General features: G+C 49.5%; 1 protein-coding gene across 1 annotated transcript; it reads left to right on the forward strand.

Annotated features, from left to right (window-relative positions):
- The first annotated feature begins 276 nt into the window (after nucleotides 1–276).
- On the forward strand, nucleotides 277–53179 carry CRYL1 (crystallin lambda 1). The gene is made up of 8 exons (XM_061133060.1): nucleotides 277–397; nucleotides 4270–4377; nucleotides 16125–16251; nucleotides 37340–37501; nucleotides 39306–39500; nucleotides 48380–48485; nucleotides 52174–52280; nucleotides 52625–53179. The coding sequence occupies exons 1-8, from the start codon at nucleotides 348–350 to the stop codon at nucleotides 52733–52735; spliced, it is 966 nt and encodes a 321-aa protein (XP_060989043.1). The 5' UTR covers nucleotides 277–347; the 3' UTR covers nucleotides 52736–53179.
- The last annotated feature ends 17770 nt before the right edge of the window (nucleotides 53180–70949 follow it).

A 70949-nucleotide genomic window follows, 5' to 3' on the forward strand; every position in this document is an offset into this window, starting at 1 on the left:
TCCGAAGGGGTGGCTCTCCCACCCGGCCCCCATCCACGTGACGCTCCCGGCACCTCCTCCGTGCGCGCTCCGGGGAGAGGGAGGCGAGTGCTCCGCACGCCCGTTGGTCCCAGCCGCTGCCCCCCACCCCGCCCAGTCCCGGGCTCCCTGCCCGCCCCGCCCACAGCCCCGCTAGCCCCGCAGCCCCGCCCGGAGCCCTGCGCGCCCGCGGGGCGTGGAGAGGGGGAGGCTCCGCCCGCGCCCCACCCACGGGCCAGGCCCCGGGGCCCTGTCGCGGCCGCGGGGCGGGCGGAGCCAGTGCCCGGGTGGCGCGCGCCGCAGCTGTCTCCTTGGGCACCGCGCGGGCCATGGCGTCCCCAGGGTCCTCGGCGCCCGGCGGGGTGGCGGTGGTCGGCAGGTGAGGGCTCGAACCCGCGTGCCCGGGAGGGTGGCAGGTGGGCCCGGGCGTCGTTGCCCGGGCGGCGGGGGGAGGCTGGCGGCGCGGCTCCAATGACCCCAGCGCGCCTCCCTAGGACCGTGCCGGCCTGGGCGACGGCGGGGGGCGCAGCTACGTGGGGCCCCCGCGGCAGCCCGGCTGCTGCGCTATGCGGTTACGGGCGGAGTTGGGTGATGCGGGCCGGGCGGGAACGGTGGCATTTGGCGCTGCGAGCGGACGCAGGGCTGTCGGGCCGCGGGTTCGCACAGGTGTGTTGTCTCCTTTCCCGTCCGAGGGACGGGCGCGCAGAGGGGCTGCGGAGCCGCAATCTGGGTCAGGCGGGGCGCGCGCTCGGGCCTGTGGCTGTCGCTGGGCGACCCCGCCTGGCCAGGGAGGGGTGGGGACCCACCGCGAGGTCCGGATCCGGATCCAGGCCTCCTGAATGGCGAGGGCACCCTATCCCCAGGGCATCCGGGTTCTCCGGGGCTTCGGTGTCGGGTTAGCAGCTCAAGTCCCATCCACGGTTTCCTGGTTGATGCTCCAGCCTCTTTTAAAACTCCTGCAGTTTTCATTTTTAGCGTCCACGTGCACCTTTCCGTTGGTAAGCTGGCATAGCGAGCTACCCACTTGTCGATACTTGTCGGTCATCAAGCACACCTTTTGGGAGGCTCGGTGTCGGGTTCCGCCGCCGAGGGGCTGGCCCGCCTGACCAGTCACAGCGCCGCCCTGAGAATAAGTCGTGCCCCGGGCCCCTCCTTGAAGCCTGCCGGGGTCCAGCCCCAGCAGGATCCAGGGGAACCCTCAGGATGAACGGCGTCGGCGAATGAGAGAGAGAGTGAGACAAAGCTCAGGGCTAAGTCTGAAGTTTATTTTTGCACGGCCCCTTTATACCCTTAACAACATCTTTGGGGGAAGTGCATGTTGCTCACACACAGGGCATCTCAAAACATTACAGCAACTTGACCTTCAACAGAAACTGGATGTCACCCACATACTTTTTGTTCACAAGAGTCTTTCTTATCATTTGGCCTTCAGGCCTGCTAACATTTTATGGCTTGCACCTGGTGTGACTTAAGCAACTTCAGTAGCCGACCCTGTTTTTCTTATAATTAATCTATTTTCTTTCTAATAAGCGTCATCTCTATGGGAACTAGATAAGATTACATTTTTACAGAACAGAAATGCGAAGGACTGCAGAAACAGCAGATATGGCACAAAACAGGCTCTTAGTCTAAAAGTTAACCACCTGCAAGAAGTCGCCAGCTAATCTCTATCTAAAGTATTTTCTATTAGGCACATTTGTGGCTATCATATTTGTGGAGCTTTTTTCACCCCGCGGAGGGACCTATGCTTAATAGTTTCTTTTGTTAGCGTACTGTGCTTAGGATGTTTAGAACAATCAAGAGCATTTTGTGCAATGAGAGCACACATTTATCAAACAAGCCAGAATGCCAGCAAAATGTTTGAATTGAAGCATTTCCTTCATCCCTGGCCCCTTCATAGGGTACCAGCGTCCAGGAGATTTATTAATTAGCTTTTAAGTTGGTCCTCATTCAGTGAAAGAGGAGCAGGAGAGCTCTAGGCAGGCAATACAAGAATCCGCAGCAGGGTAAACAAGAACAACAGCAGAAAAGGGGGGAGAATATAGGGTAGGGTAGAGGCCGAGGCCAACCTGAAGGGTCCCTTATCCTAGACGGCCTTGCCTGTCAGGTATTTTCCTCGTGACCTCGTCACGGGCGGGACCCCCCATAACGGCTCCCGGCAGAAGCCCCTTCGAGGAAGGGGTCAGGGTGCTTTGTCACCTTCCTTGGCAGGGAGCAGTGGCCTTACCTGTGCCTGTGTGCTTTCCAGGCAGGAGGGCGACTGGCTGCCTCCTGATGGGATATAAAATATAGAAGAAAGTGCACCTTGTCCTGGGCGTGGTGACCTTGCTTGCCTTGCAGCCTTTGTCACGGTCAAGTGTGTATCAACCACGGGCTGGGACTGGCCTGCTGCTGGCACCCAACAGTGTTTAGTGGAGTCTAGAGTTGATGGTACAGGGGACCCTTGGACCACTGGCAGGTGGAGGGCACCCACCTGTCCATTCCCACCAGAGAAGCCAGTGTAATTTACCGTCGGTTCCTCTGCATCAGTGGTACCCAATGGCAGATCCCAAGTTTTGTAGGATTTACCATTTTAAAAAGCCTGCTTATAGGTGGGCTCCGGGGAGTCTAGCTCCTGTTGTTCCAGGGTCCACTGTGCCTTTCTCCAGCTCTGCAAAGGAGCTGTGCTTTGGGAGTCACTTTATTTCCAATTCCCCAGGGGAGGCTGACAAGGAATTAAGTAGATTGACTGCAAGAAATTGCAAAAAGTGAAGAGGAACTAAAGATCCTCTTGATGAAAATGAATGAGAGTGAAAAAGTTGGCTTAAAACTCAACATTCAAAAAACTAAGATCATGGCATCTGGTCCCATCACTTCATGGCAAATAGATGGGGAAACAATGGAAACAGTGACAGACTTTATTTTTTTGGTCTCCAAAATCACTGAAGATGGTGATTGCAGCCATGAAATTAAAGACGCTTTCTACTTGGAAGAAAAGCCATGACCAACCTAGACAGCATATTAAAAAGCAGAGACATTACTCTGCCAACAAAGGTCCATCTAGTCAAAGCTATGGTTTTTCCAGTAGTCATGTATGGATGTGAGAGTTGGACTATAAAGAAAGCTGAGCGCCGAAGAATTGATGCTTTTGAGCTGAGGTGTTGGAGACGACTCTTGAGAGTCTCTTGGACTGCAAGGAGATCCAACCAGTCCAACCTAAAGGAAATCAGTCCTGAATATTCATTGGAAGAACTGATGTTGAAGCTGAAACTCCAGTACTTCTGATGCAAAGAACTGACTCATTGGCAAAGACCCTGATGCTGGGAAAGATTGAAGGTGGGAGGAGAAGGGGCTGACAGAGGATGAGATGGTTGGATGGCATCACTGACTTAATGGACATGAGTTTGAGTAAGGTCTTGGAGTTGGTGATGGACAGGGAGGCCTGGCGTGCTGCAGTCCCTAGGGTGGCAAAGAGTCGGACACGACTGAGCGACTGAACTGACTGACTGACCTTCCCACAGCTTTAACACCTCAGGAAGCAGCCGTCTTCACTTCTGGGGTAGCCCAGCTTCTCTTCCCTTCTCCCTCCTTCCTCCCTCTCCCCTCCTGTCCCCTCTGGCCCCTTTCTCTCTCCTGTCTCCCCTCCTTATCTCTTGTCTTTCTCTCTCTCAACCTATAGGTGGCTGGGGAGTGTGAACTAACTGCTAAAACCTGGTTAAGTTTTTGTATTTCATTCTTGGATTTCAACAAACCAATACAGGGGCCCAGGTTCCATTCTTGGTCAGGGAACCAGATTCTCCATGCCTCAACTAATACCTGGTGCAGTCAAGTACATAAATAAATATATACAAAAAATTATAGCATCTCCCTTGTGGGGTTGTTTTCAGATTAATAGAGGTAAGATGTGTACAGTTTTAGCATCATCATCTTTAGTGCTGGTGGCGGTAGGAAAAACTGAGGCAGTGGGGGAGATGCTGTCTTTTTTCTCCAGTCCGGGACTCAGCTGACACTGGTCAGTTGGGGGTCCCTGGCACGGTGCCTGGACGCCCTGCCCCTCCAAGCTGCCCCCAGGTCTGGAGGGCACAGCAGTGAGGACCCAGGACCTCTTGTGTGGAAGCAACATTTTAAGTGGATACTGCTGTCAAAACGTGGAGTTGTAAGCCATCAGGTGTTTCAGTAACAGGATGCTGTGTGCTCTGAGACACACCCTGGGCTGGCGCGGAGTGGCTCCACTTTCCAGCTGACCTGCGCCTCTTCCTTCTCTCCCTGCAGTGGGCTCATTGGGCGGAGCTGGGCCATGCTGTTCGCCAGCGCGGGCTTCAGGGTCAAACTGTTCGACATCGAGCCTCAGCAGGTGACCGATGCGCTGGTCAGCCTCAGGTGAGTCCCCTGCGCATGCAGAGGCCCTGCGGCCTCAGTCTGTCTGTTGGAGCCCTTGAAGCTGGAGTCCTCCTCCTCCTGTGGGGTCGCAGTCTCGGAGCCGGTGAAGCCAGGCTGAGTGAGACGTGGATCCACCCCACAGCAGGGGCTCAGACTGTGAGGACGGACTTCCGGGGGTAGAGATGTGCGAGGGGGCTGGAGGAACCCAGTGTAGACCCTCGACTTGCAGCCCAAGAGCTGGTGAACAGTTCTGTGCCACATGCCCGGGAGCTGCACTGGCCCTCCCCTGTGGGCACGGAGGTCCTGAGGGCCTCAGGTGTGTTCTTACCTGTTGCTCTGCATGGCAGGACTGGAATTAACTGGGACGAGTGTTGTTTGAGGTGTGAGAGTATGCAGACTTAGCAGATGCTGAGCGTTGAGCCCACGGAGTGTAGCATTTCAGGGACCACCTCAGGAAGAAAAAGAATAGCAACGAAAGGAAAAAGGTGGAGACAGGGAGGCCAAAGACAGAAGGACAAATTAATTCACAGGTTGCCCCCCTATGATGCCATCACTGATCACGGCTCTGATCATCTCAGGCTTGTCAGGTAGTTACTCTCCTGGTTGGGGGCATAGCTATGAGCATTAATTTGAATGTGCATTTTGTGTAACAGAAGATGCTTTATCATTGGCTCTTTGAGAAGACAAATATATAGGGCATGATGTCAGGCTCTAGGCCTCAAGAAATTACATACCTTAGGCCAACTTTGTTGTATAGCAGATAAGAACCCAAAACCCAGAGAAGTAAAGTTGCTTCTTACATAGAGTAACAGGTAGCTGGTGACTAGGTGAAACAGCTTTCGAATTGTGATGCTGGAAACTTCTGAAAGTCCCTTGGACGGCAAGGAGATCAAACCTGTCAATCCTAAAGGAAATCAGTCCTGAATATTCATTGGAAGGACTGATTCAGAAGCTAAAGCTCCAATACCTTGGCCATCTGATGTGAAGAGCCAACTCACTGGAAAGACCCTGATGCTGGGAAAGATTTAAGGCAGGAGGAGAAGGGGACAACAGAGGATGGGATGGTTGGATGGCATCACCAATACAATGGACAGGAGTTTGAGCAAACTCTGGGAGATAGTCAAGGGCAGGGGAGCCTGGCGTGCTGCTGTCCATGGGGCTGTGAAGAGGCAGACACAACTGAGCAACTGAACAACAACAGATGAAACATCAATTGAAAGAAACAAAAAGCAAAAAATGAAGCAACCACCATAAAGCTAAACACTCCCCAATGCTTTGTTCTGTGCCATTAGGGAAGGAGGGGTACTTGGCACACAGACCTCTATTTCCAGGCACGTGCCACTCACCAGGGACACATGGATGAACAAGACGAAGCTAGTCCTTCCCAACAGGACAAGTTCAGCCTGGTGATCCTGCTGTATGAATTCTCATAGTGACCCCCACAAGGCAAGACCTCATGTGGACACAAAGCCTAAGATACTACAATGTGGCTCTTTACAAAAGATTCTCAACCCACATGTTTAAAAGTTGGGATTCTGGTCTCCACTCCTGATGTGTGGGCCTTCCCAAACCAAGCTGTTCTCTGACCCCAGTGTGTGTCCTGCAACTCAGTTCAGCCCTGAGACAGCATCATGTCTGGCAGGTGCGGGTCTCTATCCCACAGGGCTGCCCTGCCGCTGACACTTCAGACTCCAGCTCAGTCCAGTTGCCTACTGGCTGTGGTTCCTACCATCCCTTCCTGGGTTTGCTTTACTGGCTAGAGTGGCTCCCAGACTCAGGAGACCAGTTACTCAGTGGATTCCTGGTTTATTACAAATGGAATTAGGGTTACTGCAACCAAGCAACTCAAGCTTGGGACTTGAACTCATGGTCTTTTAACTGAGATCACACACCTAGTCTCGAGACTTAAGAAGCTCAGGTTCTTTATGTCTCATTGAGAATTCAGTGAGAGACAAAGTGATAGGGAAGTGGATTTATTTAGAGAGAAACACACTTCACAGATAGAGTGGGGACCATCTCAGAAGGCGAGGGCCACCCCAGGGTAGAGGGTTTTTAGCTTTCATGTGCTCAGTCGTGTCCGACTCTTTGCAACCCCACAGTCTGTAGCCCACCAGGCTTCCCTGTCTGTGGAATTCTCCAGGCAAGAATACTGGAGCCAGTTGCCATTTCCTTCTCCAGGGGATCTTCCAGACCCAAGGATGGAGCTCTGGTCTCCTGCATTGCAGGCAGATTCTTTACTACTGCAACACCTTACTTCTTTTATAGGGGTGGGTAATTTCCTAGGCTGATGAGTGGGAGTATTCCAGCTCTTTTGGGGACGGGATGGGGACTGTCATGGCACCTGGGAGTGTGTCACTTAGTATGCTGTGTAAGAGTGATCACCTGCAATGTGGGAGACCTGGGTTTGAACCCTGGGTTGGGAAGATCCCCTGGAGAAGGGAAAGGCTACCCACTCCAGTATTCTGGCCAGGAGAATTCCATGGACTGTATAGTTCATGGGGTTGCAAAGAAGCGGACACAACTGAGTAACTCACTTTCACACACTGAGGCTCAAGATCTAGTGGAAGTCAACTTGCCTGCCATCTTGGTCCTGTTTGGTTTGGTTCTTATCTGTTTATGTCCTCAGGCTGTGTCATTGTTTTAAAGGTTGTGTACTTCCCTCCTGTTTCACTTCCAGTCAACAGCAGGATGAAGAAATACACAGGAGACATGTGGTGGGCAGGGAGCTTTCCTGCCCTCTGGTGTCCCCTCTCTCTGAATATCCTGTTCAACCTGGAGGCTCTCTGAACTCCCTCTTTGGGTTTTTTGGTGGCTCTGACACTTAGACCCTATTGATTAAGTCACTGGTGATTGTACTTAGCCTCCAACTCCTCTCCCTCTCCTGAGGTCAGGGGCAGGACTTCAAGTGCTGGCCCTGAAATTACTGGATTGGTGACATAAGCAACCAGCCCTGTTCTGAGGTGCTTTCAAAATTCACCTCATTAACATAACAAAAGACACATTATTGCTCCTAGAACAGGATATTCCAAGGAGTTTTAGTAGCTCTGTGTCAGCTCTGTGAACGCCAACTACATCTTTCTTACTATATGTCACAACATCACAATAGTAATAGATGCTAAGATGAAAATATTAATATTAACACATTTTGTGGTGGTTTATCCCTATTGCTGTTTAGTCACTAAGTTGTGTCCAACTCTGCAACCCCATGGACTGTAGCCCACCAGGCTCCTCTGTCCATGGGATTCTCCAGGCAAGAGCACTAGAGTGGGTTGCCACTTCCTCCTCTAGGGGATCTTCCCTAGCCAGGGATCAAACCCACATCTCCTGCTTACTGCTGAGCCACGAGGTTTATCACTGTAGGGGTGGAGAAATGGTCCTTTGCTTTTAGGTTCTTTGGGTGATCTGAGAATTAAACTGATGTAAGGCAGATTAATAGGAGAAAAACAAATGTTATTCTGTGTGATGGGAGTCCTGTGAAGCAGTGGGGGCCCACAAGGGATCAAGGGGCTGAGGCTTCTGTAAGGCCTGATGGGTGGAGGCGGGGTCAGGATGTGGGGAGGCGGAGGAGGCCTTTGCTGGGAGAGGAGACCTGCCCTGCTGTGTGGGTGTTTCTTGGGTGAAACACTCTTTTGACCCAGGCCCCCCCACCCCCCGAAGTATAAACATAAGCAGTTGAAGGGAAGTTCAGGAGAAGCTCCAGAACCTGCTGGGTTTTGATTGCCTTTAGGTCAGAATAGTCCTTGTGCCAAAGTGGCATCTTTTGGGGTGAAAAAACCCACTGCCTTTCGTTGCCTTGTGTATTTGGTGATCTCTGAGTTAGTGTGCATTGGCTCTAATCTGTGGAAACCCAGGGCCTGCACTGGGTCCTGGTGAGGTGCAGTGTGAATGCCCCGTGGAGGGGTTTCTCGGCCACCCACCTGTCTGGGGACAGACTAGGGTCTGACATTGTCTCCTTCACACCTGACCTGGGGTCTCAGGCCCAGGTCCCCCCTGCATGTACCCTCATGGCAACCCTGCCTTTTGCTGGTTTCAGTTCTTTCATTTTTTTAGTTGATAAATATTTTCTAATGAAACATCTCCTTTTTAATTTCTAGGTTTTCTCTTTTTAAAATTGTTATTCAGTTGCTTAGTAATGTCTGACTCTTCGCGACCCAATGGGCTGCAGCATGCCAGGCTTCCCTGTCCTTTCACGGTCTCCTGGAATTTGCTCAGACTCATGTCCATTGAGTCAGTGGTGCCATCCAACCATCTCGTCCTCTATTGCCCCCTTCTCCTCCTGCCTTCAATCTTTCCCAGCATCAGGGTCTTTTCCAGTGAGTCAGTTCTTCGCAGTTTTGGAGCTTCAGTTTCAGGTAGCCAAAGTATTGGAGCTTCAGCTTCAGCATCAGTCCTTCCAGTGAATATTCAAGACTGATTTCCTTTAGGATTGACTGGTTTGATCTCCTTGCTGTACAAGGGACTCTCAAGAGTCTTCTTGAATACCACAGTCCAAAAGCATCAATTCTTTGGTTCTTAGCCTTCTTTGTGGTCCAACTCTCACATCTGAACTTGACTACCTGAGAAACCATAGCTTTGATATATGGACATTTGTCGGTAAACTAACATCTCTGCTTTTTAATACACTGTCTAGGTTTGTCGTGGCTTTTCTCCCTAGCTCTGGAGTTCATATAATTTTCACATGTCACAAAGTATTCCCAAGCATTTAAAAATGTAAAAATCACCCTTAACTCTCAGCCACAGGGCAATAGTGGACTCTGGTTTGCTGACTGATGTACTTTTCAGTTCCGTTATAGTTTCATCTCTTATGTTGTAGATCTTATGATGTACCTGTAACCAAGAGAAAACTAAGATCCCTAATTGCAAAGCTCTTTGTCCTATCTCTTGGGGGTATTTATATTGATAGACTTTATTGTTTAAGTGTATCATGAAAGAGTTTGGCCACGTTTTAAAGTCCATTCAGGCATCAAGGAGAACATTGGGAAACTGTAAATAAGGTTTTCTTTTTCTTAGGCTAGATTAAAGGCTTTCCTATAATATTTTAACACTACTATGCTTAATTAAGAGCTAACATTTTAAGTATTCTTGGTGGCCAGTTAGATTGAGCTTTTAGATATCAGCCTAAGATTTTTGAACCAAGGAACAAACAAATACCCCCTCCAAAAATTAGTTAGCAGCCTTACTGTAGGAAAAGCAAATGTCCTGAATTATGTGTCTTTCCTCATGTGTGGCTTTCTTTCTAGACCCACCCCTTCCCCCCACCACGTGTAAGCTGACTGCACTTTAATGTGCAGAACTGGTTGTGCTTCTCTGGCAGGAAGCAGGATTTCAGGGTATCTCGTGACACCTCTGCTCAAGTTTTTGCTGGCAAAGCTGCCAGGAGGATCGACTGTGAATCGTGTCTCCTCGCCTTCCTAATGGAGGGAAGGTACACTCAATTTTAGGTCTTATGACTTGTGTAAGGCCACCTACATCCCCCCCTTTTTTTTTTTAATTAGGGAACTAAAAGATCTCACATGCCACAACTAAGACCCAGCACAGCCAAATAAATAAATATTTTAAAAAAGAAGAAGCGGCAGCATAAACAGTGTATCTTCTTGACTGGATTGAATTGACTGGTGTTTGGGGAGAATGGATACATGTATATGTGTGGCTGAGTCCCTTTGCTGGTGTCCACCTAGTCTTTTTCTAACAGAGTGGGAAAAGGAGTCTCTTAAAACCTCATGTATTGAAACTGGTAACAGAAAGGGAACTTGACCTTGGAAAAGCCTATTAGCAGATGCTTCGCTGCTTGGCTTTTGTTCTCCAGCAAATGCTCAATGCTTGGCCTGTGTTAGGGCTCAAGAATTTGAGAGGGTGGTTGTATTTCAAGAAGAAAAACCCAGGTCGAGTAAACAAAGTTGAAATGTGGACTCAGAGATTGGGAGTGTTTTGTTTCTCATGACTTGGGTTCAGTTTCATTTCCACGTGGTGATGCGCCGGGCTCGCCTCTCGGGACCAGGACCCCAGCCTGGGCCGTGGTGACATCTGAGTGACAGCCCCACATGTGGGCGGGGGGCCAGCTGCCCATCTGCCTGGAGCCCTGGCTGAAATCACCATCTTTGGGTGAACTCTGCTTGTATCTCAACTGCCATCTCCGTCATGTGGAGATGGTCATTCCGAACTTGAGTCACTGAAAATGGATCTGCTTTTCCACGTGGACATGGATTTAGTAGACCAGCAGAAGTGGTCTCTGAAAACTGGGTGGCTGCCCTGGGCTCTGTCACCTCAGTAGCTGAACTTCCTATCCTGACAGCTGAGTCTCTGACTCGGTTAACTCGCCACCCAGATCTGTGCACTTGCTTCAACATCTTGAACCTGGATTTGATCTGGATTTCTCTGGACTGGTCTGGTTTTAAGCTGCCTTTTAGTTGTCCATGTAGCTTTGGTTGGAATAATTGAGGTTAATAGATCACAGAATGGCCTCCACTGGCTCCCATCCAAGTCTGCTACAGTCATTGAAAAATGTATGCAATCTGGGTGTAACTATAAGAAACATGCACAAGACATTCATGGAGGAAATTTTTTTTAATTTAATTAATTGTATTTCTGGCTGTGCTGGGTCTTCGTTGTAGCACAGGCTTTTCCCTAGTTGTGGTGAGTGGGGGCTGCTCTCTAGTTGCGGTGTGCGGGCTTCTCATCATGGTGGCTTCTCTTGTTTCGGGCACTCTAGGTGCACGGGCTCAGTAGTGGTGGTTCCTGGGCTCAAGAGCACAGGCTCAGTAGATGTGGCGCATGGGCTTAGTTGTCCATAGCATGTGAGATCTTCCTGGACCAGGGATCCAACCCAAGTCTCCTTCATTGACAGGCAGATTCTTTATCACTGAGCCACCAGGGAAGCCATCGCCGAGAGATTTTTTTTCAGCTGTATGAAGGCCAGTAAAGAAGAAATAAGTTAGTGGGCAGGAGCCTGTCTGCATGGATATAACCAGGAGGGTGCAGGGCAGCGGGTGATCGGACCTCCCTGGGCTGAGAAGTTCCCAAGTGACCTGAGTGCTGTCGCCAGAAGCTGACTCCAAGGGGCCATGGGTTCCGTGGGTCGTTGAACCTGACATATCTGTGTGTTCACGGGTCATGCTGTCCCTTGGCTGTCACTAGGACAGTCCAAATGATTGCTTCACATCACTTATTGACTCTTCTTCCCGAACAGGAATGGTTCCCCCTTCTCTGATTTGTGAAAGCTGTTATCATTGTTCAGTCGCTAAGTCAGGTCCGGCTCTTTTCGATCCCATGGACAGCAGCATGCCAGTCTTCCCTGTCCTTCACCATCTTCTAGAATTTGCTCAAATTCATGCCCATTGAGTAGGTGATGCTATCCAACCATCTCATCCTCTGTTGCCCCCTTCTCCTCCTGCCTTCAATCTTTCCCAGCATCAGGGTCTTTTCCAATGAATTGGTTCTTCGTATCAGGTGGCCAAAGTATTGGAGCTTCAGCTTCAGCATCAGTCTTTCCAGTGAATATTCAGGGTTGATTTCCTTTAGGGTTGACTGGTTGGGTCTTGCTGCATCAGTTCTTCAGTGCTCAGCCTTCTTTGTGGCCCAACTCTCACATATGCTAATTGTACACTTAACACTGGGGAGAAGCCAGAGTACTTTGACTGTCTCTGGCTGGTAGGGTGAGGCGTGACTGCTCTTGGGTTCAGGGAATCATGCCGATGTCCTTGTCCTGTGGGCTCCAGGCGTGTGGACACATGTGTTCCCTGGGCGGGAGGGCTGTGAAGGCTCACACAGGATTAAGTAGGGTGTGGACATAGGAATGTGAGTTCTGGTTGCTTCTCCCTATGAGGTTTGCCTCGAGCAGTGGGTCAGGGCATGCAGCTCCCCAGGTCTCCTGTGGCACAGACGGAGGGACGGTCTGCCTGCAGTGCACTGGCCTTTATCTGCCTCTGGGGAGGTTTTCAGGTTAAGGTGTCCGAGGCACAGGGCTAGTCACCCGCGTGAGTAAGTGGTGTGTTGAGGGGTGCAGCCGTCGGCAGACTGGGGACTGGGCCCTGTGCTGTCCAGCAGAAGTCTCAGTTCAGTTCACTCAGTTGTGTCCAACTCTGCAACCCCATGGACTGCAGCACACCAGGCCTCCCTGTCCATCACCATCTCCCAGAGCTTGCTCAAACTCATGTCCATCGAGTTGGTGATGCCATCCAATCATCTCATCCTCTGTCGTCCCCTTCTCCTGCCTTCAATCTTTCCCAGCATCAGGGTCTTTTCCAATGAGTCAGTTCTTCTCATCAGGTGACTGAAGTGTTGGAGCTTCAGCTTACTGACCAAACTAATCACATGGACCACAGCTTTGTCTAACTGGATGAAAGTATGAGCCATGCTGTGTAGGGCCACCCAAGATAGATGGGTCATAATGGAGAGTTCTGACAAAATGTGGTCCTCTGGAGAAGGGAATGGCAAACCACTTCAGTATTCTTGCCTTGAGAACCCTATGAACAGTATGAAAAAGCAGGTCTGGAGCTCATGTTTTTAATAAAAAGCTTGGTATTCTGCCTCCCCCCCCCCCCCCCCCACTTCAAAGACATTAACAATGACAAAAATGAGATGAATGAATGAAAAAAGAGTGTCCACACAGTGTTCCACTGTGGGAGCCAACAGGGCCCCTCAACAGGGTCCAGGGCTGGGACGCCCCCCGCAACCCCCAGCTGGCCTCTTGTCTCCTGGCTGGCCTCTGCGGGTTAGGATTTTCAGTGGCAGAGGCCAAGTCACCTCACATTCGTGAGCTTGGTACTCCTGCTTCTGACTTCCCGACTCTTTCCTGCTCAGCCGCTGTCTCGGCACCTCAGACCTCAGGGAAGAGGTGGGGAGCGGAGAACCCTGCCAGGAACCCTCCTGGGGACTCCATGACAGGCTGACGGTGAGGTTCCAGGAATACCCTGAAACAGCTAAAAGCCTATGTTGTTGTAGTTTAAAATTTTTTATTAGGGAAATACACGCATAAAGACAACTATCACTACAGAGTGTATAACCCAATCCCTCAGTCTCCAGTCCGATGTCCCTATCTGACCTGGGAACACAGTCTTCTGTTCGGGAAATATTTGTTTTATTTTTTTGAGAAGTTCTTATCTTCTTAAATGAGTAAATGCTGCTTTTGAATAAAATCTCATAAACAGAAATATATTAAAAAAGATCACCATATGTACCCTATACTGATCATTGTTAACATTTCTTTTTCTAATTCAAAACGTAATTTTGCTCGTTAGGAGGCAAGTATCTATTGAGTCCTGGGCGGTGCTCCACTGCCCTCTAGAGGTGAAACTGGTGCACTGCAGTCACCTGACCAGGTAGGTAGCGTATGAGGCAGAGAAGCTGGCTGAGCATCTCACCAAATAGTTCGTTCCCTGCAAACCTTGAGGCAGAAGTTCTAGAATACTCAGTGTAAAATATTGGAACTAGTAGAACTAGTGTTTTGTGTTTTTGTGTGTGTGTGTGTGTGTGTTGTGTTTTTTTTTGGGCTAATATACTATAACTCTTCCAAATCATTTATATGACAAAAACCTCAGAGATTGTCTCTCCTTAAAAAAAAAAAAATTAAACCCAAGTCCTCCTTGGTGTGATGGCTTGTGATGGCTTCTTCACCCAGCTATCTGGTATCAGGAGAGGCCACACCCACCTAAGGGGTCTTGGACTCCTTCTCTTTGCCATGAAGCTGCTTTCGGTTGAAGATAATAAGAAATCTGTATTTCAACGCGTCTTTCTGGTGTTTTTTTTTTTTTCCACAGTAACAATAGCAAAAGAGTTTCCCTTCCTCTATTTGTAGCTAAAACAAAAAATTTGAAATGCACAGCTTTAAGAAAGAAACAGCACAAGGGAGCTGGCTGACCCAAGTGGGCCCTGGCATCCCAGGAGCACCAGCTTCCCAGGAAAGGACAGGACGAGCAGGGCCCCCACAGGTGCCTGGGCTCAGGGGTGACCTGCAGACCCTTGGCCCAGGCCTGTCCCTCCCATTCAGTGTTCCCACACTCAGCTGTGCCACTGCCCAGCCTGTCTTACAGTCCCCAGCCTGAGACCCAGACCCTTCAGGTCACCAGCTGTGCTTGAGCCATTGCCCCATCCCAGGGCCTCCCTGACCTTGGCTGACACTCCGCACCCCTGAGTGCAAACCCAGCTTGCTGCCAAGAACTCCGACAGCTTAATGATAAACCTGCAGCCTAAAACTATGTGAGAGTGACTGAGTCACTGGCATGGGAATCCAGAGAATGTTCTGGAGCCTGTGCGTGTTTGCTCTTCTGTGTATTTAACGTGTCCTGAGTTATAGGCAGGACACACTGCACCATCTGCCAGGCCAAGACGGGAATGTGGGTCCAGCTCAGGAGTCTTCACCCTGCCTGGTCCATATCTCCAGGCGCCTGCTCTCAGCCCTCTCCCCAGGGGCACTGAACTGAGGCCCAAGAATCCCTGCTTTCTGCTTCTACGTCCCACGGGCATTGTTGGGGGGGGGGGTGGGGAAGCTGTGCCTCAAGGTATTGGGATCTTAGTTCCCTGACTAGGGACCAAACCTGTGCCCCTGGCAGTGGTTAAGTTCAGTCTTAAGCACTGAGAAGTCCCCTATCTTAGTAACTGTTGTGTCCATTTTGGCAGTATTAAGTACATTCACAGTGTTGTACAACCATCCATCCCCACAACTCTTGTCCTCTTGAAAAACTGAAACACTGTCCCCATTGAAGAATGACTCCCCTCCCACAACCCCCATTCTCTCTGTCTCTGTGGATTCTGTCACTGCATGTCCCTCATATAAGTGGAATCACATGGAATCTGTCCCTTTGTGATGGGTTATTTCACTCAGCATCATGTCCTCAAGGTTCATCTGTGGAGTAGCAGGTGTCAGGATTCCCTTTTAAGGCTGAGAAACATTACATTGTCACTGCGACAGAAGTCTGTGTAGTCAAAGCTATGGTTTTTCAGTAGTCACATACAGATGTGGGAGTTGGACCATAAAGAAAGTTGAGCACCAAAGAATTGATGCTTTTGAACAGTTGTGTTGGAGAAGACTCTTGAGAATCCCTTGGACTGCAAGGAGATCAAACCAGTCAATCCTAAAGAAAATCAACCCTGAATATTCACTGGGAGGACTGATGCTGAAGCTGAAGCTCCAATACTCTGGCCACCTGATGCGAAGAAGTGACTCATTGGAAAAGACTCTGATGCTGGGAAAGATTGAAGGCAGGAGGAGAAGGGGGCAACAGAGGATGAGATGGGTGAATGGCATCACCTACTCAATGGGCATAAGTTTGAGCAAATTCCAGGAGATGGTGAACGACAGGGAAGCCTGGCATGCTGATGTCCATGGGGTCACAAAGAGTCAGACACGACTGAGTGACTGAACCACAGCATTCCATTGTGTATCCATTCATCTGTCTGTGGACATGGAGTTGTCTCCATCTTTTGACCACTGTGAACGATGCTGCTGTGGATATGGGGGTAAAAATATCTGAGTCTCCACTTTCTGGGATGTAGGCCCAGAAGTGGGATCGCTGGCTCACAATAGTCTTGTTTTTAATCTTCTGAGAAAGCACCTGCTGTTGGCCACACTGGCTGCAGCTGTTAAGGCCGGGCCAGTGGTGTTGGGGTTCCTTGCTCCAGGTTTCTCGTCTGTTCTTTCGCTGCTAAGGGCCGCACCGTGCTCTGCTTTGCATTTCCTGCTGATAGGTGAAGCAGACTTCTGACTTTGAGTTGTTTTGAATGCTCATGGCTCACTCTCCACTGCTTTCCAGGAAGGAGATGAAGATGCTGGAGCTGTCGGGGTACCTGAAAGGCGAGCTGGGCGCCGAGGAGCAGCTGTCACTAATCAGCGGCTGCTCTGACCTGCGGGAGGCAGTAGAGGGCGCCCTGCACGTGCAGGTGAGTGGGGACACCTGCCCACCCAGCTGGCAGGGCCTGTCCCCTGGGTCCTTGGGTCAAAGGCAGGGGGACCCATGGGGATCATGAGCCCACAGGTGCGGATGGCGTTCACGTGACCGGAAACACTGTCTCTCCACCCCCACCCCCTCCCCAAGATGGAGTTCACTCTTGGGTTGTTAGGATGTTGACCAAAAAGAACATCTTCTGGACAGCTATCACTTTCCTATTTTCATCTAACTGGATGAGAGACTGTTGTTGTTCTGAGATATAAGAGATCGCCTAAGAGAAACCCTTTCGTGTCTTGTAACGTTTACATTTACTTTTTCCAACTACTTCACTCAGAGAATCAGGCTGTCCCCACCGCCAAGGACACTCCAGGCCCAGCGGACTGGGGGCAGCTCAGTACCCACGCAGGCTCCAGCCCACCAGGGCCTGAACACAGCTCCCGCTCCATGAAGACCCGGTGTCTCCTGGCTTCCAAAACGTGACGCTTAAGCTGCCCGGGGTTGATGGGGCCTTGCTCCTGAGCCCCTCCTCGCCCCATGTCCAGCCAGTGCTGGTGTCTCGTCTGGTCTGTGACCCTGGTTGAACTGAGAACTGGGAGCAAAGCCTGGCCTGAGCGGGGCTCCTGGTGCAGAGGCCTCGGGCCTGATGCTCCTCCAGCCCACACCATAGACTTCCTCGTCTCCTCCCGCTCTTTCTACCGCATCTTGTGTCCCGCTCAGTGAAGGGTCCAGGACAGACACCAACCCGTCCCTGACCTCTGAGCCCCTCGTCCTGGCCCGCTGAGGCCTCGATTCCCATCCTCAGAGGTTGTGGTCACCTCAAGTGGCCCTTATTCCAGGCCAGGCTCCATTAATTCCAATGAGAACAGTAGGAAACCCCTTTTGGGGTCAATTTGATACATGATATTTACATGATGGAAGTGAATGCCTATAATGACGTGTATGTTGTGACCTGACAGGTGAGCATGTGACGTGTCACCACACGTTTCCCAGAACAGTGGTGTCCACTTGGGTCTGTCTCCACAAGAGTGACTTGGCTTCTTTTCTGAACAGTTTCCAGTGCCCTTTGCTTTTTCCTCTGAGACGTTTGCTGTGCTTTGTAATCCGTGTGTGATGATGGCTGCAAAGTTTCATCTCCAGCCTCAAGTACTAATTGTCAAGCCTTCCGTTGTTTCTTTTTTTCCCTGCAGTGGTATGGTATGATCCACGTGATAACTGGCAGTGTTATTTTTCTAAAGCAATCTTTGTGTGTGTTTGTTAGTTTCTCAGTCGTGTCCGACTCTCATTGACTCCATGGACTGCAGCCCACCAGGCTGTTCCATCCATGGAATTCTCCGGGCGAGAACACCCGAGTGGGTTGCCATTTCCTTCTCCAAAAGCAATCTTTATGAGGTTCATTATAAATTTTCCAGCACTAGCCATTGTAAGGGAAGCCCTGTGGCTTAGTGGTAAAGAATCCACCTGCCAATGCAGCAGACGTGGGTTTGAATCCCTGGGTCAGGATGATCCTTTGGAGGAGGAAATGGCAATCCACTCCAGTATTCTTGCCTGGAGAATTCCATGGACAGAGGAGCTTGGATGGAGTCGAAAAGAGTGGGACATGACTAAGCAACTGGGCATGCACACATGCAGCTATTGCAAAGTCATGCCCCAGGAATAATTAAAATGTCTGTGTTAAATTTCTCTCCTGATCCCATTAAAAAAAAAAAATGGATTCTGGGACTTCCCTGGTGGTCCAATGGTTGGGACTCAGTGCTTCCATGGCCTGGGGCCCAGGTTTGATCCCTGGTCTGGGAACTAACATCACAAACGCCACATGGAAAAAAAGAGAAAAAAGACCTTGAACCTAAAGAGTCAAGTCTCAGGGCTGCACTTTCTCTCCAGGGGCCTCACAGCACCTCCAGTGTTAGTGCTCAGAGACCTCCTGCTAGCTGCCTCCTCTGAGCAACTCTGTATGGCTCCCTCTTTCCCGTTTAAGGAAAATTTTCTCATCGTAGAAAAATTCACCTAGGCTTTTTGGAGACTTCTTTGTTTATAAAAGGAAAACAATCGTTACTTTAGGGAATTGCCCAAAGGCAGGAGGAGAGCATGTGAATTAACACAAACACTTCTTTAATCACAAACCTTCCAGTTGTGCGAGTTACTGAACCCTGGGAATCACCGCCCTAGAAATGCGAGTGGTCAATTTGTCTTCCACGCAAGTCCCAGTGGGCGGGTGCCTGGGTCAGAAGGTTTCCTCTGCTAAAATGTGGGAAGGAGTGAGAATGGAACCTGAATTTCTAGCACTTAGTGCAATTTTGAAATCAAATCTGGCCTGGCAAGAAAATCTAGTGTGCTGGAGAAATAAGTGTATTCTGAAAAGCTTCTAAAGTATTGACCGTTGCATAGTGTTAAGGGTCATTAGCTATGACACAGAGGCTTTATCTCATCTCTGCAACTTTTTACCTAAGATCGGGGTAGCTAGCTGGTAGGAGCCATGGGAATTTTGGTCATGGAATTGTGAGCTCTAAATGGACTTTCTTATAGTCAGCACAGACAACTCAGATGTGTTTTTCCATGTCAGTCTGAACCTTTACCTCTAAAACTGGGTAAATGCTTAGTCATTTTGGTAAGGACTTTGAGATTGTTAGTAATTACAGGAAGCAGTATTCGTAGTAAATACTATGGTTTAAAATTTATACATTTGCAAGGTCGGCCATTTTTTTGGTCTTGTTCCACTGAGACTCAGAGTGATCCTCCTTTTGGTGGGAGTCAAGGGGAGAGGGGGGCGGTAGCACTGAGTGTGCACAGGAGTGCACGTTGAAACCTGAATTTCATTTTTCCTGTTCCATGTGTGTTTTAATTTGTAAAATCGGATTATTATTCACATATAATAAAAGCCTGCAGTTTTAGTGTTCAGGTCTGTGTATTCTGACAAATGCATGTGGTCATGTCACCACCCTCCCCCGTCTCCCCCCCCGCCCCCCCCCGTCCTCCCCAGCTTCAGAGCATTTCAGCCACCCCACAAAGTCCCCTCCTCCCACTTTGTGGTCTGGCCCAGGCCCCAAAGCCGCTGGTCTGTTTTTGTCCCTGCAGCTTTGCCTTTTCTGTAATGTGGTACAATGTGGACTCACCAGGACTGCACGTGCTTTGTTAGATTTACACATAAATGTGTCCTGATTTAGATGCTACCGTAAATAGTACCTTCACAAAATTTCAGCTTCTGCTTGTTCATTGCTAGCACGTAGTAATATAGTTAAAAGTGGGTTGTTTACTTTATTTAAATTTGGAGGGTTTTCCATATATCTTTGTTATTGATTTTTAGTTTAAATCTGTTTTAGTCTCATAACATACTTGACGTTATTTCAATTCTTTTATTTTGTTGAGGCATGTTTTATAACTCAGAATATAGTCTCTTTTGGTGAATATTCCATATGCAGTTGAGAGAAATGTATTTAGGAGTGAACTGTAATATGTAAATATGGGTAAAGTTGCTGGATAGTGTTATCCAGGTCTTTTCCATCCTAACGGATTTTCTGTTACTTCTATCTATCAAATGAGAGAAAAGTATTGACATCTATAATTGTAGATTCATTTCTCAGTTCAAACCAGGCATATAGTTGGGTATTGAGCTTCTGCCCCCTCTGACAGACCCTTTTAATTAGCATGTTTTGGTCCATTGCATTTAGTGTCATTATTGATAGAGTTGGATTAAGTAACTGTCTTGCTTGTTCTTTTCCATTTGTTCCATTTGTTTTGTGTTCTTCTTCCCCACCCTACTTTTCGGCTGGCTTGTAGATGGAGCATTTCTTATCATTTCATTTATCTCCATGATTGTTCATTTATACCTCTTAGAAATATTTTTTTGGCGATTACCATAGGGTTTATGAAGTTTTTTTCTAACTAGTCATGGTCTATCTTCATGTGTTGGGTAAGAACCTTATAGCAGCACATTCCCAGTACCTTTCCGCTTTTCTGCTGTTGTCACAGGTTTTCCTTTTAAACATCCTGTCACAGCACGTACAGCTGCTGCCTTTTCCGTGTATGGTCAACTAACATTTAACGCAATTAAAATTAAACTTTATATTTATCTGCATTTTCACCATTCCAGCGTTCTTCATTTCTCTGTGTAAATTCAATTTCTCCTGAAATTTTTTCAATTTTATTTATATTTATTATTAAATAGTACTTATTTATTTATTTATTGTTTGACACAGCAAGCAGCATGTGGGATCTTAGTTCCTGACCAGGGATGAAACAAGTGCCCTCTGAAAATTTCAAAAGTGGTGTACATACACACACACACTCACACAGCTTACACTTGTAGGGGAAAGAAAAGAGGCATAAAGACATTATGAAGTAAAAAGTGAAATCCCTCTTCCTTCATCTTCCAGCCTCTGGGGGTGAATATTGTGTAGAGAGTCTGAAGTTTATTTATCCAGAGTTCTACAACTCTTGTTATCATATATTACAGACTTAACATTTTAATAACATGAATCCTATAATGGTGTAATGTTTTTGACTTGATTTTTGTAGTTAGTAATATATTGACTTTTCCCCCCATGTCCTTACATACTGATCTACCTATTAGCGTGTTTTTTATAGGTTGGGAAATCATGTACTTGTACACTATCCAATTATTAACTAAATAATGTGTTTTTAACCATTGACCATTAATGTTTAGAAATAAAACAGTTTAACACATTGAAATAATCTTTATGGTTTGAAGACTACCTTACCATATGACCCTGCAATCCCACTACTGGGCATATGCCGTGAGGAAACCATAATTGAAAAAGACACATGTACCACAATGTTCATTGCAGCACTATTTACTATAGCCAGGACATGGAAGCAACCAAGATGTCCATCAACAGATGAACAGATAAAGAAGTTGTGGTACATACATAAAATGAAGTATTTCTCAGCCATAAAAAGAAACACACTGAGTCAATTCTAGTGAGATGGATGAACCTGGAGCCTGTTATACAGACTGAAGTCAGTCAGAAAGAGAAGAACAAATCTTGTGTATTAGGACATATATCTGGAATTTAGAAAAATGTATGATTTGCAGGGCAGGAATAGATACATAGACATAGAGAACAGACTTTGGACACAGCAGAGGAAGGAGAAGGTGGAATGAATGGAGGGAGTAGCTTTGATACATTTACGTTACCATATGTAAAATAGCTAGCTAGTGGGAAGTTGCTATATAACACAGGGAGCTCAACACAGAACTCTGACCATCTAAAGGGGTAGGATGGAGTAGGGGGTAGAGGGGAGGTTCAAGACGGAGGGGACACATTATACTTACGGCTGATTCACCTTGTTGTATGGCAGAAGCCAATACACTGTTGTAAAACAATTATCCTCCAATTAAAAAATATTATAAATTTTTTAAAAATAAGGCATTATACGTAGTATTTCAGCCTCTGAAAGTTTGTGTGCTAATAAAACCTAAAGTGCGTGTGTGCTCAGTCGTGTCCAACTCTACAACCACATGGACTGTAGCCCGCCAGGCTCCTCTGTCCATGGGATTTTCCAGTCAAGAATACTGGAGTGGGTCGCCATTTCCTTCTCCATTACTCTAATATATGGTCCGCAAATTTAAAAAATAAATAAAAGCCAGATAGTAAATGTTTCAGGCTTTAACAGCTGAGTACAGCCTCTTGCATATTTTACAGCCCTTCAGAAATCTAAAAGCCGTTCTTGGCTGGGGGCCGTAGACTGTTTGGCCTGGATCCCAACCTGCTGGCCCTGCTCCAGTTTGCTGAGGTGCTTTCCTCCCCACGACCTAGGGGAAGGAGTCCGTCATCAGCGCGTCTAGCCTGTGGGCCTTTCCGGCTCTTCCTGGGCGCGTCTCCGGGGCAGTTTCCGGGTCTGCGTTTCCGGCGCGCTCTCTTGCGTCCCCTGGCGTCCGTGTGCTGCACTACAGGATCTCCGAGCTGGACTGACTCCCATCCGCGTGGGGTCAGGGAGACGGAAACCAGCACCTCGCACCCATGAGGCAGGCCGGTGGATGTGCAGCTCCTCCCGGGCAGAGGCTGTGGGCTGGGCTTTCCCTCCTGGCCCTGGCGGTGCTGGCTTAGGGGCGGCGCTCGTGGATGACGCCCACCTTCACGCACTCATTCTTGTCCGTGCGCCCGCCGGGCCCCGCCGCCTCGGACTGTGGCCCCAGGTGAGCCCGTCTGTCCACGTCCATCTCCTGCTTTCTCTGCAAGGCCCCTGCGCAGGTGGGATTCAGTCAGTCAAAATCAACGTGATCATCCTCAGTGTTTTTACAAATGAAACCTGGTTGATGATCGCTGTGTATCATTCTTCTGTATTTTGAGTTGTGTTTTTAAGGTCAGGTTCATTGAAAATGGAACCTCGAGGGTTAGACCCCTATCTGGCCCTTGGTGACTTGCTGGTCTTGTGAGTTCCTCTCACCCTTGTAAGTGCGGCCAATTAAGACGGAGGATTTCAGGATCACCAGTGTGAGGTACATTGATCTTTAAGATGCTTATTAAATTGATAAATGAAAATAGGTATTTCATTACCCAAATTTGTAGCAACAAACATGTCCTTGTCCCAACACTGACATTTATAATTTGGTTCCAAAGTTACTGTGAAACTGAATGAGCAACCCTACTTCCCCTAAACTACCAAATAGAAGCTCAGATCTCTGTTTTAAAAAGTACAGTACCACTCTTTTGGAAAGAAGTGGTGACATTGTAACAAATCCTGGAATGGTGATGTAACATTGATTGTATATAATATAAATATAGATAGAAATCTAGATATCTCTGTGTATCTAAACCTTTCTTCCTATGGTTAGGAACTTAATTATCCCTTATGCCTTAGGAGTTGTAGGTTGCTAAATTAATGCTCAAAGTCAAAATAATCAAGTGTCTAATATAAACATTTTTATTTTATGAAATCTGTTAAATGGAATGTATAGATACCAACCAAAGAAATTATTTTTATTTATTTATTTTTTGGAAATTATTTTTAATCTTATCATTCAGTTTTAAAAGTAGCTGTGGCATGCATATTTAGTGTTTGGGATGTGAGAGTTGGACCATAAAGAAGACTTATGGTCCATAAAGAAGACTTATGAACTGTGGTGTTGAAGAAGACTTTTGAGAGAACCCTGGACTGCAAGGAAATGAAACCCAGTCAATCCTAAAGGAAATTAACCCTGAATATTCATTGAAAGGACTGTTGCAAAAAAAAAAAAAAGGAAGGACTGTTGCTGAGGCTCCAATACTCTGACCACCTGATGGGAAGAGCCAACTCATTAGAAAAGACCCTGATGCTGGAAAGGATTGAAGGCAAAAGGAGAAGAGGGCAGCAGAGGATGAGATGATTAGATAGCATAACTGACTCAATGGACATAAGTTTGAGCAGACTCCAGGGGATGGTAAAGGACAGGGAAGACTGGCATGCTCCAGTCCATGGGGTTGCAAAGAGTCAGACATGACTTAGCGAATGAACAACAACAACAAATAGTAAATACTTTTGCAATTGTAATATTATTTTCCCTTTTTGCTCTTGGTGGTGGGTGGTCATTGTTTACCAAGAACCTCAGGCATCATACAGCACATCATAAAGTCCTGCCTTTTTGAGAGATATATTTTAAGGCATATGAGGAATCTGGGAATTTAGTATTAATAAAAACCCAGGAACACTTGGGGCAAAACTCCATGCTAGTGAAAGTTCGAGGGCCCTGTGTCCCACAGCGAGCGCCATGGAGGCCTGGGGTGGTGTTTGTTTTCCCGCCAGCTCTCTGGCTCTGGCTGTTCCTGGTGGCACAGGCACCCGGGGTTCAGATCTGCTTACTCTGAGCCACCCTGATGTTTATTTTCATTTGAAAGTCAATATTCCAAGACTTGCTGCCCAGCATATCTGTTTGAACAACTGGGGGAAAACATAAGGAGGTTTCTTTCAAGTTGGTGACTGTCCCCTTTTAGGATTGGGTTCAGACCAGCTGCCCAGGGGAGAGCTGTCTGCCTGACACGCGGAAGCCTGGTCACCAGCACAGCCCTGATGGATGGTGTGTGTTGGGCATGGAGGCCTTCCTGGAGGAGGCGCTTTCACACTAACTTAGAACCCTTTAAGGACCACCTTGTTCCAGGTGGTCCTCTTCTTTCCTGAAGTGACCCTCAGTGACAGTTACTTATGTGAGTGGGGTTCCACACAGTGACCCTGCATAAAGCCGGCTGTTAACAGCTGAAAGTGCCAGAAATATGAAACACATGTTGTCCCTGCCTTAAAACTCCAACTGGTTTCTGTCCTGAAACAGAATGGCTCTCCGAAGCGGTGGTTGAGATCCAGCTGCTGCTCCTTATAGATTCAGGGCCCACACCCACACTTTCCTGGGTGTAAGCTGACATTTTTATTAACTGTCTGCTGCCTCCCTAACCCCTAAGGAGTGAATCCCCTTCTTTAGAGAGGAAGAGTTGGAAATGGATGTCCTTTATTATGAGCATCGTGGTACAACGGAATTACCCTGTTCCTTAGACCCAGTTAACCTGATACGTTTCGGGTACTTTCCTGAGACATTATTCCTGAAATGTTAGAATAGGTGAGAGTCATTGTTTTAAAAAGGAGAAATGAGAAACAAGTTATCTTGAGTCCTGCCACCCTCACAAAAGACCTGTTTTTCTTTATTTGGCTGTGTTGGGTCTTAATTGAGGCACTCGGGACCTTCTTTGCGGCTCACAGACCCCCTAGTCACGGCGCAGGGAGCCCCCCTAGTTGCAACTCATGGACCCCTAGTCGTGGCGCACTGACCTCCAAGTTGCAGTGCACAGACCCCAGGTTGCGGCTCACAGTCCCCCTAGTTGCGGCGCGCGGACCTCCTAGTTGAGGCGCACAGATCCACTAATTGAGACACGTGGACCCCCTAGTTGTGGCCCTTGAGCTTAGTTGCCCCTCGGCATGTGTTATCTTAATTCCCCGACCAGGGATCAAAGCCGCATCCCCTGCATTGCAAGGCCAATTCTTAGCCACTGGGTCACCAGGGGAATCCCATGGTACTGATTTTGGTAATCTGTTTTCTAGCCTATTTGGGGTAGATTTTTTCATCACTGGCCTAAAGAAGACACAGAATATGGCAAACGCTATGGTCAGTCGTTGCCGATAGCGTCAAGCTGCAGCTGCCTTGGTGTCTCCCTGGTGCGTTTTCTTTCGCATCCTTGGTCCGAGCGTTCAGCTGGGACCAAGTACGTGTGTCCTAGAGGCGTGAGAGCCATGCCTGGGGAACGAAGGACAATTCCGGCTGGAAGGGACTCTCTGGAGGGAAAGCTCATTTTGTGTAATATTCTGCGGCCTGACTCTCATGCCAGGAAGAGGAGGATGAGGTGCTCTGGAAGCCTCCTGTCTGGGTGAGATGGTTTGGGGCGTGGAATGCACCCCTGTCTGCTCAAGTTATCACCTGTCCTTGGTCAAGAAAAGGATGGGAAAGGCTGGCGCCCTGGCAAGGCCGCAGGGCACTTCTCTCCGTGAGAAGCTTGCACCTCCCTTGGGAAGTAAGTGGGACTGGAAGTAAATTGAACACACAGCTCAGAGTGGGGAGGGGCGAGGAGAGGGTGCAAATGATCTTGGGGACAGGCAGCTTCCACATGAGGGGGAGGAGTCTTCCTACATGTCCTTCTTGAGTAAAATGAAGCACCGTGTGTCTAAGGAAACTTCTGCTGCAATGACCAGAAAGTTGTAGAATGGGAGTCCATCTGTGGGGTGATCTGATTTTTCAGGGGGAAATGCTGGGAAAAGACACAAGTGTCTTGGAGGTGGAGTTTTGTGAGATTTGTCCTTTTCCTTGGCCATATTTTCTAGATTTTCCACAATGAACATGTATTACTTCTGCGGTAAAAAGCACATGGATCCCCTGGCAGGTGCGCTGGGAGCAGCTGAGCCTGTAGTGGTAAAGACCTGGCCTTGGGAGACAGATGGATGCGGGGTCCACGGCTCGGCGCATCTCTCCCACAGTACACAAGTTTCAGTGCGTTCTCAGCTGTGCAGGAAACAGCTGTCTCTTTTCTAAGACGTGGGTCATACACAAAATGATTATCCTGAGAATTAAATGAAAAGGTGTACAAAGCACATACCACATACCAACTGCTGTTGAAATGCTCAGGAAATCCAGAGTTTCTTATGCCAACAGGTTTTCTTAAGTTTTTTTTTATACCTGAGTTTGAGTTGGGCAGTTTTGGCTTTATTTCTGGCTATGAAGCACGCATGAATGTACGTTTCCTGCAAGTATTAGAAGAATCCTGACATTGGGTATGGCTTTGTGTGCTCAGTTGCTCAGTCGTGTCTGACTTTTTCTGACCCCCATGGACTGTGGCCCACCAGGCTCCTCTGTCCGTGGAATTCTCTAGCCAAGAATACTCGAGTGGGTTGCCGTTTCCTCCTCCATGGGATCTTCCTGACTCAGGGATCAAACCCACGTGTCCAGCGTCTCCTGCACTGGCAGTCTGTTGCTTTAGGGAGACATAAACTCGGTAGCTCCTCCAGGAGCTTGCCCAGGCCCAGGTGGGCTGCCCGACCGGGGCTTGTCCAGCCTCCTGCGTCCTGAGAACCTTGGCGTCGGGCGGTGGCTGGGCCTCCCCAGAGCCGACCGGTGACACCTGCCAGGCCTCCCGAGAGAAACAAGTGCTTACTTATTATGTTAAATGGCCTGTGTGAGTACGTGATGCACCTCAGCTCCTGCAACTGCCAGGAAAAGGTTCCCACGTCTTCCTGGGAGGCCTGGCTGGGCCCCAGGACCCTCTGTGCTCAGACGTGTCGGGGTTGATCTTGTTGCCGGTTTCCGGCAGCAGATGTGGTCATCGCTTGCTCTGTGGGTGCTGGAAGGGCATCCTAGACACCCTAGACAGAGACCGTGTCTGTACCCTGATTCTCCAGATGTCTCCTGGTGCCAGGTGCCCCCTGGCACCTCACTCACCCCCGTCACCTCCCGCCCCCAGGCTGCTCCTTGCCGTCAGCACCTGATCCAGCACCTTTGGACAGTTTGGGGTCCCACTCTTGTTCTCTTTGCTTTCGATTCTGTCTAGTGGGCTGTTCCAAGCAGTACCCCCTCCACCCGCACCACCTCCTTCTGCCCACAGGGTTGGGGTGGTTCACAGACCCTGCTCCCTGCTTCCCTCCCCTCCCAGCTCCCTGAGCTCTTGTTTCTTTAATAGTTTTGTTTGTTCTTTTAATGTGGTCCCCATCACATTTATTTTTGTTTAAAAAAATTTTTTTTTTTTTTTGCTATACTGCATGGCATTTGGAATCTTAGTTCCCTGACCAGAAATCGAACCTGTGCCCCTGCCTTGGAAGCGAGAAGTCTTATCCACTGGACCGTGAGGGAAGTCCCTGTTTATTTAATAGTTTTAGGTTTGTTTTTTTTTAAGAGTGACATTCAATACATATTTCTAGTGGCTTTGAGAGATCCGCACTGTGATTTGGGGCTGTAACTTCTGGCAGAATGGATGCTGGTGGCTCCTTGGTTAACACGTGTCCTTGGGCCCAGAATGTGTGGTTGTGGCCGCCACAGGCCCAGCGAGGCTTGAGCACTTGACAGGTGCTGCGAACTGACACAGGTGTAAAATCCCCACTGGATTTCAGTGACTTACTAAGGAAAAAAGAAAAGAATGTAAAATATCTCAATAGTTTTTAACACTGATTACATATGAAAGTGACAATATTTGGGTATATTGAGTTGTTTAGTCGCTCAGTCGTGTCCGACTCTTTACGACCCCATGGACTGCAGCACACCAGGTGTCCCTGTCCATCACCAACTCCGTTGAGTTGGTGATACCATCCAACCATCTCATCCTCTGTCACCCCCTTCTCCTGCATCTTTCCCAGCATCAGGGTCTTTTTCAGTGAGTCGGCTCTTTGCATCAGGTGTTCAAAGTATTGGAGCTTTGGTTTCAGCATCAGTCCTTCCAATGAATAAAATGACAGTATTTGGATATATTGAGTTAAATAAAATTTAACTAAGTTCATCTGTTTCTTCCTGCTTCCTTAATGTGGCTACTAGAAAACAGCGTTGCGTACATGACTCACATTGTGTTTCGTTGGATGGCTGGTCTGGAGCGTGAGGTCTCCTTGGCCCTGCTTTATCAGTTAATTGTGGTCCCTGCTGTTCCCCTGGGCAGGGCCTGTCCTTTTGGTTACTGTCTAAAGGGAAGTAACCACTTGTTTTACTCACCTCTGCACATTTGATCAAGCCTCTGCCCGGAGCTGTGCACTGTGATTCTGCTAGCACATTTGTCTTCAGACCTCCGGGAATATTCTGAGTGAATTATCTGTGAATGTACTGTATGACACCATATCGACGATGCTGTTGATTATAAGATGTCTTCCAATGTGAGAAACGCTAAGGAAAACAAATGCATCTTAGAAGGTGACCCGCAATATTCTCTAACCCTTGACCTATTTGGTGTTTTGAGTTTCTTCCTCTAGTTAATTTGTAAATGATAAATCAAAATGCTTTGTAATGTTTTGCAGAGACCTTTAGAATGACGGACGTGGTGTCAGTGAAGTGGAGGAGTCTGGCTTCAGAGGCGGGCTCCTTACCCAGTCTCTCTGTCTCAGCCCCCTCCACTGTAAAATGAGGCGATCATGGAGCTGCTCCATTGCATTGAGAACTGAGCGGGCGCCTGTGAATTAAACGAGCTCCTTTTTATCAGCACCCAAGCAGCGCCCAGCTCGGAGGAAGTCAGCAAAGTGGGCTCAGCCTTCAGCCCCTCGGTATCCCCATTTACGACCAGGGAACCGAACTGACCAAGGTTAAACATGCAGTCAGTGGTGGCGGTAGGTCAGTGTTTATCTTCTCAAATCAGATTGCGTTTCTGAGCCAGAAGTGAATGTAAGAGTTCTGGCTCAGTGATGCATTTTCCCTCACGATCCTGGAATTGGATGAATGTTGCATCTCATGTGAGCTCCTTCCCACATCAGCTATTCTCAGAGTTAGAGAGACTGGGCAGGTGGGCGCTCAGCCCCAGGAAGGATGCTTGGAATTGCCCGAACCTTCAGATTTTTCACGTTAAGCAAGTGAGAAATTGGAATTTTTATTTCTGATTTTTAAATCTTAGTTCAGGTTTTCTTTTTTTCTTTTTAATATTTACTTCATTATTTATTTGGCTGTGCTGGGTCTCAGTTGTGGCACGTGGGATCTTTTAGCTGTGGCATGCAAACTCAGTTGTGACATGTGGGATCTAGTTCTCTGACCAGAGATCCAACCCAGACACTCTGCGTTAGGAATGTGGAGTCTTTCCTAATCACATTGTGACCATGTGTGACCTCTGACCAAATCTGGTGTATTAATTCTGTTTGACACTACTTGTTTCCTTTGAGAACTTTCATGAGTATTTTCTTCTTGACCACTTTTGTTTTACTTCCTTCAGGGACGTTTCTCTCAGGCTGGTGGATATGTATATAACCCTGTTGTTTCGATGGTGACTTAGAGAGTGTTAGAGTTTTATATCCAGTCTTCATTACAAAACACATTTTTGGTAGGAGGAGGAGGTCTAACAAAGGCTTAACATAGATGTTAAAATACCTAACAGAATATTAGGAAATCAGATCTAAAAATATACATAGAAATGATATATCATGACCAAGTAGGACTTACTGGAGCTATACAAGGCTGGTTCAATACTTGAAAATAAATTAATGTAATCCATTACAATGCACTGCTGTTATTTTTGCTTTGGATGTTCACTTATATTTTAGAGCAATTGAAAACAAAACACTTATTTTATCTTCATTTACTCCATTTCCAGTGTTCTTCATTTCTTTGTATAGATCCAGTTTTCTGTCTAGTTTTTTTTCCCTTCTGCCTGCAGACTCCCTTAAAATTCATTCCTATTCTTAGATTCATAGGTTGGCTTGGAATGAATTCCTAAACTTACTGTTTTTCTCGGAAAAGTTTTTGTTTCTTCATTTTTGAAAGATGTTTTTACTGACTACAGAACTGTGAGTTGACAGGTATTTTTTCTTTTAGCACTTAAAAATGTCACTCCATTACTTTCCATCTTCTATGATCTCTCAAAAAGTCTTAATTTCGTTCTTGTGTATATTATGTGACTCTTTTTTCTGACTGCCTTCAGTATTTCTTTGTCTGTCTTACTCAGCAGTTTGAATATAACATACCTCTTTATCCCCAAATCCACATCCATGTGTGTGGATTTGGGGGTAAAGGGGGGCGTTTATCCTGCATTGTGTTCTCTGAACTTCATGCTTGTGTAATTTTGGATTTTCTTTAGTTTTGGAATATTCTCAGCCATTATTTCCTTGAATGTTGTCTTCTGCCCCATTTCCTGTCCCTAGAAATGTTTGGATTTCAGTCACACGTGTGTTAGATCATTTGATAATTTTCCTACAGGTCCTGGATGCTCTGTATATGGTCCTCAATCTTTTTGCTCTTTGTTTTTCACTTTGGCTAATTTCCATTGACTGGTCTTCAAGTTCACTGATTCTTTCCTGACTATGTTGAGTCTACTGATGAGTCAGTCAAAGGCATTCTTCATCTTTGCTCCTTTGTTTTTCATTTTAGCATTCTCTTTGATATTGTCTTCCAGTTTCTATTTCTCTGTTGAAATCACCCATATGATGTTGTCCACATTTTTCACCGGAGCCTTTAATATTTTTAATCACAGTTACTTAAAGTTCAATGTCAGATTGTACCAGCATCTGAATCATACAAGGATCTGGTCCTGTGATCCCTCTGTCTCTTGGGTGTGCACTTTTTTGTATGCCTCATAATTTTTTGTTTTTGAAATCCAGACATCTTGAGCAGGACAGCAGATTTACGCCTGGGATTTGACACGCCTTTCCTCCTACAAGGCTTTTATTATAAGGATTTGAGTTGATCTAGTTAGGAGTTGGGCAAGTTTTAAGGTTTGCAGGTTCCTGTAGTCACCCTTGGTGCTTACAAGTCTCAAGTCCTTAAGCAATACCTATGTTTAGGGTGAGGACTGGCTGCCAGAGGGTTTTCTCCCTCAATATGTTCTCCACCCTCAGCTTTCAGTCTTCCCTTTGCACTGCTCTCAGAGAGAGAGTCTCTTTCCATGTTCTTCCTCTGTCCCTTCCCAGAAGTGTTCTTTTCTCACTAGTTACTTAACACTTGCTGGCCTGGGAAGGGTCTTCTGTTGGGATTCTGATTAAGCCTTTGTCTCAGGCAGCCTTCCCTGGTGGCTCAGATGGCAAAGAATCTGCCTACAATGCAAGAGACCCAGTTTTGATCCCTGGGTTGGGAAGATCCCCTGGAGAAGAAAATGGCAACTCATTCCAGTATTCTTGCGTGGGAAATCCCTGAATAGAGGAGCCTGGCGGGCGACAGTCCATGGGGTCGCAAAGAGTTGGACGTGACCGAATGACTAACTCTAGCATTCATTCCTCTTCCTGCCCCAGGGATAAGGGTTTTTATTTCAGTTCCCTTCTCCCACCTACAGTGAGTTTTCAGTAATGGTAGGTTTTGTGCTTTTGTCTGCATCCACTTCAGTGGATTAAGATGTATTTATGTGACATGCTGAAGGAGTCAAATGTTGGACCACAGTTTACCTGTATGTTAGAACTTTTCAACATTTCTACATGTTTTTAAAAAATCTTTAAAAAAATATTTCTTTTTATTTTTTATAATTTAATTAATTAACTTTTGGGTGTGCTGAGTCATCACTAGCTACATGGGCTTTTCTCCAGTTGCCCAAGTGGGGGCCACTGCCTAGTTTGGTGGGGGCCAAGTGCAGGGACTTCTCATTGCGGTGGCTTCTCTGGTTGTGGAGCACAGGCCCTGGGCACAGGGGCTTCAGTAGTTGCAGTGTGTGGGCTCACTAGTTGTGACACACAGCCTTATTGCTCTGAAGCATGTGGGATCTTCCTGGATCAGGGATCAAACCTGTGTCTCCTGCATTGGCAGGCAGCCTGTTAGCCACTGGACCACCAGGGAAGTCCAAGAATATTTTAAATTATAATATTTTTTCATGTCAAGCATTTTAACTTAATTGTAAATAAGTGATTTCCTAAAAGGTATAAAATAAATTGTTGGAATGAGATGGGGATAGACATACTATCAAGGCCAGCAGTTGTCACCTGTGTCCCTTCTCTCACCTCCATCCCCTGTGGTTACTTGAGAAAGGACCACTGCTGGAAGCAGACCACAGCCACCCCGGTCACCTCGACACCCAGTCCCCAGGAAGTCACATTCCTCAGGACAGCCTGCTCTGCTTTTTACTTTAGAAAGGTCTCTTATTGGGTATAGTTTATTCTAGATTACTATAGAACATTGTTTAGGATTTATAATATGCTTTAAAAGTGTTTTGATTTTTAAGGAAAAATGTGAGACTTTGGTTAGAACACAGTGGAGTTTATTATCTGTGATATTGAAAATCTGTACATTTCTCTAACATGTGCTATTTGTTCTAGAGTAAGGTTTATGGGATTTTTTTTTTTTTTGTAATTATAACATCCACCTCTTGAGAAGTCTAGTTATAGTAGTCTATTAATCTGATAGATTTTTAACAATTGTCCTCTTTCAAGAAATAGTGGGACTTCCCTGGTGATGCAGTGAATAAGAATTGGCCTGCCAATGCACGGGACACGGGTTCAGTTCCTGGTCCAGGAAGATTTCACATGCTGCAGAGCAACTAAGCCCATGAGCCACAACTACTGAGTCTGCCTTCTAGAGCCCATGACTCACAGCTACTGAAGCCCATGCGCCTAGAGCCCATGCTCTGCCTCAGCAGAAGCCACCTCAATGTGAACCCTGTGTACTGCAGCTAGAGAGTAGCCCCGACTTGATGCAACTAGAGAAAGCCCCCACAAAGCACAAAGACCTAGTGCAGCCAAAAATAAATAAATTGATAAAAAATTTTTAGAAATAAAATAAAGAAATAGTTGATGATGAAAAAAACGAAATTGCTGATGATTAAACAGGTTTCCCAGTAGTCATGTATGGATGTGAGAGTTGGAACATAAAGAAAGCTGAGTGCCAAAGAATTGATGCTTTTGAACTGTGGTGTTGGAGAAGACTTTTGAGAGTCCCTTGGACTGCAAGGAGATCAAACCAGTCAGTCCTAAAGGGAATCAGTCCTGAATAATCACCGGAAGGACTGATGCTGAAGCTGAAGCTCCAATACTTTGGCCACCTAATTCGAAGAACTGACTCATTGGAAAAGACCCTGATGCTGGGAAAGATTGAAGGCAGGAGGAGAAGGGGATGACAGAAGATGAGATGATTGGATGTCATCACTGACTCAATGGACAGGAGTTTGAGCAAGCTCTGGGAGTTGGTGATGGACAGGGACGCCTAGCTTGCTGCAGTCCATGGGATCGCAAAGAGTTGGACATGACTGAACAACTGAACTGAACTGAAACAGGTTGAAGCAAGAAATTGCTGATGATTAAACACATTGAAGCAAGAGACGTATTTAGTGCAAAGAGACAGAGCTTATGATGTAGATCATGTCCATCCTCACGTTGAGAATGGATTCCCTTCCGCCATGGTTACAGTAGGATTTTAGCTCAAATTTCCATTCTTGCCATCTCTTTCCCGCTAAAATTGGCTAATAGAACTTCTTTGCATGTAAAATATCTTAAGCACCAAAGTCTTCTAGTTTAGTTTTTCTTTCTATCTGGAAAGAACATTGAAGACTGTTTCCAGATATTTTGCACTGGCAAATGTAGATTTTTCTAGCAACAGGACGCCTATCTAAGATGCATGACTTGCCTTTAAAAAAAAAAATCAATGAAATTTCATTTTCCCCGTGAAAGTATTTGTTTTGGAAGCTGCATAGGGTTGCACAGTGAGTGGGCAGTCCGCAGAAGTCAGCGCCCTCTCAACCAGTCCCGCCTTTGCCTGGGGATTGTCCAGAATCCTGCCTCGTGGCCACGCCCCTGCCTCGTGGCCACGCCCCTGCCTCGTGGCCACGCCCCCGCCTCGTGGCCGCGCCCCCTCCCCAAAACCGCCCTGCAGGGTCTGAGTGCTCTCCTTGGTGAATTCTACTGATCTGTGTGCTAAGTCACTTCAGTCTCTTCCGACTCTTTGTGAATAAAACACTAAAGTATATAAATTGTTTACTTTAAAAAATTATAAGTAAATGAGAGAGAACAAAAAGTTAGACCCGTAATAATACCGTCATCCAGTGTCTTCCTTCTTTTATGCTGCTGCCGAGTAATCTTCTGATGTGCCAATAACAGTTGTGATACTTGGAAAGTTCCTTACACTTTCCTTGTCCTCAGAATCTGAGCTAGTGGTTGTGTGTGAGATTATCACTTATTATAGATACATCTCTCCCACTTAAAAACAAACGAAACACAAATAATAGCCATTGCTTGGAAAATGTCAGAGTTTAATGAAACAAAGTCAAGCTAGTTACCTTCAGCAGTGAAAGAATTTTCGCTGACACTCGACATCTAGTGGCTTTCCCTGGATGGGCCCTGGAAAGGCACGGTGAGCCCCAGGGCACTCTCACCTACTGGGAGCGGGATGTATGTCTAGCTGTTTGCTGTCACTTCCTCCCAGCTGTCGATGGCCACCAAGCTAGAGCAGCCGCTCTCAAGCTTCGCGATCCACCTAAGAGATGACCATTCCAGACAAGCAGTTCTCAGACAAGCAGTGAGCAACAGTGAGATGATGAACTCAAGGCCTGACATGGATAGAGGCATCATAACCCTGGCCAGCACATGGAACACAAGTGGGTTAACAATGATGGCAACAATGAAACTTCAAGCAAATGTGCTGTTAAAACCCTTACATAATTGTAGCAGGCTTGGGTTTCCTGCGCTTTGAGTGTTCTTGCCTCTTTGATAATCAGACGATCTAAAGAAAGGAATAGAATTTCAGGGGAGAATCTGCAGGCCAGACTCACAATGAGGCCATTCACGGGGCTCTTTCATTAGCCTGCACAGTATCGGCATCACGATTCGTCTCTGGCTTCACTACAAGGCTCCATTTAAACCCAACCCAACTCGCAGACTTAACTGATCCAGGAATTACTCAATACAGCCCGCCAGCTACTGTAGCTTTTCCCCTTTGATAAGGGGTTTAACACAATGGGCTTCACAGTTCTTAAATGACTCCACTTTTTTCATCCTGTCTTTGAGATGTGGTGCTTATGTGACCTTTTGTTCTGAATAAAATTTCACGTGGTGTGACTATATTTTTTTAAACTACTAACAGACACAATATTGACGCCTTACCCACAGAGGAAAGCTTTTAAAACCTTGTAGATGGTATAGAAATGAAATTCATGTCATAATATTTACCCAGCTAACTTCACTCTATTAGATTATTAGATATTATTAAACTTGAAGATATTTTATTTTGGGGGTGATTCTGATAAAGTTACAAGCAGTACCTCTGCATTTCGCGTCGACTTTTGCACACTGCTCATTGTCTTCTGGTTTGTGCAGTTTCTGCCTCCACAGTTCTGATAGACGGACCAGGGCACCCTCAGCAAGTTCCTGGTGGGGAGGGTGGTGGAGAGCCTGATCTCAGAGTGGGAGACCCTCAGGAATGAATGTATTTGGCCACAAACCATTGGGAGTGCGGTAGGCTCCCATCGCACCTCAGAACTGTGGGTCTTAGACTTCAGTGAACACAAGTCATCAGAGTGATGGATAAGCATGCAGGTACCCAGACCCCATGCTGAGTCTGACTCAGTATGTCTGCGGTGGGGGCTTGAGGATTTGCATGGTTAACAGTTGATTCTATTATCGGACCCCACTAGGAACCATTACCCCAAATTCACTGGGGACTGTGGGAACTCAGGGACCCTCGTTAGTAGGAGTGACCCCTGGTGGGATTTCCTGGGGCGATGCTGGGAGGGGAGGGCACACCTGAACGTCCAGCTAGCATCCCCTTCTGTTCCCCATCCCTCCACAGCAGGGCAGCACCCGCCCTGAGCATCCAGTTCTCAGGGACCTGCCTGTGGGCCTGTGTTTGTGCGTCTGAGAACGGCTTCCCACCCCACTCCCGCTCTGTGCGTAATTTGAATTTCTGAACCGTCATTATCTGCGGTATTTAATCCAAATTCGCTTCTCTGCCCTCCTCTGTTGCCCCCTTATTAAAATAATTTCAGATTTTTAGTAGCAAAGGTCTTTTTCAAAGGATTTCTGATTAGAAGTGGACTCTCAAGAAGCCGTTTGGGAATTATGGATGTAGCATGTTTGCTCATTTCATGAAGATAAGATTTTTCCTTGAAGATAAGTTGATCTGATGATCAGGACACACAAGTGGTGGTGACTATTGTTGATATTCATACACTTTGCCTGCAGTGCTGTTGGGTGTTCTGTTTGTAGAATCCACCCCCATACAGTTGGAGGGCTTTTTTATTATGAGAATTTTCAGCCTGACACAGAACTAGAAAATACAGTTCCCATATATGCATCACACAGTTCCCAGAGTTACCAAGGTCTGTCATACTTTCTGACAGCTATTTTTTTCCTGTTCTTAAATATTTAAAAATTTTTTATTTTTGTATTTTGTATAGTTCTTTTTAAATTTATTTTTAATTGGAGTATAATGGCTTTACAGTGTTTTGTTGGTTTCTGCTGTACAATGAAGTGAGTCAGCTATAAGGGGAGATATATATATATATATATCCCCTCTCTTTAGCCTCCCTCCCACCCCCCCATCCCACCCCTCTAGGTCATCACAGACCACTGAGCTGAGCTTCCTGTTTTACACAGCAGCTTCCCACTAGCTCTCTGTTTTACACAGAGTAGTGTGTATATGGGGGCTTCCCCAGTGGCTCAGATGGTAAAGAATCCACCTATAATGCAGGAGACATGGGTTCTATCCCTGGGTCAGGAAGATGCCCTGGAGGAGGGAATGACAACCCACTCCAGTATTCTTGCCTGGAGAATCCCATGCACAAAGGAGCCTGGCTGGCTACAGAGTCACAAAGAGTCGGACACGACTGAAGCGCCCGAGCATACACACTGTATATATGTCAGTGCTGCTCTCTCAGTTCCCCGCTGTGTCCACAAGTCCGTTCTCTACCAGTTCTTGAGTGTTGCTGGTGGTTTTCTAATTGGCTCATTCTGGGAATGACGCAAACACAGGATGCTTTGCTTGGGCCTGAGTGTGGCAAAGCTGCGTGGTAACATGAGGTTGTCCTTTTTAGGAATGTGTCCCGGAGAACCTGGAGCTGAAGCGGAAGCTGTTCGCTCAGCTGGACAAAATCGCTGATGATCACGTCGTCTTGAGCAGCTCCAGCTCATGCCTGCTGCCCTCCAAGCTGTTCGCTGGCTTGGCACACGTGAAGCAGTGCCTGGTGGCCCACCCCGTGAGTTTGTCCAGCCTGGAAACCCAGCGAGTCTCATATGGGGTTTCCAGGAGCAATTCGTCTCGATGAAACTGCTTGTGCTTTTTAACTGCTTTCCTGAGATGTATATTCATATATCACGCAATTCAACTTGTACAGTCTAGTGGTTTTTAATATATTTAGCGAGTTGGATGTTATCATCATTTTAAAAAGAATTCTATCCAGAATTTCTTGAATTGTATCTTGTATCTCATGCATTGTGAGAATGAACAAATCTTACAGACTTGTGGCCTTAAGTCACTCACTGTCACAGGCCTGGGGTGTTGTGGTCAGGTCGGCTCCCACCACCTGAGTTGATCTAGGACAGGTGGGACATGTGCTCAGGTGGGGTATGTGCTTGGGGTGGGTGTGAGAGTTACATAGTTACATACTATGCATAGTTAGAACTATGACCCGGGGAACAGGGAGGCCACGTGTGGTCTCAGCGCTCCTGTGGCGCCTTGTCTCCTGGGGGTCTGAGTGGGCAGAGGGAGGCCAGCTGCCAGGGCGGCCCGGGGGCAGCAGGGCTTAAAGGAAGTGTGGGCAGGAAGTCTGGAAGGCAGCCTGTGAGCGAGACTGAGACAGGAGCGAGCCAGATGCACACAAAGATGCCTTTTACCTGTTTGTCCTGACCTGTGTTCTGCCCCTACAAGGCTCACAGCACTGCAGAGACCCCAAGCCCAACATCCCTGTCTTCCTGTAAAGAGAAGTTCATTACAGACAGACATGCTCCCGGTTCTTATAATTCTGATGTTTAAAAAGGCCAGAGGTCACACGTCTCTGGAAGGAACTCAGTGACTCCAGGCAGGGGGCCAGTGAGTCAGCCGAGAATTAATTTATAGTTTATTTGAAGTAGGTACTCCCCTAGGACAGGCTGGAAGCAGAGGAAACCTCCAAGGTGTGAGGGCCAGCTGCCCCTCCAGGCTGTTCCAGGGGAAATACTTTCTTCTCTCTCCTGTGGAAGTCATTTTAAAATGGATACCTCTTATACTTTTTGGTAAATGTGAGATTTTTACCCGTTTTCACCCATACTCAGAGGAAAAACAACTTAAAATATAATATTCTTTGGGGAAAGAGTTTAGCAAATGTGCATCTGCTTAGTGGTGAGGGTCGTTAGCAGCCTTTTGTCAAATAGCATTTTCTTTAGAGGTAGGAGAACTCTCTCTGAGAATCTTCAAGAAGGATTTCTCAAAGTAAACCAAGAAAACCAGAGCCAAGAAGCCCCAAGAAAACCAATGCTGGGCAGGCAAGCCATCCTACCGTGGGCAGACTCTCTTCCTGTCTCAGACGACACTCAGTACTGAGGCTCTATGGCGTTGCCGTGTGACTCGTGGGTGAGATTTGATCAGGGGAGCCAATATTTGAGGCTCAGCATGGAGACATTAAGGGAGTTCCAGGTTTGGGGAAGATACTGCCCATGGCACCGATGCGGTAGAATGGCTGTGACTCATGTGGGAAGAGGAGGCTGGGCGAAGGTGGGGAGAAGCCCGTGAGGACAGCTGATGGCACAGCCCCAGGAGGTCAGCGGTAAACATGCAGGGGCCCACTGGCACCCGTGAGCTGGAACCTCAGGGTTGGTTACAGTTCCTGCAGTTCTGTGCCCAAGGTCTTTCTTTGTCTCCCCTCTTTGTGAACGACTTTATTCCTCCAGTTTCTTGTCATTGGATGGGCCCCTCATTCCTGTGTTGAACCTGCCCCCCACCCACCCTGACCGCTCAGGATTGTGAATGACACCCCGAATGCCAGAGCCGTCTTCTCAACTGTCTCCGGCCATCTCTGTCCCCAGGTCAACCCACCGTATTACGTGCCACTGGTGGAGCTGGTCCCACACCCAGAGACGGCCCCTGCCACCGTGGACAGGACCTATGCCCTGATGCGGAGGGTCGGACAGTCCCCGGTCAGGCTCCTGAGGGAGGTTGACGGCTTCGCCCTGAACCGCCTCCAGTATGCGGTCATCGCTGAGGCCTGGCGGCTTGTGGAGGTGTGTGGCTGGGCTGCAGCCCATGGCTGAGCAGGGGTCGGGGGGGTTGGGGGGGTTAGGAGGGGCAGGAGCGGAGAACCAGGTGCTCGATCTGTTCCAGAGACCAGGGGCAAGCCCTTCCTCTCAGAGATTCCTGTGTACCACCAGTCACCTGATACTTGCACGTGATGAAGATTTCTATTCTTGCCCTTTCCTGTCATTTCCACACCACTTTCTCTGTGATGTGCTGAGTTTCCCCATGGTCGCAGTACCACCCCTAGTGGTACTGTTTTTCAAGAGGAAAAAGAAATTATATTTTGAGTAAACTTGTGTCCTTTAAAGGAAGAGCTTGAGGAAGAAACAGTGGATGGCTTTTAAACTTGTTAGTTCTATGCTTGTCTCACATATAGAGAGGAGTTTATTTACATATATACACCTATATATTTACATATGGAGTTCCCAGGTAGTTCTAGTGGTAAAGAACCCACCTGCCAATGCAGGAGACACTGGTTCGATCCCTGGGTCGGGAAGACCCCCTGGAGGAGAGCATGGCAACCCACTCCAGTATTCTTGCCTGGAAAATCCCATGAACAGAGGAGCCTGGCGGGCTACAGTCCATGGGGTTGCAAAGAGTCAGACATGCCTGAAGTGACTTAGCACACAGAGGTTTGTCAGTTTCTTGAAAAGAAGGCTTTTTGTTTCACTGACTTTTTTCCCCCTTACGGTTTTCCTGCTTTTCATCTCACTAACTGTGGATGGAGGGTGCCCCTTCATCACAAGCAGGAGAAAGAAATTCTAGAGGAGACAGAGTGGGAGGGTGGGGCTGCTACTGCGGGCCTGTCGTAGTGGGGGACAAGGTGGGACATGACCAGGGGAGGTGGGCAGGAAGGGGCTCCACGGGGCACATGGTCCGACCCCCGGCCGCGACTGCACGAGGCTGGTGGGCGCTCACAGCCGCTCGGTCCTTTTTCTGTTGCCCGTTTGGCTGCAGAATTGGGCCGGAGCAGCCCTAGTTGGCCGGGAAATGCTGACGACTGCAACCTAGGGGCCCGAGGTTAGGTCCGTGGGTGATGGATCCTGTTGCTGGGAAAGTGCTTTTCAGCCCATTCTTTTAAGCTGATGGGCATGATGAGGGAAGAAGCGTTGAGATGATAGACTCTTGCCCAGACAGTGGCTGAGCTTGCACTGCCCGTAAATTCCTGTCCTGTTGCAAGAGGGTCGTGGAGGCAAGCGGGGGTGAGTCACAGAGCCACCGAGGATTCTCAGCTCGTTGGAATGTGTGGGTGGTAATGAGTTTCAGACTGCTGACCTCAGGTGGTGTTCACGTTTCTGAGAAACAGAACCTCCAAGTGGATATCTGCCCGTGGGCCCTGAGCTGCAGGGCTTCCATTCTAGTGTCCGGTTTGGGACGTGGTGTCTGTGGTCCATACGGGAACCTTGGAAAGAGACCCGGCCTCTGTGGCCCAGCTTTATTCTGGACATGGATGCAGCCGCTGTGAGCACTGCTTTCAGCTACTAAGGTGCATCTCAAAGGTCACGTGGTAAAATGAACAGACCAGGCTTTCTGTGGTAAACTCCGTCAAGCGTTTCTGTTGAGTGTAGTTTAGGACAGTGCAGTGTTTCCCTGCAGCAAACTTTGATCAAGTCTAATTGCTTACATACCTGATACCACGTTAATACAGCTGTTTTTTTAAATACATGTTTTGTTTTTCTATTTTTGGCTGTGCTGGGTCTTTGTCTAATAAATGTCTTCATTTATTTTTCTATTATTGACTGTGCTGGATCTCTGTTGCTGCTCAGGCTTTTCTCTAGTTGCGCTGCAGGAGCTTCTCATCTTGGTGGCTTCCCTTGCTGTGGAGAAAGGCTCTCTACTGTTCGGGCTCCAGTAGTTGTGGAACACGGCCTTAGTCGTTCCTCAGTATGTGGGGTCTTCCTGGACCAGGGATCAAACTGGTGTCTCCTGCATCAGCAGGTAGATTCTTTACCTCTGAGCCACCCAGGGAAGCCCAATGTTGATTTTTTAAAACGATTTAATTCGCTTTCACTTAGAACACAAACATGTCTGAACAATGAACGCTAGTTTTTGCTGCTCCCCTCATCCCGCCCCATCCGCCAGACGGCGTCTCCCTTGTCCCGCTGGCCTCCTGCTTGGCATCTTGGCATCGTGGTGCAGCCTTTGATTTCAGGAGTAGAGGTGCAGATGGCAGCCTGCTTTTCCTCATCTCCATCATGTGAACAGAGGGTCCCTCCAAAGGTGGCGGCCGGATGGGGCAACTCCTCAGGCCTGAGAGGAAGTCCCTTCTCTGGTCACTGTGAGTCTGGTGCTCCTGAGCCAGACCTGCTGCTGGGTGGTGAGCTCCTGGCCTCGTCCTGAGAGTGTGCTTAGACTGGGGGGAACAGCAGCTCCTTGACAGAGGGGGCAGCTGGGGGAGGTGGTGCGGCCCAGGGAGTCTGGGGGCGAGAGGACCCGAGGCAGTGGATGCCCGAGGAGTGCTCACATTCCTCTTGCTTGGGCTGTGATCACCCGGAGGTAGGAGGTCCTTGGCTTTCTTCTCTCCTTTCAGAGCCAGCGTCAGCGTGCGTGCTCCTAGTTCCCCAAGTCCAAGTTCATCCAGGAAGTTTACCACACACACACGCGGCCTCTGAGAAGGACCTTTACTGAGTCCAGGGGTGGTGGGGGAAGTTTTTTCCACGAATATCACCCTGAGTGGGTTCCCTGCAGCCCAGTAAGTGCGGGCCCTCCCAGCTGTTCTGGAATGAAACCGGAACAAATGGACGGCGAGGAGGCAAAGGAAAGCACAGGCCCAGGCTGAGCCACACGCTCCCCGGCCCTGGATCAGGGAGGCTGCAGCCCCAACAAGAGGAAGCAAGTTCAAAGCTTGACTCCGGGTGGTGGGTGTGGGGCTGGTTAGAAGGTTTCTTCAGAGGAAGGTGCTGCAAACAGCAGGGCTGCTTCAGCTTGGCTCCCCTGGTGCGTGGCCAGAAGGGAAAAGCAGAGGCTTGAGTGAAGTGCTGCTGAACAGACCTTGGCGACACCCATCTGTGTATTTGGCAGGGAGATTCATGTAGAAGGATGTGAGGGAAATCAGAGGAGCCAAGAAGGAGCCGGGCTCCTGCCTCCATGCCACCACGCCCTCTGCTGTAGGACTCTACATTTTATGTTGTCTAAAATTTAAGCTTGAAGGTGTAGGGGTTGGGAATTCCTTGGTGGCCAAGTGGTTAGGGCTCTGCACTTTCACTGCTGAGGGCCTGGGTTCCATCCCTGGTCTGGGAACTAAGATCCCGCAAGCCACATGCCCCCTCCTCCCCCTCAAGAAAAAGTTTAAGCGTTTAAAAAAATAAATTTATGGTCTATTTATTTATTTAGCTATGCTGTACAGCTTGTGGGATCTTAGTTCCCCAACCAGGGATTGAATGCGGACCCCCAGCAGTGAACATTCAGAGTACTAACCACTGGACCACCCGGGAACTCCTATCATCCTCCAGATTAACCGACACCTGCTTTCTCAGCTGTTAGTTGGAAGAGCCTCCTGTCAGTGGCCTTTCATTCAGAGGTTGATGGAATGGGAGACGTTTTTTTGTTTTAGGATAGGTCTGGAAGGACCCCATGGTCTCAGCATTTTTAAGAAGCCCCAGAACTATGTCAGAAGCACACCCACGGCTCAGCAAATGTTTATTGTCTTGCACTGACCACTGGGAGCCAATCAGAGAAACCAGAGGTCACTCATAGCTGACCTGAGTTATTCCACATGTGACAAAGTGTAGAACCGGAAGGCCACAGGAGCTTTTCTAAGGCCAGTGGTGGTTTTGCGCAGGCTCGGGCTTCCCGGGTGGCTTAGACGGTGAACAATCTGCCTGCAGTGCAGTAGACGTGGGTTCGATCCCGCGTCAGTTAATTAGAACTCTTCCAGCAGCGACGGTCTGTAAGAAGTAGACCATTTTTATAACAGTGTTTACTGTTTTATGGGAGGTGACTTTCTGAGTAGCCACAGTGGCGAGCAGTAAAGCCCTATTCAAAGGAAACATGCTGCTGATGTGTTATTTTAGAGACAACTCCAGCCCCATTAACAGATAAACATAATGAAAACACCAACCACACATTCAATTAAAAAAAAAAAAAAAAAAAACCTGTCTGGCATGCCTGGGGTTACTCTAACAGTGTTTAAAGCAAAAGCATTTATGCTAGTGTTCTAACAGCTCTGAAAAAAAACAAAGTGAGGTGCTGTTACTCTAACACCTGACTGCGTGTCCTCTCCCACAGGTGCTCGGGCAGTGAGAGGTTTCAGCTCCTCTGGTGTGAGCTGACAGGCCGGGGGCCCCTGGTGGGGGTGGGGGGTGGGGTGGGAATGTGTCCCCAGGAGAGGAGGCAGAGAAGGGGGCCACAGGTAACAGCTGGACAGGAGCCTATTCATCCCACCCCCAGTGCAGGCGGGAGCTGGCCCTGGAGGTCCGAGGGGCAGAGACTGGGTTGTGTGTGCCTGCTTTGGGGTGGGGCTTTCACTGCTTGATTCAAAGTGAAAGTGTTAGCCCCTCAGTTGTGTCCGACTCTTTGCGACCCCCATGGACCTTGGAATTCCCCAGGCAGGAACACTGGGGTGGGTTGCCATCAAACCTCTCTGTAAAGAGCTTCGTTCCCGAGGACCCTCAGTCCCGGCCTCACCGAGCCCCAGTGCACTTACATTTGCACAAACAAGGGATTTTGCTGTGAATGGTTTTAAGGTTCAGACTTTTTGTTTCTATTGGCCTCTTTACCACTGGTGTTTTTCTTCCTGAGAGCTTTATTACAAGAGAACTGGGTAACACCGCTGTGGCCCAAACAGCTCTGGACTGTCCCTTTGTTCAGTTGCTCAGTCGTGTCCGACTCTTTGCAACTGCATGGACTGCAGCATGTCAGGCTTCCCTGTCCTTCACCTTCTCCTGGAATCTGCTCAAGTTCATGTCCGTTGAGTCTGTGATGCCATCCAACCATCTCACCCTCTGTCGTCCCCTTCTCCTTCTGTCTTCAATGTTTCCCAACGAGTCAGTTCTTCGCATCAGGTGGCCAAAGTATTGGAGCTTCAGCATTAGCATCAGTCCTTACAATGAATATTCAGGGCTGATTTCCTTTAAGACTGTCCCTTGAATCGGCACTAAGTCTTTCCTCTCCTTCCCTTTCATTTTTTGGGTTATTTCCACTGAAGGCTTTAGTCTCAAAAATACTCACAGGGAAAATACCACTTCTGTTCCCCACCCTGAGTTAGATTGTTTTTATTTTTCTGCATTCTTATCTAGTCTGTGTTAAGAATACTTTCCTTGAGTTTGTGTTCATTTTTAACAGCTTCGTGGTATTTTGTTTCATTGATCTTTTTGAAAAAAAATCTAACCTTTCCCCTGTTGCAGGATGTTTTAAGGTCATTTCAGGTATTCTGCCTTATGTTGCCTCTTTGCACGTCAGTCTCTTCCTCTGGCTCCTTCTCCCAGGAAGACTAGGGCAGCAGGATCACCCATCTGAAGGGATACCTTACCGGGTGTTGGGCCCGCCTGGGCCCGCACATCCCAGGGGCCCTGCCAGCCGGAATAGTCCTCTCCGGGTCTCTCATCACATCCCCCCACCCAGGATCCTGTCTGAGGCTCTGGACACAGGGGTGGAAGGGCTATGATCCAGTGCCCTGTTGCATCAGCTAAGCATGTTCAGTCAGCTCATCTCCAAGGTGCTCGGAGCCCGGTCATCCCGAAGGAATGGCCCCGCCCCGCTTCCCAGAAAACGCACAGCTCATGGACCGCCAGCCTCGGGTGATGAGAGCTGGCCGGCAGCACTGGGCCGTCCTCCCTGTGAAGTCCTGTGAAGTCCCGTCCTGTCCTTGCCCCACCTCCTCCAGGAAGGAGCTGTGGGTGGGGACGGGCAGAAGGGATGTCTTTCGATCTTGCTCTGGAGCCAGTTTTGAGGTGCACGTCAGACACGTGTGCCTGGCAACGAGTGTAGAGAGGAAACACGCAAGTGTATGTGCGTGGAGGGAATGAATTCATGGCTCCAGGTGCTTCCTCATGAGAAAAGCCGGCCTCCTTGTCACTGTGGTAGTTCTTAATTTAAACTCCACCATCTGTAACTGCCTTGCTCTGAATCCAGGGTCTGTACGGGCTGTGGAGTTGGACTTTCTAAAGGTGGGCCCGGCACCCCCAGTTCAGCTTTACTGTCTTGCATTAGGGTCATTCCCATCTGGCTTGAGCTTGATCGTCTCTGGGGATCTGGGGTTAAGCCTCAAGGGGCCTCTTTCCCTGAGACCCCTTGTCCTGAGTTTCTGATGGGGGTGATGCTGGACCATCTCAGGCTTCACTCATTTTCACCCTCAGATACAGAATTTCATTGTCTAACATGTAACAGTAAAACGTTTTTTTGCCTTGGTCAAAACACTGGATTGAAGCCTGGACGGCTCTGGTTGTGGGCTGGAAAACTTGTATATAACTTTGTCCCGATTCCTGGGGGGGCAAGTGTGTTCCTGGTCGTGGTGGTGCTGGCTGAGGTGGAGAAGTGTTTGCACAAGAAAAACTTGAAAATTCAGGACCACGTGTGGTGAAAAGTAGAGCAAAACAAAGTAGAAGACGGTCAAGAGCTGGGAATCAGTAATTTCTAGAAAAGGATTAAAAAAAAAAAAGAGAGAGACCAGGAAAGATGGCAGGAGAAACGTGAGAAAAGCAAGTGAATATGAGGGCATGCCAAAATAAATGAATTAAATGAGAGAATTTAGTAGGAAAATGGGCTGATTAGAAGGAAGACTATTTCTGTAGCTGGTGATCAGTAGAGGAAATAGTCCCCGGGCTTGCCTCACTCAACACATTTTGCATCCCTGAACTGTGCACGACCCCCAGGACCTCCCCCTTCTTCCTTGTCTCCCCAGGTCCAGACCAAGTCCCACAGTGGGTATTTTAGAGATGTCTTCCCGCCTCCTCTCCCTGCCAGACCCAGGATGCCCAAGGGTCCCCTGTAAGGGTCGGCTGAGCAGAGGGCCGGTCATTCTGTCACACACAGTGCTGACAGTGTTTGATACATGTGATTAGCATCTAGTCAGCTGACTCAAGTAAGGAGATTGTTCTCAATAATCTGGGCAGACTTCATCCAATCAATTGAATGACCTTTAGGGCAGAGCTGAGGTTTCCACCAGTCAATCCTAAAGGAAATCAACCCTGAATATTCACTGGAAGAACTGATGCTGAAGCTGAAGCTCCAGTGCTTTGGCCACCTGATGCGAAGAGCTGACTCATTGGAAAAGACCCTGATACTGGGAAAGACTGAAGGCGGGAGGAGAAGGGGACGACAGAGGATGAGATGGTTGATGGCATCGCCAATTCAATGGACATGAGTTTCAGCGAGCTTTAGGAGATGGTGAAGGACAGGGAAGCCTGTCCATGGGGTTGCAAAGAGAGCCAGACACAACTGAGTGACTAAGACACAAAGAAATCTACCTCAGAAAATCCATATGGAGCAGAAAGAAGCAGTTAAGAAGAGGAGACATGAAGACTTTTCCCTTTTCTAACTTGTTCAGCTAATGAATAGCAACTGATAAAAACCTGACTGCCCTCCGTGGATGAAGCAGGAGGGAAGGACCCAGAGCCCGGAGGAGGTATGGGTCCTCCGGACCTGACAGTGTTGGGTGGTGGGAAGCCCTCTGACCCTTTGTCTAGTCAGGTCACTGTCCCCGCTCACGACACAAATCAAGAATTAACTGCTCTGGGGTGGCTCACTTTGTAGGTGTTTTGAAATCTTTGGAAGTCAGCTCTGAAAGTGTGGAACGTAGTTGTGGAAGAAGAGAGCCAAGGCAAACAGCATCGCAGGTCAGGCTGGCCTCCGGATCCACATCCCTCACAGTTTGGTGCTGGAATGAAAACCCCAGGCTGTTGGAATGTTGACCCAGGGACCAGGGCTGGGGGGTTGGGAGTCAGCCATCCCCGCCCGGCTGCCTCTCACAGCATCCCCAGGGGCCAGGGCAGCCCTGGGAGAGGACCAGCGGAGACGTGACATGGGAGGCGGGGCACCTTGCCATCCAGCAGTCGTTTCTGGTGGTTCTGGGCGGCCCCACAGGCCTCGTGTGTGCTGTTTCCTCCTGAGACCCCCCTAACCCCCCAGCGTTGCCGCCAGGAGCCGAGGCCGGTAGACTGAGCATTTGAGCGACCTGAGTGGATCTGCTCTCATCAGTGGTCATGTGAACCCGAGGATGGTTTAGAATTAACAGGAAACTTGGAGGACTCCTCCCGCTGACAAGGTGCCTAACACCCCAGTGTTGGCACCAGGGGCAAGGAGCCCAGGCCGCTGGGGGCGTCGGCTCTTGGCAGAGGATGCGCCAGGACATCCCAGGGGTGCCGGGGGTTGAGCAGGTTGTCACCACGCGTTCCTGGGCCTTCCCAAAGGAACACATGGATGGTGGAGGCCCTGTGAACGGCAGCCCCACCTCTGCAAACACACAGCTCTGAGCTGTGTTTCATCACAGAAGCACTCTTCTACAAACTCGTTAAAAGCTGGGCAAGGCCGGGCTTGCAGGCTGGCAGAGCCTGAGGATGGCTTTCCTGATCCTCCGATGGCCTCGGGTCTGAGATGTCAGGGGACACTTCTGGCTGTTTCCTCTGGCGCCCCATTCCCCGTGCCCCCTCCTCCCCTTCCCTGAAGCTGTGATGGGAGCTAGAGAAGCCAGGACACTGGAGGTGGGGACTGTAGGGACAAGAACTGAATTTTTGTCCAACCACTTCACGAGCTGATCTTTTCTCGGGCTTTGTTCGTGTATGATCGCTGTGTGATGCCACATCTGATGAAGCCTGTTCTAGGGCTTCTGGGGTGTTTGGGGTCCTGTTTAGAGAAATGAGGATGAGACCAATGGTAACGGATTGTCCTCCCTATGAGCTCACCTCCGGACCCCATTCTCTCCTCTCAGGAAGGTGTGGTGTCTCCGGGTGACCTTGACCTTGTCATGTCAGATGGCCTGGGCCTGCGGTACGCGTTCATCGGGCCCCTGGAGACTATGCACCTCAACGCGGAAGGTAGGGGCTGCCAAGGGGTCTGTGCCGGTTGCTGCTATCATGGTTTGTAAACAGGCTTGCCTTTTCTTACAACTGAGGAGACCGCAGCACCATGTAGGAGATGCTGCCTGGAAGTATGTGTCATGTTTTTCTTTTTCTTTCTTCCTTTTTTTTTTCCTTGAGAAAAATAATTCAGATATCACAAGAAATCAATAGGGAGAGACTGAGAACAGTTAATTCTCAAACAAATAGAAACAGAAGCTGATGAAACTCGAGAACAAACAGCGTGCAGACAGGAAGGAGGCCTGCGACAATTTTTCAAACAAAGCAGCTGATAAGAAAGCCTAATTGGGTGACCGTGATAGTGGTGGACAGATGTAGCTTTCAACTTCAGAGCATTCCAGGGAGCAGAGGGAGTCAGTTCTGAGATCTGGCTCAGGACCACGGACATGTGCGTGATTCCTCACCGTGCCACCAGAAACGTATCGGGAATGCCTCCTTTTGGGTGGAGTTTTCATAAAGCCAGCATCTCAGGTTAAGGCTGGTTACTAGTCTTAAAAGCTATAGTTTATCTGGAAGTGGTAGAGATATTTTGGGATGTGTTTTTAATCTAATGAAATAGTGCCTGAGAAAGAGAAGGCCAGCGTGCCTACTCCCCTGTGGAGTGCCTGCTGTGGCCGGCAGGGCCCTGCTGGACTTGCAAGCTACGTGACCTTGTGCAGGTCAGTTCACTGTGCCTCAGTTTACCCACCTGTAAAACTGGTACAGCAGCCGTGACCCTCACAGCGGTGGTGTGAGAATAAGTTGGATGGAGACACTGGGCTTGAGTCAGAAACGGTGAGATGAGCTAAATCTAATCTCATGAGAATCTGTTTCCCCCCCCCAACCCCGCCCCATCTTTTCTTATTCTGTATAAGCAGCTCTTAAGCAGTTAGGTTCAAAGTCTTCTTTTTGGAGGGAGAGGGAGCCTGTGCCATGCAGCATGAGAGATCTTAGTTCCCTCACCAGGGCTCAAACCTGGGCTCCCAGCAGTGGAAGCATGGACTTGTAGCCACTGGACCGCCAGGAAAGTCCCTCAGGGTCTTCTAGAAACCTAAGCTCTGTGAGTTTTTGTAAGCGGATATTGTTGACCGAGCAGAGGGCGTGGATGCAGAGAAGATTGGGGGGGGGGGGGGGCGGGGGGAGGGGGGGCGGGAGTGGGCAGCTGAGTGGGATAAAAGGTGAAGTGGCTTTTTTCCTTCACATTGTCAGTGAGATCATTAGTCCAGAGTAATTCCCATACCACTCGCTTTCATGGTGTAGAGAAGCCAAAACTACAGTTGGAAATAAATTAAAACCCTCCTTTTTGACCCTAATTGGAGGGGAGAACTTTTCTTCACTGGACCTTCCTTCACAGCACGGGTTCCAAGTCGCCACAAACTTCCTGTGTCTGGAGTGAGTGCAGGCTACTGGCCTAGCAGACAGTGAGCGTTTATCCAAGAGGTGAGGACCTGCTGCAGAAAGTTTTCTTATATTAGTAGGGCTGAAATACTAATTGGTTTTCGAGCAAGTTGGGGAGGAATTATGAATTGTTTAAGAGTTTTACTGTATTTTATTCTGTTCTGAAGAAATGAAAAGCTCTTTTAAAACTACAAATTTTATAAAAGGCAGTAGGAGAAAAGGTACAAGAAAGCCCCTGGGATTCTCAGATGACTTCACTGGGGCCAGGAGAGACGTGAAGTAGCCGGAAGTGAAACAGGGCACCTGAATTGTGTCCCGAGGCTCATGGTGGGGGAGGAGGGGCAGGGCAGCTCGTTTTCCCTGAAAGTGGGTGAGTTCACAACTACAGCACACCTGCCTGCTCTCTCCTCTCTGTCTTTCCAGCGTTTTCTGTTGGGTATCTCTGCTCCCTCAAAATGGGTAAGCTGTGTTTGTGCCTAGATTGTATCACCTTTAGTTTGAATAAACCTATGAATAGGCACAATGAAGTAAATATTTAATTTCCAAAAATACACAAGTGTTTGGGGCATTTTCCACGTTGCAGAGATGCTGCATATCCAGGAGAACTGGCGGAGGTTGGGCGGCCTCCCCAAGCTCTGAACTGTCCTCCATGCTTCTGGTAAATGCAGTGAAACCCTTCAGTTTAAAAGGGAGCGTCTGGAGCTTAAGTGCAGGCGCTGATGTCAGAAAAGTAGTGTGTTTGAATTTTCACCCATCGGACCACTTTCTCTCCTAAGACAAAGTGGGCGTCATCCTTCTCAGAGAGAAGGGAAATGATTTGAGCCAAATGCAGTTGAAATCCGTGAATTTAGGCCTTCACACAGATGTAGATACACAAGAACTAACCCCATAGAAGTTATGTGTCTTTTTTTTTAAGGCGTGTCCATTGGAGATCACTTTTAAGTGAATCATGCAGTGTATGTGATCCTTGGAGGAGGGCATGGCAACCCACTCCAGTATTCTCACTTTTAAGTGAATCACGCAGTGTATGTGATCCTTGGAGGAGGGCATGGCAACCCACTCCAGTATTCTCACTTTTAAGTGAATCATGCAGTGTATGTGATCCTTGGAGGAGGGCATGGCAACCCACTCCAGTATTCTTGCCTGGAGAATCCTGTGGACAGAGGAGCCTAGCGGGCTACAGTCCATGGGGTCATACAGAATCGGACAGGACTGAAAGGACTTAGCACGCACGCACATGCAGTGTCTGTGGGGCAGGTGGGAGCCCTGCTCTGGGTTGCTTCACATCCTGCAGTTTGTTTGTTCCCTGTTATCCTTTTAGCCTGCCTGACCAACTGCTGAGTCTCCCTGGTTCTGAAAGAGGCTGGCTGAGGGCCAGGGCAGCTCAGCAGGTTTGGAGGGGGGTTGCGCTGGGCTCCTGTGAGACCTGCCCCGAGCGCAGGCCTGCACCGACCGGCCTAGCCTCCTTGCCTGGCAGGCAGGGGCAGGCTGGGCTGTGTGTGTGCGGAGCGGCCCGTCCAGGCAGGCTACCCCGTGTGTGGGCAGCCGACGGCTTCCTCTTGGAATCAGCCTCCCCCACGCACATCTGACACTGCCCTAAGAGCGGTGTCCCCTTTGCCCCTTCAGGGTCAGCCTCTGCTCCGCAGGCTTCTCTGCCACAGACCTAGGACTCCATCTTCCACTGAGGCCTGGTGTCAGCAGATGTGCTGGGAGGCGTGTGGTCGGGGGTCACCTGCAGCCCCCGGGGATGGTGGGGCCCTAACTTGGCGGCCATAGCCGGGCCTGCCCTGTGGGGGTGAATAGCCCATGTTGAGAAGCTGTTGCCCAGGAGATGAAGGACCAACTAGAGCCCATGGTTAAGAGGCAAGTAGGGAATGGATGCAGTTGAACTTGCCATCTTTGGTTCTCAGGGAATGCATTTGAGTGGTGTACACAGGTACACAGGTGACCTCGTAGGCACATAATGAAGGAGACGTTTGTGGTGCAAAGAGGACTCATGTGACACTTGAGGACTCAGAGCTGACCTGGGCCATCCAAGTTCCTTGAGAGATGCTAACCCAGGCACCGTGGGGGCCTGGAGGTCAGGTCGCTTCTCAGGACTTTACTGCTGGGAGAGGCTGAGTTCTGACCCCGGTGTGGCTGAGCAGGGTGCGGGTCCCACCCGCCGGCCCTCAACACCCACAGGGGCCAGACCCTGCGGACACGCCCAGGTTTGGGTGGAGACAGAGCTCACTGACCCGGGGGTATTCTTGTTTCCTTCTGCTTCCAGGTATGTTAAGCTACTGTGACAGGTACAGCGAAGGCATGAAGCGTGTCCTGAAGACTTTTGGACCTGTTCCTGAGTTCTCTGGGGCCACAGCTGAGAAGGTGCACCAGGTGTGTGAGCTCCTGCCTGCAGAAACGAGGTGTCACTTGCAGCCGGGGTCTTTGCCTTGACCTCCAGGTTCCTGTTGCTGACCGTCCACGGCCCCATCAGGGTCACAGGGGACCCTGCGAGCAGTGTGGCCAGAGAGCTGGCAGCTCACCCCGGCGTGTCCTGAGGAGCTGTCCGCCCCCGCCCCGGGTTTGGGGAGTTACATCAGTTGAGGGTTTGCCAGGCTTCTTCTGTCTCTGAAAGCAGATTCAAGAGTGTGCACAAATAGGAGTGGTTTTCCTTCTGCTTAATTAGTTGTCCTTCACGCTTCTTTCCCCTTTCTTCTCTTTTTTTTCCCCCTTCCCAGGCCATGTGCGTGAAGATTCCGGATGATGCCGAACACTTGGCTGCCAGAAGGGCGTGGCGGGACGGATGCCTCATGAGACTCGCCCAGCTGAAGCGCCAGCTACCCCAGTGATGCTGTGGTGACCACTGCTGCCCCCAGTGGGGACCACCAGCCCCCAGTCCCGCGGCCTTGAGACACCGGTGTGGGGAGGGGGGCTGCAGGAGCCCAGCGGGGGGAGCCCTGCCTGCTGTCCTCACCCTGGCAGGTGCCTGGGGAGGGCGTGCCCCAGGCAGGGGTTAGTCACAGCCACTGGGGTCTGTGGGCCATGGATCCCCACCTACTCCCAGAAGACAAGAGAGCAAATCTTCTGAAGATTTGACTGCTTACTTTCATGTGATTCCACGTGTTTACATATCATGATCAGTGGTTGTAGTTTCAAGTCATTTTAATCTGCTGCGAAATGTTTTTGTAATTATTTTCTGATCTCTTGCTGAGGACCCTGTGGTCCTACATGTTTGAGGAGTTCCCTTCATTTTTCTGATCCTTATTCCAAATAAAAGTGTTTGATTGCATAAAGACATCTTTTCTTCTCCTCTTTCTGGGAAAGACGTGTCCTGGTGATGGACATCAAGTGACCACGATAGTCAGGTCGTAAAGCAGATGCTTTGTTCCGAGCTCCCTGTCTGCCGTTCGGTGAAAACCCACACTTTGGGCTGGTGTTTCCCATGGTGCTATTGGGGTCAGGGTCAGGCGTGTTGGGGAAGCCCCCTCTGAGGGTGGCGGGCAACCCCCAGACGCCCCCACAGGGAGCTCACAAAGATAACTATTACCTGGGCCCTGTGTCACCTTAGCCTAGAGAAGGGCTTGGTGTGGGGGACGGTTCAGAAAGGGGTTCCTGAGGGTGACCCTGGGCTGTGGAGGCTGCACCCAGGATAGAAGCTCTGGACCAGAGGCTGGGGCATGAGGTAGAGCAGCACCCTGCAGAGAGGGGCCCTGGAGCCTACAATCTTCCCCTGGGGCCACCCCCTCACCCCCGCTCTCACCCCCACCCCGTCCTCGTCTCTGGACCTGCCCCAGCCTCCTAGCCTGAGAGGATGGCAGACAGGACAGAGGTCCCGTGCTCTCCTGTGGGACCCTCAGCTGCCCTGAGCTGGCCCAGGGCTGCCCGGCTGGGGCCACTCCCCTGGTTCCCACTGCCCCAGGGTGCCCTCCCAGGTGGCTCCCCACCCCTGCCAGCCTCCTTGTGGCCAGGGCCGGGCTCCTGTTGGACAGACCACAGGACACCACGCCCTCCGGAGGAGCTGTAGCTGTCGCTTCTGGGCTGGGCCCTGGGGCTCAGCTCCAGCCTGCTCCGTGCTTGCTGGACCCAAGATGGGGTCCCTGGAGGGTCTCTTGGTGGGAGAGGAACACACATCCCCCACCGGCAAACTTTCACCTGCCCAGGTGACTCTGGACAGGTGGGAGGGACTCTGAGCCTCTCAAGGACGCTCCTGTCCTTCAAGGGCTTCGCAGCCAGTCCAGCCCTGGGACTTCAGAGGGTTGTCCCAAGGCGTCCCTCAGCTGGAGGTGGTGACCTTTTGTTTCCTTCTCGGCAGGGCGGTCATTTGTATTCTGCTGAGGGAAGACTCTATTCCGTTCCTTTTGGGCTGGCTTTTTTTTTGGTTTCTGCTTTTTTTCACATCTCTGAGCAAGGTCACTGCCCTTCCCCCAACCCACCAGATTCCACACCTCCCTCTGGAGTCCTGCTGCTCCAGCCCCACTCCTGCTGGCCATCAGCTCCCGGGCTGGAGAACATCTCTGGTCCTGGACCCCCGCCCGGCTCCCTGCACCCCCACCCCCCCTCCCCCGCCATCCGCCACTCTGGTGGGTGCTGGGTTTCTGCCCAGTCCCACCTCTGGACCAACACAGTCTCTTCACTTACCATGAGGATCTCAAATGATCCCTTCACCTTTTTGGAAAAACTGCCTTTTAATTTTGTGTCCTTAGACACACCATGCTTTTTCTTTTTTTTTTTTTTTTTTGTTTCTTCTTTTTTGGGGGGGAGTGGGGTATTTAACCTGAATAATTCCTAAAATAACTTCACTTCCACCACCCCTTTCCTTCCGGAAGCTGGCTGGAGACCAAAGTCTGCCTCCTAACCTGAGGCCTCTTGTGAGGATGACCCTGCAAGGCTCCCAGAGAGGAGACTGTGGATGCCAAGAGCTTCCTCTGTTGCTCTAAGTGTCATTGTGTAGAGGCTGCATTACTGTGCAGTGTGGATGAATAGACACGGGCCTGTGGACTGGGCCCAGAGCCCCTCAAAGGCAGGGCTGCAGGGCAGGTCCAGCTAGTAGGGGGCTGCTTGTCCCCCAGTCTCCCCTGGGCTGTTGTACCAGCACTAGCGTCCAGGGGCCACCTCCTCCCTGAAGCCCTCTGGGCCCTCTGCCGTTCCCTTGAGACCTTCTTGAGCGGCTGCAGCAGCACATGTCTGACCCCTGGCCAGCTGCAGGGGCCAAGGGATCATTCAAGTCTTGTTTCTGGGGGCATCTCACACAGAGCAGGTTTTCAACAAAACTGGCCCCACAAACAAACGGACTTGATGGTCCACTTCAGGCCTCTTCTGGTAACAACTGGGTGGGTGACTTGGAGCAACTCTCCACGGAGGACAAACGAGAAATGAGCCCACAGGGCTTCCCTAGAGGCCCAGTGGTTAAGAATCTGCCTTCCAATGCAGGGGACGTGGGTTCCATCCCCAGTCAAGGAGCTAAGATCCTATGTGTTAACAAAGCAACTAAGCCTGTGTACCGCAACAGGGACCCAGCGCAAACAAAAAATTAAAAAGCAACGAGTACACAAACGTCTTCTCAAACAGAAGAGCTAACACAAGACATGAGGAATCTGAGCCACAGTCTGAAAACCCAGGAAGGACATGCACGCAAGGACACCTCTTGAACCACCAGGGCCGCCAGCCAGGCTCTCTCTGTGTCAGTAAGAAAAACAGACACCACGAGCTAAAGCACAACCAAAGTGTCAAAGTCTGTGAGCTCCTAATGAAACTAAGAAATTAAAAAACCTTGTCAATCGTGCTTGGAGCTTCACTCACACGCGTGGTGCCCAGTGGGGACCTGGGCTCCTGGACATAGGGCTGGTTCCTCTGTCCTTGGTTCCCTTTCCTGGGTGACCCACTGGCCCCAGGTGTCCCACTGACTGCCAGGCAGCTCTACAGGCCCATCGTGGGGGTCAGTTCCCAGCTCTAAGTCCCTGATGTCAGATCCATAGCCTGAAATCCGGCCCCAGGTTCATCACAGTGTGCGTACACAGTGTGTACGCATGTGGACACAAGAACTTGCTAAGGCTCAGAATCAAGTCCTGTGTTTGGTGTGTGCCTGTTTGTGTGTGTGTATTTGTGTGTGTGCTTGCGTGTGCATGCGTGTAAGAGAAGGTTAAACACTCTCCAGCTTGGCATAGGCTGGCATCAACCTGCTGAGTCCTGGTTGGAAGGGACGAAGCAGATGTCCTGAAACCACCACACAGGGACTCAGCTCTGCCTGGCTCTTGTGAAGAGATGGATTCTGGGTCTCTCAGAGTCCTGCTGACTCGGGGCCACCCCAGCAGGGCCCAGGGATCTGTGTTTTTGCAGGAATTCCAGGTAACGCAGGTGAGCAGCCAGCAGCCTCCCCCAACCCCTGACACCATCTTGAAATCTCTGCAAGGCCCCTGGGGGGCTGTCTGACCCTGGGGACCCTGACTTGGAAAGTCTTTTTCACTCTGAGTCAAATCCGCCTCCTGGATTCAACTAACCCTTAGTTAGTCAATCCCTGTAACCCTTGGCTCCCAGTCAGTTGTGAACCAGCTTCCGGCCTGCTGACTTCTGACCCGCTCTTTCCAGAACCCCTGGTACAACAGACCTCCTCTGACTTGATCATGGGATTCCCCTTATACAACTGGAAAGGCAGGTGTGTTTCAAGAAAATGGTACTTTCCATCAGGAAGAGAAAGGGGGATCTCCCAAGTTTGTAGGCTGCAAGTAAACTGCGCCCTTGAGACATCGTGTTAGACTCCCCATGAAAGCCTAGGCAACTGGACCTAGTTCGACATTAGACACTTCCAGGGCTCAGACACCTGCCACGCGGGCAGCGTGATCCCAGAAAGAAACAATGGAGGAGCACCTCACCGGACTGGGTCTGGAAGCCAGAGTCCATGGCGGGCCAGCTCAGAAAATGCTGTTGACGGAGTGAGAAAAGCTTACGCTGATATTAGCACACCTTTGAAAATGGAACCAGTAATTCTTCTCTAAGACTAAGAGTTGGGGAAACTTTCTGATGTAATGTAGGAAAACACAGGCCACCTGAACTCGGCACCCTTCCTAGTGTTAAGGTCACTGCTGTTACTGTGCCTGATACAATAAATCCTTCAGAAAAATACTTATTCCACTCAAACGCTCAACACAGCTGAGTAAACTGCCTTGCTCAGCATGGTGGGAAGGTGCTTAACTCTGTCGGGTCCATCTTGATTATGGGCTACATTCCAGGTTTTTTTGCTTGTCTATTGCTTTTCTAAAAATGACTTTTTTGGGGGATTGTGAATAAGCTGTGGAGACTTTGAATTGTCTCATCTTCCTCTGTCGTGGGTTGCTCGTGGGGTGGTGGGGGCAGTCAGTTTCTGGCAGGGCCTCAGGCCTGTGGGCTCCAGGTGTCCCTCTCGTGAGGCATGGCCTTAAGCTGTGGCTGAGCTGTGGTCCATCTGATTTGTCAGGAATGGCCTGTGGGTTCACTGAGCCCCGTCCCTGAGTACAGGCTCAGGGCGCTTGGGCCTCCACCTCTTGCACAGACTGGTGAGGACAGAGGGAAAACTCACTGAGTCAGAACTGCCCCCTCCATCTGCCCTGCCTCTTGGAACATTCACCTCTGTCTTCAGCCCAATTCGATCGCCACTTTCTGCTCAAGCACCTGTTTTACTTTGTATTTGGTGACTGGCTGGCTGGTCAGTGTGGAGCTGGCCAGGGTCCCGTCCTGCTGTGGGGAACAGGCTGCTCCTGCTCCTGCCCTTCAAACCACTGATCTTATGCCTGACCACTCTGTCATGGTCGTGAGGATGGTTAGTCCAACACGAGCCCCCCTCCATAGCTGGGATCAGAACCCCCTGAGCAGCTTTGAGAAGTCTGCAGGGTGTGTCTGCACCCCAGACTACCCACCAGAGTTTCCGGGTGTGGAACCCAAGCGTCAGTATCTTTCAAAGCACCCGGTGACTTCTGTGTAACCAAACTTACTGGAAATGTTTCTTGAGCCCTTGTATGTCTCAGCATGAAAGTGTGAAAGTGTTAGTGACTCAGTCATTCATGTCTAACAGCAACCCCATGGACTGTAGCCCACCAGGCTCCTCTGTCCATGGAATTCTCCAGGCAAGAATACTGGAGTGGGTAGCGATTCCCTTCTCCCCGGAATCTTCCCAACCCAGGGATCAAACCCAGGCCTCCCACATTGCAGGCAGATTCTTTACCATCTGAGCCACCAGGGAAGCCCTGTATGTCTCTACTTTTCATGAATTATTTTTCTTAATTCTATGGTAGCCTCATTATTTTCATACAAGGGAACTAAGAGTCAGATGAACAAGCATTCCAAGGCCACGTGGACATTCCAGAGCCAGGACTTGTGGCCAGTCTGAACTCAGACCCACACATTAACTCCATGCTTCATCACAGTACATGGGGAGGGCACGCTTGCAAGAGACTGAAAGTTCAGATTTGAATGAATAGCACTCCGTCGTGTTGCCATAACTTACTTGCAGTTTTCCCTGTTGTAGGAGAGTCAGGATGTGGTCAACATTTTTACTTTATAAATTATTCTGCATAGAATATTCTGTGCCTAAAGCTAAGTACATCTCTAATTGCTTACTCAGGACAGGTTATTGGAAGTGGAATCAGGTTTTCACTAGATAGAAAGGTTTATAAATCTTGGTACACATTTCCAAGGACCCCGAGTGCACACGAATGCTGGGTGCACCAGGGCTGTGGGCACATTTTTCACTGGGAAATAAACAGTGGGTTAATTTCCAGTACACCTTCCTTCTAACGACATTAAATTTGCTAAACTCCACATCCGCCCAGGGGGTGTTAGTGGTAAAGAAGCCACCTGCCAATGCAGGAGATGCAAGGGACCCGTGTTCAATCCCTGGGTCGGGGAAATTCCCTGGAAAAGGGAATGTCAACCCACTCCAGTGTTCTTGCCTGGAGAATTCCATGGACAGAGGAGCCTGGTGGGCTACAGTCCGTGGGATCACAAAGAGTTGGACATGACTGAGTGACTTAGCACACACATCTGCCCATCGGCAGGTGCATGGGCTTCCTGGTGGGGAGAAGAGGGTGAGGGTTGTCTGTGTCCATGGTGTGAACTCACCTGTCCTGGATCAGGCAGGTATGTCTGCTGAGTCACCCACAGCCAGACTTCCCCTTAAGCCACCTGAGCATTTCCTTGCCATCTGTGCCTTGCCACAGCCGCTTTGCCATAAATTCTTCACCATGTTTATCCTTGGACTGATTTGTGAAGGTTGATGAAGCAATAAGATGAGATTTAAAAAAACAAGTTCCACCCTTTCTGGACCGACTGCCTCCATGTTTGGTGGCAAAAAGCAGGAAGGGAAGGGGGACAGACAGCAGGCGTGTGCAAGTCTGAGGTGCCCAGGGCATAATCAGAGAACTGGTTGGTGCTCTGAGTTCTTCCTTTGGCACATGTTTATGACAGGCAGATGACACAGCATTTATAGATATTTTCAAAGCACTGACCCAAGTAGAAAATACAGTGTAAATCAGGCAAGTTTTCAGTACACACAACTCTGCAACACAGTGTCCTTAATGGTTCTTCCTTTTTTTCCCCTTTTTATTTTTGATTGCAAGTCATGTGGGATCTTAGCTGCCCGACCAGGGATCAAACCCACGTCCCCTGAAATGGAAGTGCCAAGTCTTAGCCACTGGACCACCAGGGAAGGGCCTTTCCCTTTTTTTTCTCTTTCATTTTTATTTTTTAAATTATGAAAGTACAATAACATATTTACGGGACACTTGGAAAATACAGAACAATGTTACATATTGTTCCACTATATATGATAATATATACTATTTTTTAAATTAGATCAATTATGATTTTTAGTTGGAGTTTAATATCAAACTCTCAAAAATGAATAGAATGAATATATAGAAAAGTAGAAGGCTATAGTAGACCTGAAAAGCACAATGAACCAATTCAACGTAATTAAGACTTACACAATTTTCACGCAACAGTAGGATACAGATTCTATTCAAGTTCCCATAGACTATAAACTACGAGACACCGGAACACATCCGGGCCTTCCCCTTTTAATTTCATTTTATTATTTACTTATAACGGGGTGTGGGCTCTCTAGCTGTGGCCCATGGGCTCTAGAACGCATGGGCTTAGTTGCTATGCTGCATGTGGGATCTTAGTTCCAGGATCAGGAATCAAACCCGCGTCCCCTGCATTGGAAGGCAGATTCTTAACCCTTGGACCCAAGGGAAGTCCTTTTCTGGAGCACTCTAACACAGAATCAGCAGTTCTTCCAGTTTCTCCAGAGCAGAGCAGCGCTACACAGAACATTTAAAGTCGGGCGAAACGTGCTCCTAAGCCTAAGCCTGGAAACCCTGAAAAGTCAGAGGAACCTCCTGGCTCCCTGCGTGCATACAGACCAAACCTAGGTAAAAACAGGTCCTGGTTAAACATTATTCTGACAGTTACTAAGCTCAGAACCAATATCCATCACGTCCACAGGCGTGAGGAGGTGGCGCCTTCCCCAAGTGACCAGTTGAGAAGGCACCTCTGTGGTTTTCATCAGCTTCATGGACACACAACAAAGCGCACACTGACGTCTGTGGTGTGAGTCCTGACAGGCCCGAGTCTGGTTGCGGAACGTTTGTTAGAACCTCCAGAGCCTGTGTACCCTCGCTCACGCCCAGAGCTGAGTGGACACACGCCTCCCAACCACGTCCCTGAAAAAAGCCGCCTCCTGAATGGAGGTGTTTCCTGGAGTGGCCATCGGAGTCGCTGCCCTTCAGGTTTTACTTTAGATTTGCCTGCACGGCCTTTCCGAACCTGCTCCTGCACTGACCAGACGTGCGGCCTGGAAAACGGGTGATGTCTGCTGCAGCGTGAATTTGCCCAGAAAAGGCAAGAAATGAACAAGTAATAAAAACAGATGGGAGGAAAGTTGGCTGTTGTAGCTCAGATTCACGAGCTCCTAGATATTAATTAGGGATGGGGTGGGCGTGGGCTGGGGTGGGATGAGGCTGGGGTCCGCGCCTTGTTTGTGCCCCAGGTCTGCACTCAGAGTCCAGGGTAGGTGCAGTGTCTCTCAGGTGCCAGGCATCTTACTGGACAAGCTCTCAATGGACCCTGTGTGTTTCTGTTGTTTATCAGAGCAACACCAAGTCATCTTTTCTGGAGAAAACACTTTATGTTGAGAATGCAGAGCAGATTTAAAGTACTTGGAGTGAATTTGGGTTTACGTTGGGAATAGACATGCCGATCTATCCCCAGTCAGCTTGCTTTCTTTTCCTCTTAGGGGCATGCTCTGGGGAGAGGGCGATGCCCTCTTCTCTCCTGTCGGAACCCACCCTCCAGCCTCCTCCTGCATCTGCAGAGCCGGACTGGGCACCCCCAGGCAGCCATGGGACCCCCCTGGAGAGGAGGAAGGAGAGCTGAGCCCCAGGGCCCAAGGATGCTTCTTCCTCACCATGTGTGCTGGGGAAGGTGGGAGAGCAGCGGGTTTGTGCAAATCGTGGTCAGTTCTGTTGCAGAGCTGCACCAGGGCCACATCTCCTTTCTCTCACCTCCCAGGATGGTGCCCATCCCGTCTGTGTCCACGGGGGTGGGGGCCCGAGAGGAAGACCCAGGGCTAGGCCTCATGGGCCAAGATCCTGAGCTCATTGGCAGTGGACTCAGGGAGAGGGATGTTCCTCCCGTCCCCGTTTTGGGGCAACCTTGATGCCTCTGCTCTAAGCTCAGCTCTGGTCCTGACCCGCCGCCCACGTGGGAGGCAGGCTGTCACCACACCCGGTCCACAACACAGGAAGTGGGCCCTCCCGAGGGTGGGGGTCGAGGGTTTTTTCTGTTCCATCCTGTCAGGGAGATGAGACGACTACCGGCCTGGTCCCTGTTCCTCCTCCGGGACTTTGTGATCCTATCAGAGACTCGATTATTATACAGGACCAACCAGTGTCCTCATAGGCTTGGGGGACGCACACCCCGAGTGGTCTGGGGGAGCCTGTGGGGCATGGCTCTCAGGGAGGGGCCTCGGGGGATGGAGGGGTCTCAGGAGACAGATGGGCTGAAGACGCAGTTAGTGGTGAAGGCCCAGAGAGTCGAGCCTGGGTGCAGGACAGGCGTCTAGCCCGAGTGAGATGGGGGGAAGCCCGCCTGCCCAGACCAAGGCCGGGGCAGCATGGCTGTAATTCAGGGCCCCTGGCTCCCCGTCTGGCACGCATTCTCTCCCGACTTCAGGGCCCCTCTGTGGAGCTGAGGCCTGGTTCCTGGCACCCATCCCCCGTCCTCGCACAAAACAAATGTGAGTCTCCTTCTCTAACCCCGATGCGGTTAGGTATCTGGGTCCAATTTGTGGGTGCTGGGGCCTGGGCAAGGGGGAGCCCCTCTGAGCACCAGCAGCCAAGGTCTGGTGGGGATAAGTAGGTGTTAGTCACTCAGTCGTGCCTGACTCTTTGCAACCCCATGGACTGCAGTCCCCCAGGCTCTTCTGTCCATAAGATTTTCCAGGCAAGGATACTGGAATGGGTTGCCATTTCCTTCTCCAGGGGATCTTCCCAAACCAGGGATTGAACCTGGGTCTCCTGCACTGCAGGCAGATTTTTTACCGACTGAGCTTCAAGGGAAGCCTGGCAGGGGTTGGAGGGGGCCCTTTCAGTGGGGAGCCCAGGACAGGCCTGCGGCTAGGAGAGGGAGGGGAGGTGGGTGCCCATGTGCTCCTGCAGGTCCCTGCAGGGTGACTTGGCTGGAGCCAGGAGAGCAGCTGTGGCTTCCAGGCCCGATGGAGGCAGAAGAGTGACTTTGAGGCTGGAGGCGTCCAGATCCAAGGTGAGGTGCAACCTCCTCAGGGCCCAGAGGGTCTGTAGAGTCGGCACAGTGACCCCCACTACTTGCGGGTTCTCACAGTTGGTTTGGTGCCAAGACAATTAAATGCTTCCCAGAAGGCAAGCTCCTAGGAGAGAGGGAAGATGAACCTCACCAGGTAACTCGTCCTGTCTTCCATGTCAAATGCAGCCACCAAAGGAAGACGCTTCTCTCGCTCTCCTGTCATCGGAGCCTGGGTCACTCTGGCCGAGACTCTGGCTGGGGAAGCAGTCAAATTCCGAACACAAGAGGAGAGTCTGGCTTCATTCTGCCTCCGTTCTGCCCAGCAAGCGAGCCTCTGGCCTGAGAAGGAGAGGAGAGGAGATCATTAGGGCAGGCGAGTGCTATGTGCATCCCCAGCACATGGCTACTGGACGTGAGACACTTCATATCCACAGACTTGTATAGTATCTGGTCCTTTCCTGACTTCTGCTTAGAATAATGTTTCCAAGGCTCACCCGTGTGTGTCAGCTCCTCAATGCTTTTTGTGGCCTAATATTCCACTGTGCAGAGGGGTCCTGTTTTATTTGTTTATTAGCTAATGGTCATTTGGGTTGTTTCCACTTTCAGATTACAGCAGTTTTTAAAACCATACAAAATACAGTTTCTTCGCACAGTAGACTTGCAAGGTTGGAGCCTGGGCTCGTGGGGAGGTGCTGACTGGACCCCATGCCCACTCCTCCCTACGGCCTCAGGTCCTGGCAGTGCCAGCCTGCAGGGATCTTGTCCAAGGAACACTGCATACACTCGGAAGTCAGCCTCACTTTTCCTGACATACTTGTCGATTTCCTTTACAGTCTACACTGAGAAGACCCATCCTGACAAGCCACATCTAGCTTCAACTGGTTCTCCTGAGGAAAGAGAAGCGACTTCCCTGGTGACTCAGATGGCAAAGAATCTGCTAGCAGTGCAGGAGATGTGGGTTTGATCCCTTGGTCAGGAAGATCCCCTGGAGAAGGGAATGACTGCCCACTCCAGTATTCTTACCTGGAGAACTTCAAGGACAGAGGAGCCTGGTGGACTACAATCCATGAGATTGCAAAGAGTTGCAACTGGGTCTAGTATTTTTTTTTTTTTAAGCCATGACTCAATGTTGCCTTGTTGTGCAGCATTTTTCTAATTTGATAAATTGGGCTTTGTTGTGTGATCAGATAGTGAGATAGAAAATATTGGTTTTGGTTACAGGCTACAGCTGCGTCTTGGAACCATCTTCACACCAGGTGTGCAGGAGGCAAAGCACTGATTTAGCATCAGTTTAGGGCAAGTTCACCCCTCCACCAAGACATGATGAGGTTTGTCAGTCTTCCAGGGGTCCCTGTGGAGAAAAACTGTGACTCGCAAACTTTGGCATAGTGAAGGGAAGGTCACGGCAGGTGTCAACCTCGATCCACTGGAAAAAGGAAAACAGAGGTGGTTGTGTTCTGTGGGAGGTGAGGCTCCCGCACAGCATCTCCTGTTTTCAAAGCAGGAACGAGTCCACAGCTAATATTTGGATGGGCCCACAGGCGTACCTCCCACCCGCCGAGGCCTGGGCCAGTCCCAGCAGAGACAAAGGGCTCTTGCTGGGCACCTGGGGAGAGGGGCGGGCAGGGCCTCCTCGTGCTCTTCTTGTTTCAGGCGAAGTCTTGCAAAGGGAGCGGTTCAGAGTAGAGCAGGGTGTGGGGCATCCACTCTGAGACCCTCTGTTTCTCCACCCAGGACGGCTGGTTCCTCCAGGCTCGGCCAAGGACAACACTGGCCCAGGAGCCTGGGCCATGTGGAGCTTCACTGCAGAAAGGGCAGAGGAAGCAAACAGAGCCCACTTGGTCCCGCCACCTCTTAGCCAGCTCTTCTGGGGCCTCACCCAGGGCGGCAATGATCGGGGCAGCGGCAGGCCGAGACTGCAGTCCGGCCACCTCCCACTCACAGACAGCGGAGGGTCAGGGCGGGGAAAGCACGCCTGCCTGAGGCTCGCCTGGTGGAGGCGCGGCCAGCATAGAGGTGACCCCAGCGGTGATGAACTATGTACAGGGAGGGAAGGGGAGCACCGCAGGGGTGATGTGGCCGGGTTTTAAGGACAGGAAGTCACCCCAGGACAGCACGGGGGCTGGAGAGGGAGAGGTAGCACCCGAAGTCAAAGGAGCCGGACAGGCAAGGGCCTGAGGCAGTGAGAGGTGGTCCTGAGATACTTGATCGTGGGTGAGCCTGCCCATGTGTGTGTGTGGCTACTTAAGTGATCCGTCAGCAATCTGCAAAGTCCTGTGGACATCCCCCTATGGACACTCATCAATTTAATAAGTTATTTTAAGATTGTCAGTCTTCTCACTAGATTGTAAACGTCATCTCTGTTTGATCAATCTTAAAAAGACTTGAATAACTGGAGAGCTGTATTACTTTGCCGTTAAAGGTCCTTTTAGTCAAAAAGTTTTTCTAGTAATCATGTATGGATGTGAGAGCTGGACCATGAAGAAGGCTGAGCACCAAAGAATTGACGCTTTTAAACTATGGTGTTAGAGAAGACTCTTGAGAGTCCCTTGGACTGCAAGGAAGTCCAACCAGTCAATCCTGAAGGAAATCAACCCTGAATATTCATTGGAAGGACTGATGCTGAAGCTCCAATACTTTGGATACCTGATGCAAAGACCCAACTCATTAGAAAAGACCCTGATGCTGGGAAAGACTGAAGGCAGGAGGGGAAGGGGATGACAGAGGGTGAGATGGTTGGATGACATCACCGACTCAGTGGACTGAGTTTGAGCAAGCTCCAGGAGATTGCGAAGGACAGGGAAGGGAAGCCTGGTATGCTACAGTTCATGGGGTCGCAAAGAGTCAGACAAGACTGAGCAACTGAACAGCAACAATTCCACAGCCCTAGCTGAGAAAACTGTTGTTTAGTCGCTCAGTCACGTACAACTCTTTGCGACCCCATGAACTGTAGCCCATCAGGTTCCTCTTTACATAGGAGTCTCCAGGCAAGAAAACTGGAGTGGATTGTCATGCCTTCCTCCAGGGGATCTTCCCGACCCAGGTATTGAACCCACCTCTCCCACATTGCAGGCAGATTCTTTACAGCTGAGCCACCTGAGAAGCCAGTGGCTAGATGAAAAAACTTAATTTTGCAAAAACAGAGACATTCCACATTAAACTATGGAAGTTTAATGTATTCCCAGTGGGAAGCTTTTGTAATGTGAATCTAGATTTAAATTCCATCAAAAATGTAAATGAAGAATCATATTTTCAGTCCCATATTAAAACTGTCATAATGAAATAGATGGTGTTCATGCAGGCACATGTAGAAATAGTTAGATCAACAGACCAGAGGAGGAAATTTCAAAACAAAATTAAGTATACAGGATAATTCAGTTATTATAGTGGATCACACTGTTGGTGGTGTTGGAATAACTAGCTTGTCATTTGGAAAACAATTCACCCAAATGGCTTGGTGAATGTATGGTCCAGGTGTTCTCAGCACACAGCAGGTGCAACATGTTTGCGAGTTCATCAGCCAGCTCCGTGGTCCTGTGTGGCCAGGGGACATCAGTGCAGAGGAGGGAGCGACAGGTCCCCCACCTCTCCAGCCACTAAACATGCCCAGGGTCCTGCCTCTTCCAGCCCAGTGTCCTGTCCAGGAAGACTTGTGTCGCCTCCAGGGCAGTCTGTTCTCTGAAAGACTCCTATTTGAGCAGGTGGGATACAGTGGATAGTGTCCACCCTCCAACATTTAAGTTTACATCTGGGGAGAGTTTAGTCCTTCTCCCATTGAGGGAAAAGCCCATCAAGCAACTTACAGTAAATTCACTGGTGGGCTTTCTGGGGAAGCTTTCAAAGTGAAGGATTGCAAAGAATTTTGTTAGGTACATTCAATAATATAATTTTAAACAAATTCCACTGAGATTACTTGAGTGCCCAGAAAGGAGGCAGAAAAGGACTGGAATTGATAAAAAGCTGATGAGAGGGCTGCTGAGGGGGAGCAGGTGATGGTTTACAACAACGTGAGTGCACTTAACGCTCTGAGCTGGTTACACACTTGTTGGTTACAGATTCATAGACTGAAAGTTCTCAGGGACAATGGAGTCTGGTGATGGCAGGTGTCTGGCCCATGTCCAGTCCCCAAGAGACGTCACCCCTCCATGGCACGCGGCCGTGACTCAACGGCCTTCTCAGCTGCCCCTTCAACCATAAAGCAGTTAAGATGTTTGGTTTTGTGTACACTTTACCACATTAAGGAAGGAGGAGAAGGAGCAAATGGACAAGAGTTTGAGCAAATTCCAGGAGTTGGTGCAGAAGAGAAGCCTGGTGTGCTACAGTCCATGGGGTCTCAAAGATTTGGACAAGAAAAAAAAAAAAAAGATTTGGACACGACTGAGCAAGTGAACGAGTCAAACTAAGATCTCAGATCTGAAACTCAGATCTAACTCTAATATGTTTTTCCTGTGAATGCTGTTGTTTCCAGGGATGTTACCAAAGCCTTCACATATTCTAATGGGTAGTTTGTCCAAGTGACAGTCACCCCCCTGGCGACTGAGCATCCCTTTGGCCTACAAAGTGGCCAGTTAGCATCAATGATGTGCTCAGTAGATGTTCCCTCACAAGCTGTGATGTGAAAGGAAAAAAGTCAAACAAGGTAGGTTGCTGTTGGATTTGGTCCCCAAAGCTCCTGATCGGAGTCGAGATTTGATGGGGTGGAGCCTTGGGTCGTGACAGGGACAAACCCAGGCCCTTCTCTGGAGCAGCCGCAAATCATCACTACGGCCGGGATGAAGGGTCCAGGGGAGAGCAGTGAGAACTGCCCAGCAGTGCTGAGGCAGGGCATACATGGAATTAGCTGGAACCCATTTTTCTGGGAGGGGAAAATATGGGTGAGCTAAGTGACCTAAATATACGCCTGGACCTACCCATGACGCAGGGATGATAATTCTACCTCTTATGACTCAAATCCTCTCCCTATAAAATGAGACAAATAGTACCGCACTCCCTTTACATCCTAGAGATGGCAGGAGAACTCATAGAAACTGTCTTAACCCGGAACCCTGGTCTGGCCCCATGTACAGTCCTGAGTCTTTATTTCTTACACCCCAGGGCCACAGGGGCGGAAGGTTTCCTACATAAAGCACAGAAATCACCCAGCGTGGTCTGAGTTATTTCTAAAATTCAGTTTCTACCAAATTTGAGCACCCTTGTTGGTTATAGATTCATAAACTGCAAGGTCTCAGGGGCAATGGGATCCGGGGATGGCAGGTGTCAGCCCAGTGTCCAGTCCCCAGGAGACGTCACCCCTCCTCGGACAGCGCCCTGCCACACCTCCGCAGCCTTCTCAGCTGCCCCTCCATCACCACGGTGGACTGCAGCTGGGGTTGGCGCACAGCTGCAGACCTGTGACCTGTCCCTGATCCAGTCCAACCCTTTCCTTTTAGAGAAGTGGATGCCTGGAGAGATGAAGTGGTGAAGCCGGGATGCAGCCAGGACCTCACCGCGGGTCAGAGGCAGGGCCTGCACCGGGGTCTAGGCCTCTGACCTTCAAGTTCATGTCCATGTCGCCATCCTTCTCACACCTGCAGGGCTAAAAAGACCCGCTGCACTGATCATGTATCCAGTGAGCAGGTCTGAGAGCCCATCGTACCAGGCACTGTGCCCTCAGCCGGCCAGGAAGCAGCTCAACAGACCACTGGCCCTTAGTCCACCCAGCCTGGGCTGGATCAGAATTCAACCAGAGAGAGGGTGGGGGCAGGGGGAGAGGGAGGAAGGGGAGAAGGGAGGGAGGTAGTGGGGGGAGGACAGATATTACAGCTTTACTTTTTCCAGAGATTTAAAACTTCTCAAAGGGAAGTTTGCAAAGTTAATAGCATTGCTAATAAGATAACTGGTGATTATGCCCCACTACTGGCAGTCTTGTTTGTGAGTTTTGCATTTCTCCTGATCACTGAGCTGTGAGAATCTGTATTTAGAACACGACTATACACAGTCTTGATGAAAAAAACTACTAGCGGGAAATTCAACACATTCTTCCAAGTCTCATATCATAGTTTAGGAGAGAAAAAAGATCTAACGTCATAGTTCTCAGTTACATTGACATTACCCACCGTGAATAAAATGTGAGTTGAAGGTCACCTGTATTACAGGCGGGACAGCACTGGGCTCAATTTCAGAAGCCCGGGTTCTGGTTCTATTTTCCCCAGGCAGATTGTGACACAGCATGACTCAGCTCCACGCTGCTGACCCTCTGTCCCCATTTGCAGAGTGACTTAGAGCCCTGCCTGGCCGGCAAGGCTGTTATTAGGATTAATCACAATAATAACAGCAGCATTGCTATTGTGACTTACCTTCAGCAACACTCTTTCACAACAACTCTGAGAGGTGGGTGGGGTAGTTATAATTAGCCCCAGTTAAAGATGAGACATCCAAGGCTCAGAGAAGTGAAGTGACTTGTTCCAAGTCACCCAGTGAGAAAGTGGCCAGGGTGGGGGGAGCATCTGCTTCCCACTCACTTCTCCAGGGGAGGCCACTGTGGTCAGAACACACACTCTGTCCTGGGTGCACGGAGGTGCAAGCCAGCTCCTGGCAGGGTTTCTGGGTGTGGAAATCAGGGCGAAGTATTTGCCATAAGCAGTATCTCTGCTTCGACTTTGTTGTGTGGTCCAGGCCGGTCCACTGTCCTGCCAGCTGAGGACTGTCTCCACCTGTGGCCTACTTGTTTCCCTCTGAATGGCACAGTCCACACACACACACACACACACACACACACACACACACACACACACACACCTGTACACACGTGTGCACATGTACACACATACACACATATGTACTCTCACACACACATATGTACACACAGTCTCGCACAGGCACATGCCACCTACTGCAAACGTCATATGACTCCCAGTGGAAGGACCCTGGATCAGCCCCTCAGTAATCGGATTGTTTGTTCTTGTTGTTGAGTTTCTGTCTCAGGAATTTACCATCAGGATTTATGCTGAATGTGTTAAAAACCTCTGATTCTAGGGTCTGGTCCCTGCTTCATGGAGAAGGAGGAAACCAGGGAGGTGAGTCCCTGTTCAAGAAAAGGCCCAGGAGGAGTCTTGTATTGATGGGATGTCCAGTGCCCCACACCCCACCTCCCGGCTGTCAGCCTGCTCCCTGGGGCTCAGCAACCAAGGGCTGTCCCCCTCCCACAGCTGACAGTCCACTCAGCTGCATTATCTGGTCCCCAATTCCAGACCAGGGACCCAGTAGAGGATAAGCAGTCTGTGGGCCTGGGCTAGGGAGAAGGCTGCAGGCATAGGGGCGTCCTCACTAAGGCCAAAGTCCATCCAGTGAGGGGCAGGGGAAGTGGGGAGCCACCCCTGGGGCCACACAAGACCTAGGCCCTGCCGCCTGTGTCTGGGGTGGGGTCCCCTGCATTGCCGAGGGGAGGCTGAGCTGGGACATAGTCACCGTCACTCGGGCTATGGGAGGACAAGGAGCCCCCGGGGAAACTGGTGGAGGCTGTCAGGACCAGAAGCCCAGACAGGTGCAGGGAGGCACAGTGACATCCCTGAGTTTTCTGTTTATGAAAATAATATGGACTCTCCTTCCAGAAAAGGTTTAACTTCTCTCTCTTAGGTCCCTTACCCTCATCCTTCTCCCTGTGTGGGATCTGGGCACAGATCTAGGCTGCAGTCGATTCTCCTTCACATCAAGTCCTAAACGAGCCCTCCAGGTCAGCACAAGTGGGTTTGGGCCTGGAGGTTCCTGCCTCTCTCAGCTCTGCGGTTCTCCCTGGAGAACTCAAAGGTCCTCCGTGTCCAGGACCTCATCGTCCACCTTGATGGTATGTGCAGAGGGGCTTGCCTGCCCCCCAAACCTCCAAGGTGCAAATACAAACACCACCTGTGCCCACATCCTGGTCATTCAACTCAACAAGTAGATGTAGATCCCTCACAACTGTTTCACTCAAGAAAATCATTTAATAAGAATATGAAGTAAACAAAACAGTCAAAATGGGAAAAAATTACAGAAAGAGATTAAAATTGAGCTTGTAGACATAAGGAAACACACTGAGAATCAAAACCTATTAACTCCCAGATGGATCAGAAAACAAGAGACAGAGCTGGACGCTGATGGATGTGGATGCCCAAGAAAGTTGGAGGGGTCTGACATCACCTTAGAGGATGAGAAAGATGAGAAAATTAAACTAGAAGGAAGCGAGTAGATGTAAGTAACAAGGACGACCGACTTGGGACCCGAGGTGGGAAAACTCAGGAAATACAACAGAGACTG

This window comes from Dama dama, chromosome 30, assembly GCF_033118175.1.
Source record: "Dama dama isolate Ldn47 chromosome 30, ASM3311817v1, whole genome shotgun sequence".
NCBI lineage: Eukaryota > Metazoa > Chordata > Mammalia > Artiodactyla > Cervidae > Dama > Dama dama.

Excerpts from the sequence above, each read along its gene's own strand:
- CRYL1 (XM_061133060.1), top strand. The coding sequence starts at position 348 with ATGGCGTCCCCAGGGTCCTCGGCGCCCGGCGGGGTGGCGGTGGTCGGC. Across the intron at positions 16,252-37,339 it reads AGGGCGCCCTGCACGTGCAG|GAATGTGTCCCGGAGAACCT; the intron begins GTGAGTGGGGAC and ends TGTCCTTTTTAG. Across the intron at positions 48,486-52,173 it reads TATGCACCTCAACGCGGAAG|GTATGTTAAGCTACTGTGAC; the intron begins GTAGGGGCTGCC and ends TTCTGCTTCCAG.